At 42.2% G+C, this 65,843-nt stretch overlaps 1 protein-coding gene across 2 annotated transcripts; it reads right to left on the bottom strand.

The window, feature by feature from the left end:
• Positions 1 to 14,388: 14,388 nt before the first annotated feature.
• On the bottom strand, positions 14,389 to 64,016 carry slc9a1a (solute carrier family 9 member A1a). Of its 2 annotated transcripts, none has more exons than XM_041212578.1 (12): positions 63,671 to 64,016; positions 37,593 to 38,053; positions 36,608 to 36,858; positions 35,393 to 35,610; positions 34,324 to 34,520; positions 32,669 to 32,758; positions 20,959 to 21,029; positions 20,145 to 20,309; positions 19,563 to 19,677; positions 19,103 to 19,204; positions 17,972 to 18,044; positions 14,389 to 16,683 (listed from the first exon to the last, which is right to left on the bottom strand). In XM_041212578.1, exons 1-12 carry the CDS (start codon positions 63,915 to 63,917, stop codon positions 16,442 to 16,444), a joined length of 2,232 nt encoding a protein of 743 aa, XP_041068512.1. In that variant the 5' UTR covers positions 63,918 to 64,016; the 3' UTR covers positions 14,389 to 16,441. The 2 variants fall into 2 exon arrangements, with proteins under 2 accessions (XP_041068512.1, XP_041068513.1); XM_041212579.1 differs by having other exon boundaries at positions 16,548 to 16,683; positions 19,099 to 19,204.
• Positions 64,017 to 65,843: the final 1,827 nt, after the last annotated feature.

Below are 65,843 nucleotides of genomic sequence, written 5' to 3'. Positions count from 1 at the left end.
AGGATATCCTTGCAAGAGTTTGGGAGTTTGGAAAGAAGTGTTTGCAAACTGCACAAACAATAACATATTGGTGAGTCAGTCCCACAAAAAGGACATTACCTTGGTGGACAAGGACTCCAAGGGGAGGTAGGAGATGTTTTTAATGAATAATGGTACAAATGGAAGAAATTAATTGTGATTTATTTCACATATTTATACCGAATCAACACAAGATGAAAATGGGAATAGCTCCTTTTCTGTTCCTTAACTCTAACCAAAAATGTTGAAGTCTTTGAACAGTCCTTCTGCAGGGCTATGATATTATCCTTCGTCAATACTGTCATTGACCTCCTGTAGTGTTTCCTTCCCTCTGCCGAAAACATTGTAGGGAGAAATAGTTTCCATTCTTTGTCCATGTTTAAGCCAGGTCTCCCATTGTAGCCACCTTATCACAACCCCATATGGCAACTTGTGCCGGTAGTTTTTCAATCTTGTATTCCCGTTTACACTTCCTTCAGGGGTGGGCAAACTACGGCCAGCGGGAGCTTTTTTTATCTCCTACCCAAAATCCACAAACAGAACTGCCCCGGTAGACCGATCGTCTCAGCTTGTTCCTGCCCCACAGAACTCATTTCTCGTTATCTTGACTCCCTTCTCTCTCCCCTTGTCCAGTCCCTTCCCACCTACATCCGTGATTCCTCTGACACCTTACGTCACATCAACAATTTCCAGTTCCCTGGCCCCAACCGCTTCCTCTTCACCATGGACGTCCAATCCCTCTACACCTCCATCCCCCACCAGGATGGTCTGAGGGCCCTTAGCTTCTTCCTCGAACAGAGGCCCGAACAATCCCCATCCACCACTACTCTCCTCCGTCTGGCTGAACTTGTTCTCACACTGAACAATTTCTCCTTCAACTCCTCTCACTTCCTCCAAATAAAAGGTGTGGCTATGGGTACCCGCATGGGCCCCAGCTATGCCTGTCTCTTTATGGGGTATGTGGAACATTCCTTGTTGCAGTCCTACTCCGGCCCCCTTCCACAACTCTTTCTCCGGTACATCGATGATTACTTCGGTGCCGCTTCATGCTCTCGTCAGGACTTGGAAAAATTTATTAATTTTGCTTCCAATCTCCACCCCTCCATCATTTTCACGTGGTCCATCTCTGACACTTCCCTTCCCTTCCTTGACCTCTCTGTCTCAATCTCTGGTGATAGACTGTCCACCAATATCCATTACAAACCCACCGACTCCCACAGCTATCTCGACTACAGCTCCTCACACCCCGCTTCCTGTAAGGACTCCATCCCATTCTCTCAATTCCTTTGCCTCCGTCGCATCTGTTCCGATGATGCTACATTCAAAAACAGTTCCTCTGACATGTCCTCCTTCTTCCTTAACCGAGGTTTTCCACCCACGGTCGTTGACAGGGCCCTCAACCGTGTCCGGCCCATCTCCCGCGCATCCGTCCTCACGCCTTCTCCTCCCTCCCAGAAACATGATAGGGTCCCCCTTGTCCTCACTTATCACCCCACCAGCCTCCGCATTCAAAGGATCATCCTCCGCCATTTCCGCCAACTCCAGCATGATGCCACCACCAAACACATGTTCCCTTCACCCCCCTTATCGGCATTCCGTAGGGATCGCTCCCTCCGGGACACCCTGGTCCACTCCTCCATCACCCCCTACTCCTCAACCCCCTCCTATGGCACCACCCCATGCCCACGCAAAAGATGCAACACCTGCCCCTTCACTTCCTCTCTCCTCACCGTCCAAGGACCCAAACACTCCTTTCAAGTGAAGCAGCATTTCACTTGCATTTCCCCCAACTTAGTCTACTGCATTCGTTGCTCCCAATGTGGTCTCCTCTACATTGGAGAGACCAAACGTAAACTGGGCGACCGCTTTGCAGAACACCTGCGGTCTGTCCGCAAGAATGACCCAAACCTCCCTGTCGCTTGCCATTTCAACACTCCACCCTGCTCTCTTGCCCACATGTCTGTCCTTGGCTTGCTGCATTGTTCCAGTGAAGCCCAACGCAAACTGGAGGAACAACACCTCATCTTCCGACTAGGGACTTTACAGCCTTCCGGACTGAATATTGAATTCAACAACTTTAGGTCGTAAGCTCCCTCCCCCATCCCCACCCCCTTTCTGTTTCCCCCTTCCCTTTTTTTTCCAATAAATTATAAAGATTTTCCTTTTCCCACCTATTTCCATTATATAAAAAAAATAAAAAAAAAACCCTCACTAGAGCTATACCTTGAGTGTCCTACCATCCATTCTTAATTAGCACATTCGTTTAGATAATATCACCAACTTTAATTTTAACACCTATGTGTTCTATTGTACTATTGTCGTTGACATCTTTTGATGATCTGCTTCTATCACTGCTTGTTTGTCCCTACAACCACATCCCCCCCCCCTCCACCTCTTTGTCTCTCTATCTCTCCGCCCCCCACACACACACCTTAAACCAGCTTATATTTCAACTCTTTCTTGGACTCGAACGCAAGTTCTGTTGAAGGGTCATGAGGACTCGAAACGTCAACTCTTTTCTTCTCCGCCGATGCTGCCAGACCTGCTGAGTTTTTCCAGGTAATTCTGTTTTTGTTCTGGATTTCCAGCATCCGCAGTTTTTTCGTTTTTATATCTATGGAGCTTTTTTTTATCGGCCCTCAAGTTGACCTCGCCCATCGGAGAGCCGGACATTGCAAACTACAACTGCCAGCAGGCCCTGCACCTCCAGGCGTTATCCAATAATGATCTGTGGAATGCATGTTGGGATTTTTGGTGGGTTGATCAAGACGAAAGCAGTTTGGCTGCTCCCCGATAATTTTTATAATTAAATTAAATTCTGAGGAGCATGGTGGAGTGAAATACCACTGCGGATGTGAGTGGAAAGACGTGGTCCCCGCTGTTCAACAAGAAGTCTTTTAGAGATTTCCCTCACTTCCCTTATTCTGTCTGTTACAAATTATTCAATGCGGTTTAGTTTACTTCCAGCAGCAGCCGCTGTCCAAGCCCTTTTTATTTTGCAGGATACGGCAGCTAACTTTTGGAGTTGAGTTGCCAATTCTCCCGGATTGCACAGGAGTCACCAGCATTCTCTCAGGAACTGCCTTAGAAAGATCATTTCAGGCATTTGAAAACTAGCATTTTTTTGTTGAGGTTATTTGTGATGTGGGGCAGGGCTGTTGGAGGCAGGAAGTTTTTTCCTTAATTGTTCCTGGAATGTAGAATTACTAATGATTCAACAAAGCTAATTACAGATTTAAGTATAAATAAATAACAAATGGGGAAATTATTGAACCTTCACAAAATGCAATCATGGAAAAGATTGTGATCTAATAAAATCGGTGTTCTGACAGGTGCAAACAGTGGTGTTGGTAAAATCAAACAACTCTGATGTAATTTTCTAACAGTGTATTGTTCAATAGTATTATTTTAACTTGATTTTTTAAAATTGTCGTGCCTGTTTGAGCATGAACTATTTGTTTCTTGACCGTTTATGGTCCACTAGACAATTTACATTCCCAGATGTGGCCCTCAGGCCAAAATGTGTGCCCACCCCAGCTCCAGATCCATCTTTGTTTCTTTACTTGTCCCTTTAACATCTTTTGCCATCATCCCTTTTTTCCATTTAATCTCTCTGTCCTCCACCCAATCATAGACTTTCCATTTTCTTCTCTACCCACTCCCCTTCCCATGCCACTGTACTTACTTAAAACCTGTTTCATCCAAACTGCAAAAAGTCAGTGATGTAAGGTCACAGACCTGAAATGTTAACTTTGTTTCTCTCTCCACAGATGCTACCAGACCTGAGTATTTCCATCATTTTGTTTTTATATGAAACAGCCACAAATTGCCACATAGGGTCTATCTAATCAACCTTATTTGTAATACTCTTCACATTAACACACATGTATTCCAATACAAAGCTAGTTGTTTGCTTTCTTCCTCCATAAAATGCATGCTCTCTTTCCATTATTCTTTATTCTATGCTGTCTATCCCTCCTAATTTTCTATGCGCACCATCTCGCCACGCTGGTGCTATGTCCTGGTTCCTCTCGGATATGGACTTGATTTTTCAGATAGGTTTCTCATTAGAAACATTGGACTTTATTTACAGGCTGCAGCAGCAGTTACATGCTTCCATCAAGCTCCACAACTAGAGGAAGAACTCGCAGTCTAAGATTCCCCATGCTTAGAGTTGGTTCGTTCACACTGTCATGTGATACTATACAACACAGTAAGTCTTAAAGCTACAGTCATTACGTTCCTTAAAGCCACAATTATTACATTCCTCCCCCTTCAAATTTTTTGTACAGTTTGTATTTACAAATATATACACAGGTCATGGAATTATAAGTTCAATCTCTCAGGTAGTTTCCCGATCCGGGTGGAACGTCATAGCTCCATGACTTTCGAACCTCTTATAGGATCCACATTATCTAGAACCGCAGCAACATCAGGTACCGTTTTAGGCACAGGCCTGTAGTGTTATCTACTCTGACAGAGACAGCCGGTATGTCTACCTTGGTTGAACAATTTCAACAGGGACCATGGGTTCTACAATGGTTACAGGTGGAACATAGCCCAAAAAACAATCTCCCTTCTTTTCAAATGATCCATGGGTTTGCGGGTGATCCGATCCTCCACTTCTATGTGGTACAATAAAGGTTCGGTCACAGAAATATTACACCAGGTAACCAACTTGATCCACCACTGATCACGATTCATCCAGTTTCTTAGCTGCCTTGTGCAGACTGGTGAGGAATCCAGGAAATTCATTGCTAATACAATCTCTTGGGGAATTTGGGTATGTGCATTGCTCCACTGCAAAGGAAGACAACTTAGGGCATCAGCATTGGCTTTTTGCACCCCTGGTCTGTGCACAAAAGTGTATTCATATGTGGATAAAATTAGAGCCCATCTTTGAACTTGTGCAGAAGCTACAGCAGGGATAGTTTTTCTTCACTGAACAGACCTAAAAGTGGTTTGTGGTCAGATACTATCGTAAAGTGTCGGCCATGTAGGCATTGATGGGATTTTTTAACTCTGAAAATAATCGATGATTCTTCTTTCTCGATTTGCGAATACCCTTTATCCTCCATGGAAAGGGTCCTGGACACGTAGCTGAATGGCCTTTCTGAACCTTCATCCATCGTGCAATAGTAGTGCTCCCACACCATGGGAGATGCATCGCAGGTTAGTACCAGTTCCTTTGTTGGGTCATAATGTACTACCAAGTTTGAAGAGTGCAAGAGTTGTTTAACTTTCATGAAGGTTTCTTCTTGGGGTGACTTCCAAACCCAATGCTGTTTTTTCTTTAATAATGAATGTAGAGGGGCTAGGACCATTGATAAGTTGGGTAGGAATCAATCATAATAATTAACCATACCCAGAGTTCAGAGACATTTTTAGGTGAAAGTACCTCCTTAATAGCTTTAACTTTTTCTTTTACTGGTTGTAACCCTTGGGCATCCACCTGGTGGCCCAAATAAGTTACTTCGCTTGCCTAAACGGACACTTTTTTTAAGCGCACCCCGGTTTCCAAAAATTGTTTCAAGACTTGTTCAAAATTAGCCACGTGTTCAGCTTCTGTGAACCCCATTATTAGGATGTCATTCAAGTAGACCATGACATGAGGTAGTCCTTGTAGCAAATTCTCCATTGTCCCCTGGAAAATTGCGCAGGCCTAAGAAACACTGAAGGGCAGACGCAAGTATTGATATAGCCCTTTGTGGGTGTTTATGGTCACAAACTCTCTGGAGGTGTCATCCAGTTCCAGCTGCTGATATGCATGACTCATATCTAGTTTAGTATAAGTTGTTCCTCCTGCTGATTTAGCAGAGGGATCCTCAAACTTGAGAATAGGATACATGTCCAACTTGGCAGCTTTGTTTACTTGTTTGCTTATAGTCCCCACAGTTCCGGATGGTCTGATCTGGTTTTAAGACAGGGACTATAGGAGTTGCCCACTCTGAGAATTGAACTGGCTGTATGACCCCCCAACCTCTCTAAAGGGTTCAATTCTGTGTCAACCTTCTCTCTCAGAGCATATGGCACCAGCCTTGCTTTAAAGAAATGAGGAGTTGCTTTTGAGTCAATGTAGATCTTAGCCTGTAGGCCTTTGTTTCTCCCCAGTTCATCTCGAAAAACCTTGTCATATATTGTTAGTGGCTCTGGCACTCCTCCCATTTGTAGCTGGAAAATTTCAGATCAATTTAGTTTAATTTCTTTCAACCAATCATAACCTAGAAGAAAAAAAAATAAAAATACCTGGAAAAACTCAGCAGGTCTGGCAGCATCTGCGGAGAGGAACACAGTTAACGTTTCGAGTCCGTATGACTCTTCAACAGAGCCTAGAAGACTTGGTCCTTTGCCTTCTACTACCATCACTGGGAGTTGTGCTGTTTGGTGCTTATAATAAACAGGTACAGTGGTAATACCTTTCACTTGGATAGTATAAGTTTTCAATTTGGCTGAAGCCTGCTCCAAATTCAGTTGTTGAGTACTCTTGTTTAAATATTAGAAGGTGTCCTTTCCTACCACAGTGGTTGAAGCACAGTGTCCACTTCCATCACTAAAGGTTTTCCATTTGCCTACAGAGTAACAGTGATTGGCTCTGTCTTCCCTACTTTTACATTAAATAGGGAGTAAATGTTAGAATTAGTAATTTCTGGTTTTTCCACATTATGTACTTTGATTAGCTTAGTTTGCTACCTGGGAGTCTATCTCAATTTTGCTTTACAATGCTTGTGTGTGTGTCCTCTTTTATGGCAAAAATAACACCCCATCTCTTTAAAACAGCGATTTTCAAGAGTATGATATTTTCCACATTGGTAACAATTCGTTTTCAGATTTGCTGCTGAGCTGTTTCCTGTATTTATTTTAAATTTTCAAGTAGTTGGGACTGTCTCCCACTGTGCAGTGGAGTCTTGACTTTTCACCACAGCTGGCTGCCTGTTCCAGTGCCAACTGGAAAACTGCGCCACTTTTTGCACCTTGTGTAGCCAGCACGTTTGGTGCTTTCCATTGTGAGTGCTATTTCCAATGCTTTTTTAAAATTGAGGTTTATTTCAGCTAATAATTGTCGTTGAATGCACACTGCGGATCAAACGATCCCTGAGTGTATTGCTTAGGGTTTCGCTGAAATCAGTGTTCAGTCAGTTGTTTCAATTTCACCACACATGTAGCAATGGTCTCCCCCAGGGTTCTAACCCTAGAATTAAACCTGAACCTCTACATAATGACTGAGGGTTTGTGTTGAAAGTGTCCTTTAACACAGTCTACCAATTCACCGAAGGTGTTCGAATCAGGGGCATTTGGGGCCGACAAACTCTGGATGAAATTATAGGTTTTACTCTCACAAACACTTGGGAGAATCGCTTTCCTCTTTTCCTCCCCCGTTATTTCATTTACCTGGAAATATTGACACCAATCCTCTGTGGATGGTTCGAAGGGGTCAATCCTGCCAAAATGTGGCATATCTGGTGAATATATCTTCCTTTCCTTCTGTTTAAACAAGGTATGCACAGTCGCTGGGCGAGGGACAACACTGGACCCGATTTACCCTCATCGCCAGTCTGTTATGGACTTGATTTTCCAGACAGGTTTCTCATTGGAAACATCAAACTTTATTTACAGGCTGCAGCAGTAGTTACATACTTCCATAAGACAAAGAAGCAGAAGTAGGCCATTTGGCCCATCAAGTCTGCTCCACCATTCAATGAGGTCATGGCTGATCTGATAATCCTCAACTCCACTTTCCTGCCTTTTCCCAATAACCTTTGATTCCCTTACTAATTAAAAATCTATCTCAGCCTTGAATATACTTAACGACCCAGCCTCTACAGCCCTCTGTGGTAAAGAATTCCACATATTAACTACCATCAGAAGAAATTCCTCGTCATCTCGGTCTTCAATGGGTGCCCCTTACTCTAAGATTGTGCCCTCTGGTCCTGGACTCTCCCACAAGGGGAAACAACCTCTCAGTATCTACCCTGTCAAGTCCCCTAAGAATCTTATATGTTTCAATAAGGTTGCCTCTCATTCTTCTATACTCCAATGAATACAGGCCCAACCTCTCCTCCATACCTGGGGTCAACCTAGTGAAACTCCTCTGGACAGCCTCTAATGCTAGTCTATCTTTCCTTAGATAAGGGGACCAAAACTGTTCACAGTATTCTGGGCGTGGTCTAACTAGTGCCTTGTATGGTTTTAGCAAGACTTCCCTATTTTTATACTCCATTCCCTTTGAAATAAAAGCCAACATTCCATTTGCCTTCACTATTACCTGTTGAACTTGTATACTAGCTTTTTGGGATTCATGCATGAAGATCCCCAAATCCCTCTGTGCTGCACTTTCTACAGTCTTTTTCTATTTAAATATTCAGCTCTTCTATTCTTCCTGCCAAAGTGCATAACCTCACCTTTTCCCATGTTATATTCCATCTGCCAAGTTTTTGCCCACTCACTTAACCTGTCTATATCCTTCTGTAGATACCCTGCGTTATCATCACCACTTGCCTTACCACCTATTTGTGTCATCTGCAAACTTGGTGATAGTACATTCATTTCCATCATCCAAGTCATGAATATATATTGTAAATAATTGTGGCCCTAGCACTGATCCCTGTGGCACTCCACTAGTTACAGGTTGCTGTCCTGAAAATGCTCCCCTTATCCCAACTCCCTGTCTTCTATTAGTTAGCCAATCCTCTATCCATGCTAATTTACTACCCCCAACACCATGGGCTCTTATCTTATTAAGTAGCCTTAAGTATGGTATCTTGGAAATCCAAATATATTACATCTATTGGTTCCCCTTTATATATCCCACTTGTTATCTCTTCAAAGGATTCTAATAAATTTGTCAGGCATGATTTCCTCTTCATGAATCCATGCTAAATCTGCTTGATTATATTATGTATTTCTAAATGCTCTATTACCTTTTTTATAGTAGACAATAATAGATAACATTTACCCAATGACGGATGTTACGCTAACTGGCCTATAGTTACCTGTTTTTTGTCTCCCTCCTTTTTTGAATAAGGGTGTTACATTGGCAGTTTTCAAATCCTCTGGGACTTTTCCAGAATCTAAGGCTTCTTGGAAGATTACTACCAGTGCATCCACTATCTCTGCAGCTGTTTCCTTTAATATCCTAGAATGCAACCCATCAGGTCCAGGGACTTATCAGTCTTTAGCCCCATTAGTTTCCCTAATACTTTTTCTCTAGTGATAGTTATTGTATTTATTTCCACCCCACCTTTTTCCCCTTGATTATTTAGTATTTTTGGAATGCTATTAGCATCTTCTACCATGAAGACTAATGCAAAGTATTTATTCAACTCCTCTGCCATTTCCTAGTTCCCCATTATTATTTACCCAGCCTCATTCTTTACGGGGCTTATGTTCACTTTGGCTTCTCTTCTTTTTTATATATTTAAAGAACCTCTTATTTTTATATTACTTGCTAGTTTACCCTCAAAGTTTATTTTCTCCTTTTTTTTGGTCATCTTCTGTTGGTTTTTAAAACTTTCCCAATCCTATGGCTTACCACTAATCTTTGCTACATTGTACGTTTTTTCTTTCAATTTGAAACACTCCTTAACTTCCTTGGTTAACCATGGTAGATTTATTCCCTTCCTAGAATCCATCTTCTTCACTGGGATATATTTTTGTTGTGAGTCATGAACTATTTTCTTAAACGTCTGCCATTGTTCATCAACCGTCTTTTCTGCTAAACTCCTTTCCCAGTCCATTCCAGCCAACTCTGCCCTTGTTCCTTTGTAATTACCCTTATTTAAGTTTACCACAGTTGTTTCTGACCCAAGTTTCTCACTCTCAAACTGAATGCTAAATTTCACCGTGTTATGGTCACTGTTTCCTAGGGGATCTTTTACTCTGAGATCAGTTATTAAACCTGCCTCATTACACATTACCAGATCCAAAATAGCCTGATCCCTGGTTGGATCCACAACATATTGTTCTAGGAAACTGTCCTGAATACACTATGAATTCTTGCTTGTGGATCCCTTTTCCAATTTGATTTTCCCAATCTACATGAAGATTAAAGTCACCCATGATTAATGTATTACCTTTTTTACATGCGTTCATTATCTCCTGATTTATTCTCCTTCCTACAGCATAGCTACTGTTAGGGGGCCTATAGACTACTCCCACCAGTATCTTCTTCCCTTTGTTATTTCTTACCGCCATCCACATGAATTCTACATTTTCTGATTCAAGATAATTTCTTGCTATCGTACTTATTCCATCTCGTACTAACAAGGCTACCACCCATTCCTTCCTGCCTGTCCTTTTGAAAAGTCACATGCCCCTGAATATTTAGTTCCCTGCTTTGATCTCCTTGTAACCATGTCTCCATAAACGGCTATAAGATCATACCCAGTAACCTCCATTTGTGCTGTTAATTCATTTATTTTGTTCCGAATACCACGTGCGTTTAAGTGAAGAGCCATTAATTTTGCCTTTTTATCATCTTTTCCCCCCTTTGATCCTATTTGCTGCTTTTTTTGTTTGGACACTCTGTCCCTTCCTGTCACACTCTGGGTATCATTGCCTAAATAGCTGCCCTGCAATGCTGCCATATCCTTTTGCTTTGTAAGCCTACGTATCCCCTCTCCAGAATCCTCCCCCCCCCCCTATTTAGTTTAAAGCCCTCTCTACAGCCCTAGTTATTCAATTCACCAGGACACTGGTCCCAGTACAGTTCCAGTGAAGTCTGTCCCACCGGAAAAGCTCCCTTCTACCCCAGTACTTGGATAATGATTTTTGATTCAAATATTTTTAGCTGTGTTAAATAGAATGGGTTTTCTATCAAAGCATTGTTTGCTACAGGGGTCACTGAGCTAAAGTTGTCCTCTGTCCCCATTGCTGTACACAGTATCGGAACCATTGGATTACATGATGCTGAAAGACAATGGAGTAATTGGAATTATGCTTCTAGTTGTGGGTTGCTCTTCGTAATACACCAATATACAGTAATTAGAAATATGTTCCCAATTTTGGGTTAGTCTCAGTGATATACCACATGCTGATGACACAATCTTAACTTTGAGGGATGGAGAGTTGATAAGAAAGCTGTGTAGTAGTATTGTCAGGCTTCGGAAGCCAGAGCGAAACGCCTGGTCATGGGAAAAATGGGAGGAGGGGTTGGAACCTCCTGTAAAATGGTGGAGATTCACATGGAGGGAAAGAACAGCAGCTAATTAGATCAGTTAAGTTGGGAACTGATGGTTAGGAAAATCAAAAAAAAATTTGGAAAGATGGAAGTAAAGGAGTTTGAAAGTTCAAAGATGGTATCAGCTCTCCAAACTCTGGTACGTATTGATAGATACATAGAAACTAAGAGCAGGAGTAGGCCATTTGGCCCTTTGAGCTTGTTCCACCATTTATTATGATCATGGCTGGTCATCCAACGCAATAGCCTGCTCCTGCTTTCTCTCCATACCCTTTGATATCTTTCACCCATACAGCTATATCTAACTCCTTCTTGAAAACAAACAATGTTTTGGTCTCAATTACTTTCTGTGGTAACGAATTCCATAGGCTCACAACTGTCTGGGTGAAGACATTTCTCATCTCAGTCCTAAATGGTCTACCCCGTATCCTCAGACTGTGACCCCTGGTTCAGGACTCCCCCACCATCGGGAACATCCTTCCTGCATCTACCCTGTCTAGTCCTGGTAGACTTTTATAGGTTTCTATGAGATCCCCCCTCATTCTTCTGAACTCCTGCAAATATAATCCTAATCGACTCAATCTCTCCTCATGTGTCAGTCCCGTCATCCCAGGAATCAGTCGGGTAAACCTTCGCTGCACTCCCTCTATAGCAAGTACATCCTTCCTCAGATAAGGAGACCAAAACTGCACACAATATTCCATCAGGGTCTCACCAAGGCCCTACAATTGCATCAAGACATTCCTGTTCCTGTACTCGAATCCTCTGGCTATGAAGGCCAACATACCATTTGCTTTCTTTACCGACTGCTGCACCTGCATGCTTACCTTCTGCGACTGGTGTACAAGGATACACAGGTCTCGTTGCACATTCCCTTCTCTCAATTTATAGCCATTCAGATAACAATCTGCCTTCCTGTTTTTCCTACCAAAATCGATAACCTCACATTTATCCACATTACACTGCATCTGCCATACACTTGCCCACTCACTCAGCTTGTCCAAATCACACTGAAGCATCTCTGCATCCTCCTCACAGCTCACCCTCCCACACAGCTTTGTGTCATCTGCAAATTTGGAGATTTTACATTTAATTCCCTCAACTAAATCATAAATATATATTATGAATAACTGGAGTCCCAGCACTGATCCCTGTGGTACCCCACTAGACACTGCCTGCCATTCGGAAAAAGACCCGCTTATTTCTACTCTTTGTTTCCTGTCTGCAACCAGTTTTCTATTCATCTCAATATACTACCCCCAATCCCATGCGCTTTAATTTTACACGCCGATCTCTTATGTGGGACTTCATTGAAAGCTTTCTGAAAGTCCAAATAAACCACATCCACTGGCTCCCCCTCATCAACTCTACTAGTTACATCCTCAAAAAATTCCATACATTTGTCAAGCATGATTTCCCTTTTATAAATCCATGTTGATTCTGTCCGATTCTGCCACTGTTTTCCATGTGCTCAGCTATTAAATCTTTTATAATGGACTCTAGAATTTTCCCCACTACCGATGTCAGGCTGACTGGTCTATCATTCCCTGTTTTCTCTCTGCCTCCCTTTTTAAATAGTGGGGTAACATTAGCTACCCTCCAATCTGTAGGAACTGTTCCAGAGTCTATAGAATCTCAGAAGCTGACCACCAATGCATCCACTATCTCTGGGGCCACTTCCTTAGGTACTCTGGGATGTAGATTATCAGGCCCCGGGGATTCATCGGCCTTCAATTCCAACACCATTTCCCTGCTAATACTGATGGTGGAGGATATTTCTGGATGGGTTGAAATGTCCATCTAAGAACCTTGCCTGAGGCATTTAAGGGAAGGGAAACCATTCTTGGTTGCTTACAATACCATTATTGGAAAGAGGAATTAAGGAGAGGGAAATTTCCCAGATACTGATTTCAAGAAAAATCCTTTTATAGACTTAAATGGGTGAATTTCTTTAGACATCAAATACAAGCTGCCTCAAGCATTTTTTTAAAACCGAGTGGGATGGGAGGAAAGAGGATATTTGACATTGAATATAATTATATATTTTTTAAATCTACTAAAATCTCGCGAGGTTTTAAGGGATTGGAGAGTCCAATGGAATTCCTATTCTTGCACTTTGACCCTCATCCAACAAGAAAATCTCATAACTGTTGGACATGAGACCAGTAAAGTATGCTGCTTTTTCCGACCTTTCAGCTGTAGAAAGGTGATGAATTTGACCAATTAGAAATCTGCAATGCCTGAGATTTATGCAGTATATTTAAGGGTTATTCAAGACAACTGCTTGCTGGGAATTTTGATCAACAGCTAAACTTTACCAGGATTTGGAAAGAAGTGTGCATGAAGTTTAATTGTCCCACGGGGATTGAACTGGATATTAAATTGATATTATAAACAGATATTTACGCTGATTGTTCTATGTAAAATGGAGTAAGTGGAGGCAGCAATCTGCCCAGTGTACGGGACATGGGATAAGACTGTCCCCTTTACTGGTCTTATGTTCAACAGTTATATGAGATTTCCTTGTTGGATGAGGGCCAAAGTGCAAGAATAGGAATTCCACTGGGCTTTATTTTGAGATGGGATTTGCAGGAGTCTGCCCGAGTTTAAACGGAGATGAACTTATTGTTCAGTGTAGCCAGATTTGTACTGTGCAACAAAGGAATTTTCTGTTTTACAAAGGGAGAAAAATAAAGCTGAAAGAGCATTTCAAATATAGACAAAAAACATTGTCTTTTTAGACTGATTATTCTGAAAGAAATTTAAGGATGGTATTGTTTAACCAGTTTTTGAAGTTCAATAGGTGTAGGAGACGAACTGAGCTTTAACTTCGCTCAGAACATTCACACTGCCATTTATCAGTCAACAGCCTTTTTGCTGCTAAATCCTGCATCCTCTCCTGCAGGTGAGGGATTTCGTTGTATAATACAAGGTAAGCTGGGATGAGTAGAAAGAAATCCATGATGGAATAAACAGGAACTTGGATGGAACAGTATTGCTGGACTAAAGCTTCACTTCTTGCTCAGGGTTCTGATTATGAACAAGGCTGCCTACTCCTCCTAAGACACCAATTTTAAATCATTCAATATATTCTTTCATATCCATATGCTATATGCTTACCTGTCAAGAAACTGGCCAATCTGCAAACAGCTGATTACAAAATGTTGATTTAATGCAATGAAGAAACTGTAATATGAAATATTTCATATAATTTTATTAATAATACTTTACTCAGTTCATATACACATTATTAAAAATAATGAGATTTGCAGTAGATTGGTATGAGGACGCCATCTGCACTAAACGGGCTGGGAATGAAAGATAAGAGGAAAGGGTGTTTCACAATTAGGTGTTGCAGAAATTGCTGCATGTGGGTGAAGGAACATAATGAGTCAAATTTTGGCAGACAATTCAATTTCAGCACCTCCAATAAATGCACAACACCAATGTTTGATTGCGTGTTGCTGGCTAAAGTCAGCTGAATCACATTTGAGAAAGTAGCTGGTAATATGGAGCTGTTCTGCTCCAAACTGTTGCATAACTACAACCATTCAGTCCACTGTTTATTCAATGTGAACAGGTCGCTGCAGTAATTGTGATTTCATTCTGCCTCACCTCTTCCTTTAGAACTTGATCCAATTGAGATGGGGGAGAAAACATTGAATGAGGCATCACATCAGAGCTGTCTACACCCACCTGGACAAACTGAACAGTCATAGCGGCTCAGCTCTGGCCTGCACTTGCTGCATTCCCAGGCGTTACATGGGAACAATGCTCCATGCTCTCAACTGCAAAAATGAGAATTAATCAAATACCCCTAACCACTTCCAACGAATATAAAAACGTCTGAAAAACATAAAAAAAACACCAATCGATATTGCAGCATTGTAGTGACTCGCAACATACTCCAAACACCATGAAGCACATAACACATTCAATCACATTTTCTTTCGAGTGCTATGACTTACTTAAGCAAGTTATTTTGAGCAGAAAGTGCAAAAATGAATCAGTTAATTTTCTGAAAGGCAATTAGTAATAGCAGCAAATCATTTGACAACACCAGCACACACCCAACATCCCTGTGAACTTGCTTCTCTCACTGACCACTGGCCCGCACAGATATCCTGTTTGTAGCAGTGAAACAAGGTGACAAAACATAGAAAATTCATACACTAAGGCTACTGACCCTTACTCTGACCTGTACGAATGTGATATGCTGGCGTTAGTGCTGCGGCTGTATTTCAAGCTCATATAATATCATTTACAAAAGTGACCTAAGCAATTTTCTTAATTACTGACTCAGCGTCATTGGCCTCTGTCACACTGCCTCCTCCTTTGCGCTCTGTCCCACAGCCCCTCCTCTGCACTCCTTCAATTTCAATATTTGAAATAGTGGTTGCATAATTTGGCTGGCAGAACAGCTTTGACTGGCAATGAACTGGTGGGGAGCCACTCCGGGCCTCGGCCGGAGGAACCGATTCAACCGAGGCTCGGCTGGGGGAGCCGGTTTGACTGAGGCTTGGCTGGGGGAACCATTGTGTTTGGTCCTTGTTGCCACTCTGAATTTTAGTGCAATCTGAGGGTTCGAAATGCTGTCATTGGTCAGACAGTTTCTGTACAGTAAAAGGGTCTCTGGACATACAGCAGTGATTTTCTTTCGATTACATTTGGAAATATAACACAAAATGGAGTCACTTAATTACAACCTGATGAAAAACAGCCCCTGATAACAACTAGAAAAATAAAGTTCATCTTTGGTTTTGAGTCACATATTGAGTGCTTGTGCTGCCCTGACTTCTCAATCACAGCCTGTTTCTCCAAGTGTCGTTGTTCTGTGTGGTTCCTAGCTCTAGGACATGATAGTATTGTTGCGTTTACCAGGGAGTTGAGCCTGGAGCTAATACTTAGCAAACACCACCGCCCAGAGTGTCTCGCTGTAGGAGACACTGTAGGCAGTGTAGTCCAGGCAATGCAAATGAGACAAGGCAGCATTGTGCTTCTTGCAAAAACATATTAAAATCAAACAGAGAATTTCAGCTGCCTTACTGTAGATAGTTTCTTTTTCTGTGTACCTACTCTCCATTGTAAGCTCTGTACCTATATTGTTCCGTGAGACGTCAGAACATAACAGAAACAATCTTATCCCCAGAAACACACTTTGAGGGACAGGCTGTAGGTCATCATTGGGGTACTGAATAATGCTGGCAGAAGCTGGAGATTTTGCAGCTTCCTCTGTCTCGGTCGGCTCTATGACTGGAGATGGTCATCAGGCTCGTTATCTGGTCCAGGGTCACTAAGAAAGCGGTGCATACGCTGACTGGGTGAACCACTTGCGTCATTGACAGGAGTTTCTGCAGTGAATACAATTCCTTTGTCCTCCCCATGCACTGCATCTTTGTTCTGAGTCACAAGAGATTCCTTGGAGGCCAGGTCAACGGTGATCATTGGCATGTTGCTTGCAGGATCCCTGGGCTCGAAATACATGGCATCTGAATTAAGGGAGGACGACAGTTAGTGCTGGGATCTCACATCTCACGTGGCACTTTGTATTCAGCCTCTGGGAAACTCGGATACATTTTAAATCAGGTTTTGAATTTCAATTTAAACCCTACAGCACGATGGGGCCAACACCCCATAGTCTGTAGGCCATTGTACAGCGGACAAATCAAGTTCACTCAGAGGCCAATTGGTCACACCAATGTGACTTCTTGGCAAAATTGCAACTTCTTAGGTTTCAGCCTTGGTTCAATGGACTAAGGAGATTTTGGGTTCAGTACCACTCAAGACTAGAGCACAAAATCCAGGTTGACGCTTAAGCACAGTACTGAAGGAGTGCTGCACTGCTGAAGGGTCAGCACTGAGTGAGTGCTGTGCTGGGGGAGGTGCCCTCTTTTGGACAAGACATTAAACTGGTTTCCGTCTGCTCTCTCAGGAAGATGTAAAAGATTCCATGGCACTACTGGAAAAGCAGAAGGGGAGCTCTTTCTGATGTCCTGGCCAATATTTATCCCTCAAACAATATCACTAAAACAGTTTATTGAGTCATTTATCTCACTCCTGTCGGGAAATTTTGCCATGCACGAACTGACTGTGGTATTTGCCTAGTAACTATATTACGAAAATATTTAATTGGCTAAGTGATTTGGAGCATTCAGAAGACATAAAAAGTGCTTTATAAAGTTAAGTTCTTTAGTCACATAGGTGTCTTTTGCTCACTTAGGAAAGTCACCTAGATATGCAGTAACATGCAGTGTACACAGCGTGAACAGAGGGGGTGAATTTGAACAGGTCTTGGAGTTACAGACAAGGGTTGGTTGGCTTGGCTGTTACTGAGCTCGAGGCAATTCTAAGACTTCCAATAGGGATGACTTAAACTCATTTCTATGACTCTCTGATAGTTTTATTGAGGAGCCAAGTGAATTTCTGAAGTCTGAGTTAAAGAGTACAGGAAGTTCAAAGCTCCCAGGCTGATGAAGCTGCAGGTCACCCACGAGTCAGAAGGATTTGTTTTGGGACCTGGTGTTGAAAGAGGAATGTGCAGGGAATAAGGAGTGAAACTCGTACATTTTCTGATCTATTTCTACAACCTGTTTTATTCTTACTCAGGGCAAGAGTCAGGGGGTCAGTGACCTGCGTTGTGAGGCCAGGGGGCAGTGATCTGTGCCGCGAGGCTAGGGTGGGGGTCAGTAACCCGCGCCGTGAGGTCAGTAACCTAATTTCAACAATAAAAGTGAACACAAAACTGCAGCATGAAGCAGGCAGCAACCGTTTCATTACCTGACTCAGCTCCTGATTTCCGCTCTGGTATCGAGCCCCGAGCAACAGATGGAACTGTCAGGTGAACAGACATCTGCAAAGATCATCCAAAGAAAATCAGCATGAGCATTTTGATAAAGGTCACAGTCAAACCATGGTAACAAAACTTGTCAAAAGAATCCAATCTTGACTCTATATATGATAGACACAACCTGCAAACTGCCAGAGAGCACCCAAGCAAGACCTGCTTCTGATAAACTCAGGACTCAGATTGGTGTCTCCAGTGAAATCGATTCCCAAGTCCCTTGGACTGTTTGCATTTGCTCTGTTAGGTAACACTGCCAACATGGAGTAAATTGGAGTCTCACAAATTACAGATTTGGAATGCAGATCTTGGTGTTCAGGTTCCCCAACACCAAACTGCTTGCTGAGTTGGAATTACCAGCTAGTCTCTAGCTGGCTGGTTTTCCAATAGAGTGCATGATATTCAAACTAGATGCCCCAAACGGCACCATCTATATTTAACCCTGCCTAGAAAAGTTGATTCCCCACCTGATACTGCCCACTCTTCCCGCTCCCCACCTGGTCCCACCCAATCTCCATCTGGCCCCGCCCTGCGCCCTCACCACCTGGCACCATCCTGTACTCTCCACACGGCCCCACCCCACCCTCTCCACAGTTTACAACACTGTCATCTCATATTTAAATAAAGCAGGAAGTGGCTGGAGACTTTGAAGGGTAACATGTAATATTAGAGAATTGGCCTGAAAGTCACTAATGGATCTGTTTGTGCTACCCAAGGCATAGTTCAGGAGATTCTGGATTGTGACTAGGGGAGTCCCTGAGGTAGCAAACCATGCATTGTGCAAGCAGCGGCAATAGTTGATTCCGTTTTCTCATTTCCAGACTTTTTTACATTCTGTCCAGTCACTGATAAAATCCCCTTGTGGAAAGACTGGGAACCATGGAATCTCCAAACTCCAGCCAAAGTCAGACAAATATGGAGACTTGTTATCCTACTCAGCACTGACCCAGCAACACTGCTCCCAGACACAATTAACAGCAACAGTGGGAAATGACGTGAGTATTATAGAAATCAAAAGAGCTCTGAGAAACCACGGCAAGCTTCATTTTCAATTATTGCTCACCTACCCGTGGATCAAAACTGCGCAGCCTCTGCCGTTTTAGTAACATTTGATTCCACTGGTCCTCATATGGATCAGCAATCAGTGTATGTCTATTGTAGGATCGAAGCTGAAAGGAAAATCAGAGATTACTCATGGGGACACGTAGCACCAGAGACAATTTGCAGATCAACTCCCTCACAGCCTGTTCATGGGAAAGGCCAATGCAGCACAAGAAAGCCAACTGTATAGTGAAATAGCACTACCTGGATGAACAATGTAACTTGGTACAGTTAGTGAATAACCTTTACCGTGAACAATTGCTGTAGTCAGTAGGTAACCTTTACCTTGACGAGCGATTGTAGTTGGTAACATTTACTCTGAGCAATTACTGGAATTAGTAAGTAACAATAACTGTAATTAGGAATCTTTGCGGTGAGCAATAACTGCACAATTACTGAACGATTTTACTCTGAACAGATTCATACCCGTTGTCTCGTTTTCTGAAGATTCTCACGAAGTATTTTTCGGACTTCCTCCTCTCTCTCTTTTGAAAGTGTAGGCAGTAGTCGCTCCGTAAGTGTACCCCTCCTCTGGACAGTCCTATTAAGTGTTGTTCAAATCATACGTTCATTTCAGCAAAAAGGTATTACAGAACCTAAATGGGCCCTTTATATTTGCATAATCTATTATTCCCCATACAGAGAAATTGTGACTGATCAGAGCTATCGGTTAGAAGTCAAGGAATCCTGGCTGAAATTACCTCTCCATTTCAATAAGAATTCATAGCTTTAAATTAAGGTGCTTTATTTCTGTGAATACTTCTCCACAGCATTATTAAATAAAGCCTTTTGTAAAAATTCAGCTTAAAGGTTCTCTCCTTCTGCTGCCCCCCTCTCCCTTCCTTCACCAGTGAGTTAATTCTTTTTCCCTCCATTGCCTTCTCATTTCACTTCTGCCCTCCCCATTCCCAGCCCCGAGACAAATTCTCATCCCTCTCGCACACTCATATTTATGCCCCTCTCCTCCCTCCAACCCCTCTGAATCGCTTCTCTGTTCCAGTCACTTACTGTATAGACACTGATGATGGAAACTTGGGTAGGCCACCACTTGCTACCATCTCAATCGCATTTCTCATCTCCATTTTGTGGTAAAATGCGATAAGCTGTGGCTCTTTTGATCTTTCCCTAGTAATTAAACATTTCTTAACGTATTTCTTATTGAACCGGTTCAACCTGAAAGAAAAAGATAATTATTTTCCAGTGACTGTACAGTGACTGTGTATGCAGGGACAGACTTCGTTCCAGCTACCCATAATACTCTATGCATCAGAGGCTAGGATATCAACAGGTTAGTGAGAACATAATATAATAGAACAATGTTTTAAACCTACAACATCTTATCATGCTTGCCCCCCAAGGCATGTGCACCATGAGTATACATCACTCCTCTAGGTGCCAGCATCCAGATTTAAATCTAACTATGCAGGAGCAAACCCACTGCAGCTCTTGCAATATGATGTGGAACCAAGGCATAGATGTTCCTTGCAACCCTGTGCTTAGAAAGGAGGTATGGGGAGAGGGGCGTTGCATGTAAACGTTAAGTGCTGCATTGGAAGCTGCTCTTCTGCCCAGCTCAGATCCCAGGTACAGCTTGCCTCTGACTGGTGAGTGTTTCCGATTGTTTACTGTTTCTAAAAAAAGGCACATAGTGTTTTTTGCGGGGAATCTTAAACCAGGGCTCGATCACTCACTGAGTTAACTGACGCAGAAGAAACCTCTCACATACCCAGCAGGATAACCCCATGACATTAACTACATTTAAGTGGAATAGAGATGGCCCAATGATCTGATTACTGACACTAACTACTGCAGCCTGACTCACTTGTCCTTCCAGTGGTGATGTCCATAGTGTCCACATACATCTTCGATACCAGTCAGTAAATGATCCAGGAACTAAGGAGAGAAAGACCTTTAATAGCCAGCTAGAAAAACTGCAGGTCAACAAAAGGCATGATGACTCAATAAAACTAATATCAACAGAGTGCCAAAACGTAACTCAAGAGGTCCATCGTCCCCATGTTGGCTCTGAAATGCCTCTCTGCTTATTCCCTTGCCTTACAATTACCTGACCTTTTAAATTGGTCCTGAAAACACACAATAAAAATGAACTCATTTTTCAAACATTTGGCAGTAATGAAATAAGCCATTAACTGATCATTATAATATTGATGCATCTGCTCCTCAGTCTCATCAACAAGACGGCATGCCATCTCCATAACTGCAGACACAACTATTTGAATTATATAAATTGGACAGAAATAGAGCCTAAATATACACATTGTTTCATCGTCAGAGCCTGTTAACAAAAATGAAAGCACAAAGAATTGTCGGGCAGAGAAATGTTTAGAAGGTAGGCAACAGAGAATAGATAATGGGTATATTGTCAAATTGGCAGGATGGGAATATAAATGTACCCAGGGATCTGTAATGGGATACACTTCACTATATTTATAAACAACTTGGATGAAAGAACAGGAAACAGTGTTTTCAAATGTGCCAATGACACTAAGTTAGGTGGCACAGTAAATAATGTGGCAACAAAAATAATTTGGTGAGAGTCGGAATTCACAGGTGAGCAGAGGGTAAATAGTGCAGATTGGTACATTGTCAACCTGGAATGTGACTAAGCTACAAGTCCCAGCAACAGTTAATAGTCAAGCAGTTGTAAGTGCATAAAAGCAAAATACTGCGGATGCTGGAAATTGGAAACAAAAACAAAAATTGCTGGAAAAACTCAGCAGGTCTGACAGCATCTGTGGAGAGGAAGGCAGAGTTAATGTTTCGAGTCCATATGACTCTTCGTCAGAACTAAAGAGAAATAAAAATGTGGTGAAATATAAGCTGTTTAAGGGGGTGGTGGGGGGTGGGGTGGGATAGGTAGAGCTGGATAGAGGGACTGAACATCGAGTTCAACAACTTCAGATTATGAACTCTCTCCTCCATCCTCACCCCCTTTTTGATCCCCTTTTTTCTAATAATTGTTATATATATTTTTTTTTCTTTTCCCGCCTATTTCCATTATTATTTAAAAAAAAAATTATTTTTATCCATTGTTTTATCTCCACCTTTTAGCCTATTTCAATCCCTTCCCCCCAACCCACCCCCAACTAGGACCATCTGTTACTTGCTCATCCTGTTTTCTACCCTTAATGTCACCATTAGCACATCCTTTAGCTAATATCACCACCGTCAACACTCCTTTGACCTTTTGTTTATGACATCTTTGGCAATCTCTCCTTTGCCTCCACCTATCACTGGCCCTCTATCCAGCTCCACCTGTCTCACCCCCCTTAAACAGCTTATATATCACCACATTTCTTTCTCTTTAGTTCTGATGAAGAGTTATACGGACTTGAAACGTTAACTCTGTCTTCCTCTCCACAGATGCTGTCAGATCTGCTGAGTTTTTCCAGCAATTTTTGTTTTTTTTTTCTGGTCAACATTCATGCTTGAGCTGAGAAGTGGCAAGTAACATTCACGCCATAACTACCAGGCAATGACCATCTCCAACAAGACAGAATCTAACCATGTTCTTGGCATTACCATTGCTGAGACCCCACAAACATCCTTTGTGGGAGGGGGAAAAGCATTGATCAGAAACTTAATTGGGCCAAACATTAAATGTTGTGGCCACAAGAGCAGGGTAGAGGGCTGGGAATTCTGTGGTGAGTAACTCACCTCCTTACTCTCCAAAATCTGTCCACCATCTACAAAGCACAAGATAGGAGTTTGGTGAAACACTCCCCACTTAGGTGAATGTATGCAACTTGAACACTTGATAAGGTCGACACCACAAAGCAGTCTGCTTAATCGGCACCCCATCCATCACCTTTAACATTCAGTCCCTCCACCACTAGCACAAAGTGGCAGTAGTGTGCAACATTTACAAGATGCACTGCAGCAACTCACCAAGATTTCTTCAATAGCAACTTTTAAACATGCAACTTCTACCACCTAGAAGCACAAGGGCAGCAGATGCATGGAAACACCACCATGTGCAATTTCTCCTCCAAGCCACTCATCATTCTCTCTTGGAACTATATTGCCATTCCTTCATTGTCTCAGGGTCAAAATCCTGGAACTTCCTCTGAAACAGCGTTCAGGTGTATCTACACCTTATGGACTGCAGTGATTCAACAAGGCGGCTCAACACTACCTTTTGAAGTGCAATTAGGGATGAGCAATAAATGTTGGCCTGGCCAGCAATGCTCACAGCCAAGGAATGAATAAAATAAACACTTTATTATAGGATGAGCTTCAAATATTAAAATAGTAGGAACAGAAAGGAAGGAAATTATGGACAAATTAGCAAAACTAAGAGAGGATGAAACCTCAGGGCTGGATGCTGAGCTCCCACACACTTGAGGAAACTAGGGAGGAGTTAGCAGAGTCTAGTTTAGATATACAAAAGTCCCCTAGAAGGAGGTAGTGCCAGAGGGCTGGTGGACAGATAACGTTGCTCCTATATACAAGAAATTGAACAAAACTTAGGACCTGTAGACCGGCTAGCTGTCATTGATTGGAAAGATGCAGGAGTCTACACTAAAATGATAGAAGAGCTTCTGAAGACAGAAAATGAAACAAAAAATAGTCAGCATGGATTCTAAAAAGCTAAGTTATGCTTAACTAACCTGATCCCTTGAAGAGGTAACTTGAAGAGGTAACGGAAAGAGTAGATAACAGTAACGCAGAAGATATCATATACTTGGATTTTCAAAAGGTCTTCGATAAGGTACCACATAGTAGGCTCATGATAAAGGTTAGGGCATGTGGAGTCAGGGACAAATAGCTACATGGATAGCAAATTTGCTAAAAAATAAAAAGCAGAGAGTAGGGGTAAGGGTAATTATTCAGATTGGAGGAAGGTATTAAGCAGTGTTCCACAAAGATTAATATGGGGACAACTGTTATTCATAACTTACATTAATGATTCGGATTTAGAAATAAATTAACTCAACATCAAATTTTGCATATGATACCAAAATGGAGGTTAACATGCAACATAATACAAAGAAATTTTTTTTAGAAAACTTGCAGATTTAATAGTTAAGTGGCAAATGAACCTTAACGGATAAATGTAAAGTGATCCACTTTGGTAGGAAAAACGGAAACATCACCAACACCATAAAAAAAATGTTATAAGAGTAAAGGGATCTAAGGATACAGATGAAAGGAAACAATTAAAAGCAGCATCACAGGCTGGCAAAGCAATTAAAAACGCAAATGAAGCAGTGGCATTTATTTTTAGTATTATATAATTCAAAAATAGTGAAATTATGCTAAACTTGTACAGAACCCTGGCCAAACCACACTTGAAGAATGGTACATGCTATAAAAATAGCATAGAAGCACTGGAGAAAATACATTCAAGATCTACGAGGATGGTGCCATAACTGAGATTAAAGCTATCAGGAAAGATTGAACAAGTTGCAGCTTTTCTTTTAAGAGAAGACTTAAAGGTGGCCTGATAGAGGTCTTTAAAATTGTAAATGAGTTGGGCAGGATAGATGTGGAAAGAATGTTTCCAATTGTGGGAGAATCCAAAAGTTGATGTTGAGAGGCTGAATAAATTGGGTTTATATTCTCTAGAGTTTAGAAGAATGAGAGGCGATTTCATTGAAACCTACAAGATTGTTAAAGAGCTTGATAAGGTGGATGCTGAGAGATTACTTCCGCTGGTCGTGGAATCTAAAACACGGGGGCAGAGTCTCAGGATAACAGGACAATTAGGACTGAGATGAGGCAAAATTACTTCAGTCAAGGGGTTGTGAATCTTTGGAATTCTCTATCCCAGAGGGCGGTGGATGCATCATTGAATTCATTTAAGGCTGGGATAGACAGACTTATGATCTCTCAGAGAATTAAGGGATATGGTGAGCAGAAGGGAAAATGGAGCTGAAGTCCAACGTCAGCCATGATCGTATTAAATGGCAGAGCAGGCTTGTCGGGCCATATGGTCTACTCCTGCTCCCTCTCATGTTCTTGCAGGGGCCATAAATGCAAGGCCAATAAATCCAACAGGGGAATAAGGAGAAATTCTTTAGTCAAGAATGTGATTAGAATGTGGGGCTCACTACCACAGAAGTGGTGAGACTAAAAGCTTAGATGCTTTCAAAAGAAAAGCTAAAAAAAAGTACATGCGAGAAAAGGGATTGAAAGAGATGTTGAAAGTTGAAATGAGGTAGATGGAATGGGAAGAGACTGGTGTGGAGTACAAACACTAGTGCAGACTAGTTGATCTGAATAGCCTGTTTCTGTGCTGCACATTCTATATAATTATATGTACGCAATGTAAACAGCATAGATGAGAGCAGAAAGTTGCAAAGGGAAGTTGATTGATAAAGTGACTGAACAAAGCCTCAGCAGGTGGAATTCAATCTGGGCAAGTGTGAGATCATCCATTATAGACCAAAGATAGATAGATTAGAATCTTTTCTAAATGATAAAAGGTCCAGAACTGCGGAGGAGCAGAGATATTTAGGAGCCCTGATACTAATACCATAAAGAAAAATCACAAAGTATAAAAAATAATTAGCAAGGCTAATGGAATGCTGATTTTTATATCAAAGGAGCCAGAAAACAAAGGGATGGAAATGACATTGCGATTGTAAGATTCTGAGTGTTTGACAGGGTAGATGCTGAGAGGCTATTTCCAGTGGCTATAGAGTCGAGAATTAAGAGGTATAGTCTCAGGATGAGGCGATTCAGGACTAAGATGAAAAATTCCTTCACCCTAAAGGCTGCATATCTTCTGAATTCTCCACATCAGAGGGCTGTGGAGACTCAGTCGTTGAGTATAGTAAAGGCTGAGATTGATAGATTTTTGGACTCTAAAGGAATCAAGAGATATGGGGATCTGGCAGGAAAGGGAAGCTGAGGTTCACAGATCAATAAATTTTTGCATACTAAGGGAATTAAGGTACATAGGAAAGGTGTAGCCAAGGTAGAAAATTAACCACGGACTTATTAAATGATGGAGCAGGCTCAACGGGCCAAATAATTTATTCCTGTTCCTATTTCTTTTGTTATATTCTTATGCTACAGTTATACAAAACTTGGCTATATCCCACTGGAGTAGTAAATTCAGTTCTGGGCATCACAGCTCAGAATGCATATATTGACCTTGGAGGGAGTACAGCACAGATTCACTAGAATTGCATCAACTAGGCTCATCATCCCTTGAATATAAGGTATTTAAGATGATCAAAGGAATTGATAAGGTACAGAGAGATGCTATTTCCTCCAGTGGGAGAGTACAGAATAAGGAGAAATAACCTTAAAATTAGAGTGATGCCAGAAATTATGTCTGGACAAAGGGTAGTGGAAATCTGGAACTCTCTGCCTCAAAAACTGTTGAAGCTTGGGTTAATTGAAAATGCAGATTAATAGATTTTTGTTCAGTATTAAGAGATATGAATCCAAGGCAGGTAAACAGAATTAAGATACAAATCAGCCACAATCAAATTTAATGGCAGAACATACATGTTCACAGTGAGCCTGAATATATGCAACAGAATTACACTGTCAATAATTAAACAGGTTCTCTGCACGTCAATAGACTTAGTCAATGTTTGAGGCTTTGAGCCACACTGCATCAAGGGGCTTCGTAGACTTGCCTATGAATGATTTGCAGATTTCATTAATGCACTCACTTTCAGTCCTCTCATTTTCCTCACAATGTCAACTCCATTTGCCAAATTAAATCATCCTCCACACAGCTCAGCTGGGATGTTGTAAAGCATAAATCATAGAGTCACAGCCTTGGAATGAGGGTGTGCACAACTTCCCCTTTACATAAATGGAAAATACTTGCATTTAAATAGCACCTTTCACTTCCTCAGGATGGCCTAAAGTTCATTATAGACAATGAAGTGTACTTACTGTTGTAATGCAAGAAATTAGGCAACCATTTTGCAAACAGCAAGTTCCCACAAACAGCAGTGAGATCAGAACATAAGAACTAGTTACAGGAGTAGGCAGTTCAGCCCCTCGAGCCTGCCCCGCCATTCAATACGATCAAGGCTGATCTCATTTCGGCCTCAACCCCAATTTCCCGCCCTCTCCCCATAACCTTTCAACCCGCTACTAAATAAAAATCTGTCTATCTCTTCCTTAAATTTATTCAGCATCCTGGCGTCCACTGCACTCTTAAGGTAGTGAATTCCAGATTCACGACCCTTTGAGAAAAGTAATTCCTCCTCATCTCTGATTTAAATCTACCACTCTTTGGCCTAAAACTATGGCCTCTCGTTCTAGAATGCCCCACAAGGGGAAACATCTGCTCCACGTCTACTTGGTCTATCCCCTTTTGCATCTTATATACCTCAACTAGATCTCCTCTCATCCTTCTAAACTCTAGCGAGTATGGGCCTAAACTGCTCAATCTTTCCTCATACGACAAGCCCCCATCTCTGGGATCAATCTAATGAATCTCCTCTGAACCGCCTCCAATGCAACTACATCCTTCCTCAAGTAAGGGGACCAAAACTGTGCACAGTACTCCAGGTGCGGTCTCACCAATGCCTTATACAGTTGCAACAACACTTCCCTATTTTTATACTCTATTCCACTTCCCTATTTTTAATACTCTATTCCTTTTGCGATAAATGCCAAAATTCCATTTGCCTTCCTTATTACCTGCTGTACCTGTACACTAGCTTTCAGTGATTCATGCACGAGGACACCCAGATCTCTCTGCACTGAAGCATTCTGAAGTTTCTCTCCATTTAAATAAGTCGCCTTTTTATTCCTCCGACCAAAATGGATAACTTCACACTAAACTCCATCCACCAAATTTTGGCCCATTCACCTAACCTGTCCATATCCATTTGTAAATTTCTTATTTCTTCACTGCAATTTACTTTCCCACCTATTCGGTGTCATCTGCAAATTTAGCTAAATAAACTAAATAGACAACCTGTTTCAGTAATGATGGTTGAGATATTAATATTGGCTAGGACACCAGGAGAACTCCCCAGTCTTCTTCACAATAGGGTCAAGCAATCTTTTAAGTTCATCTGTGAGGGCAGGTTGGGGTCTTTGATTAAAGTCTCATTCAAAAGAAGGCATCTCTCTTAGTGTGACACTTCCTTAACACTGGCATTGAAAATGTCAACCTATATTTTTGTTCTTAAGTCTCTGGACTGGGGTTTGAACATATTACCTTCTGACTCGGGGACAGATGTGCTATCAAAGTGCCACTCCACATAATCAAAAAGTTATGTACAAAAGCACTAAGCGCCTTGGTTCCCTAAGGTGCTGTTTCAATGCATGCTGAACACTGCATAACACTGAAGCTCCATTGCTACAACCGGTCCCACACAATAGGTTCAAGGCTCATACAATAGAGAAAAGACCAAGGGTAGATAATGCCACCTGCTGGCCGTTGTCAGTGACATTTTCCTCACTAAAGTGTTCCTTGCTTAAGTTCCTTGGGCTCGCACAAGCTCACACGTCTTCTGCACATTACACAAATACTATAGCTGCCTCAGACCCAGGCTAACCTCCAGACTCCCGCCCACACGAGGGAGCCCCACAGACACCTATAAACGGGGAAACCATTCAGCCTCTACTGCCTATTCTGCCATTCAGTTAGATCATAGGTGAAGTGCTCAGAATTGAATGTAATGCTCCTTATGGGCTTTAACCAGAGCTTTCTACAGAAAGCAAAATTAGTTTCACCCCTTTGCATTCCAGCCCCTTTGAGATGGGAGGCCATTCGGCCCTCTGAGCTTGCTCCACCATTCAATAAGTTCAAGGTCGATCTGCTCAGCTACACCTTTTCACACTATCCCTTGATTCCCTTAGTATCCAAAAATCGGTTGATCTCTGACTTGAACAAACTCGCTGACTAAGCATTCACAGCTCTCTGTGGTAGAAAATTCCAAAGGTCCACACCTCATGGGTGAAAGAAATTCTCAGTTATACATGGGCATACATGGTTATACATGCCCCCTAGTTCTAGACTCACCAACCAAGGGGAAACATCTTCCCAGCATCTACCCTGTCAAGCCCCCTAAACATTTTGTGTGTTTCAATGAGTTCACCTCTCATTCTGCTAAATTCTAGGGCACGTAGGCCTAGTCTACTCAATCTCTGCTCATATTCTCTAATTCCAGGAATTAGTCAAGAGAACCTTCACTGCACTCATTCTAATGCAATTTTATCCTTCCTTAGATAAGGAGAATAAAATTGTACACAATAGTCCAGGTGAGGTCTCACCATAGCCCAATAGAACTGGGCTAAGACTTCTTTATTCCTATACTCCAAACAGTTTGTAGCAAAGCCTAAAAAAATTATTTGCTTTCCTAATTGCTTACTGTATCTGTGTGCTAACTTTGTGATTTGCGTTCAAGGACACTCTGATAACTCTGAATAACATTTCCCAGTCTCTCACTATTTAAAAAACATTCTACTTTTCTACTAAGCGGAAAACTTCACATTTCTCTACGTTATATTCAATCTGTCACAGTCTTGCTCACTCACTGAACCTTTCTAAATCCTTTTGCAGCCTCTTTGGGTCCTCCTCACAGCTTACATTCTCACTTTGTATTGCCAGCAAACTTTGTCCACCCATCTAAGTCACTGATATAGATTGTAAATAGCTGAGGCCCAATCACTGATCTTTGCAGTAGCCCACTAATTATAGCCCAAAATGATCCATTTATTCCTAGTCTCTTGGTTTTCTGACCATTGACCAATCCTTAGTCCGTTCTAATATATAACCCCCAATTTTATGAATTATGATTTCATGTAATAGCCTGTTGTGAGACACCTTTTCAAATGCTTTTTGAAAATCCAAAAACACTATATTCTCTGATTCCCCTTATCCACGCTACTATTTACATCTTCAAAAACTCTTAACAGATTTGCCAAACATAATTTCCTTTTCATAATATGACTGGGGAGAGTCAACTCAATTTATGATTTTCTAAGTTCTCTGCTATCACAAGCCTAATAATAGATTGTAGCATTTGCCCTCCAACTTCTATATTCAAAAACTGAGGGGAGACAGAAAGCAGGAAACTACAGGCCAGGTAGCTTAACATCTGTCATAGGGAAAATGTTAGAAGATATTATTTAAGATGTTATAATAAGACACTTAGAAAAATTCAAGGTAATCAAGCAGAGTCAACATGGTTTCTTGAAAGGAGTTCTTTGAAGGAGTCATGTGTGCCCTGGATAAAGGGGAACAAGTGGATGTACTTAGATTTTCAGGAGGCATTTGATAAGATGCCACGTAAAAGGTTATTGCGGAAACTAAAAGCTCATGTTGTAGGGAGTAACTTTTTTAAAACTTTATCTTCTGAAGAAGAGTCATAAAGGCTCAAAAAGTCAACTTTTTTTTCTCCATAGATGCTGCTAGACCTGCTGAGCTTTTCCAGCATTTTCTGTTTTTGTTTCAGATTTCCAACATCCACAGTGTTTTGCTTTTATCTCAAAAGCTACTTCTTTTAAGACTCTAGGATGAAAGCCATCATGTCCAGGGGACTTGTCAACCTTTAGTTCTAACACTTCTCCCAGTACCTTTTCTCTTGTGATCGCCTTAAGTTCCTCCCTCCCTTTTACCTCTTGATTTTCAAGTATTCTTGGGATGACTTTGTGTCTTCTACACTGAAGACAGATCTAAAGTACCTGTTCAACACTTCCACCATTTCCTTGTTTTCCATTATTTATTTCCCAGTCTCATCCTTTAAGTGACCAATACTCACTTTAGTTACTCATTCCCATTTTAAATACATGTAAAAACCTTTGCTAACTGTTTTTATCTTTCTAGCTAGTTTTCTCTAGTACTCTAATTTCTCCCTCCTCAGTACTTTTAGTCATTCTTTGCTGGTTTCTAAAATATGTCTAATCTTCTGACCTACCACTAATCTTTGCAGTGTTGTACGCTTTTTCTTTCAATCTCTTACTATCCTTAACTTCTGTAGTTAGCCATGGATGGTGCACCCTTCTCAATGGATTTTTTCTTTGCTGAGAGTTATGACATATCTCTTTAAATGTTTCCCACTGTTTCTCTACTGTCCTACTATTTACCTAGTTCACCTCAGCCAACTCTGTCCTCATGCCTGTGTAATTGACTTTATTTAAGGCATTAGTCTTAGACCCACAATTCTTGCCTTCAAACTTAATGTGAAATTCTATCGTGTTCTGATTACTGTTGCCCTATAGGCTCCTTTACTAAGAGATCATTAATTAATTCTGCCTCATTGCACATTATCAGATCGATAATACCCTGCTCTCTTATTGGCATTAGAACGTACTACTCTAAGAAATCATCCCGAATACAGCCTATGAACTCACCTTCCAGACTACCTTTGCTAATCTGATTCATCCAATCCATATGGAGGTTAAAATCACACAATTACTGCAGTACCTTTCTTACAAGCTCATTATTTCTTCCTGTATACTCAGTTCTAGTGTAGCCACTGTTAGGGGGTCTATAAACTACTCCCAAAAGTGACTTCTTACCTCTGCTATTTATTATCTTTACCCAAACTGATTCTACATCTTCATCTTCTGAACTAAGGCCATCTCTCACTACTGCACTGTCATCCTTAATTAATAGAGCTACCCCACTATTTAATATCAAATATCCATGAACACTTGGGTGCCAGCCTTGATCACCTTGCAACCACGTCTCTGAAATGGCCATCAGATCAAACATATTTATTTCTGTCTGTGCTATCAATTCATCCCTTTTGTTACAAATACTATGCTCATTCAGATACAGAGCCTTTAATTGCGTCTTTTTACCATTCTTGCAAGCTCTGGCCTTATCTGCACTCTTAAGTTTATAATACGCTCTGTACCTTCCTGCCATATTCTGGTTAGCATTACCATGTCGTTGCCTTGCTCCATTGCCTTTCCTTTTCTCTTTATTTTGCCACAGCTCCCCTTACATAATCCCTCACTCCCACTATTTAGTTCAAAGCCTTCTCTACCACTAGAGCGCTGGACCCAGCACAGTTCAGGTAAAGGTCATCTGAATGGTCCAGCTCCCACTTGCCCTGTTATTGGTGTTAGTGCCCCATGAATCGAAACCCATTTCTCCCACACCAATCTTTGAGCCATGCACTCAACTCTCTAATCTCACTTCCCTTACACCAATTCGCTCGTGGCTTGGGTAAAATCCAGACATTATTTTAGTGATTTCTGTACTTGGACTCGTAAATTTTTCTGCTCCTCCACTGTTCCCAGGTTCTCACCATTTAGAAAATAACACGTTTAAGGTCCACAGTGGATGACCTCACATTTATCCACATTGAACTCTATCCACCATAGTTTTGTCCACTAATTTATCGATGTCCCTTTACAACATTACACATATATTGCAATGCACATCTCTACACTATGGGTCCCAAACATTATAGGCTACAATTACCACCTCTACACAGCAAGATGGCCGGGCGGGGGGGTGGTGGATGGAATTGGTGGTGGATAGAGTGGGGACAGAAAGAATGAGCACCGAGAACAGACAGTCAAAGTGACAAACACTGAGCCCAGAGAACCACACTACCACTCTTCCATACTTGTGTGTGGATTTCCTCATTGATGGAACGTTTGGATTCTTGTTTCTTCTTCACAGCGAGCAATTCCACCAATGGTCGAATAGTCATACCCTGCCAGATAAATAGATCCAATTAGCACCGTGCATAAATAACTTCTACGTGGGGTCAACCAAAGCTCTACAGGAATTGATAGCTTAAAATGATTCTGGCAGATTTTCTGTTGGTGTCTTAGACTCACCTCCTGTGCTTTTGTTTACAACAAATGGCATTCATAAAGCAACTTTTACATACAAAATGTCCCAAGGTGTTTTGCAGGAGCGATAACAACCAAAATATCAATCCAAAGCTTGGTGGAAGAGGTAAGTCTTCAGAAACATCTTAAAGGAGGAAAGAGAGGTAGGAAGGTGGAGGGATGTTTTAGGAGGCAATTCCAAAGCTCATTGCCTAAGCAGCTGAAGGCAATGATGGAACAATTAAAGTTAGGGATGTGCAAACTTTAACCTCTCAAGGCTTCAAAAATCAGACAACTGGTTGATCTCCAACTTACAGTTTGTGGGACACAGAGACTGTTATCCATACTCATGAAAATCTGCAATATGAAAAGGGGAAATACCACCGCAAAAAACTGCCACAATTGTTCATGTTGGCTGCCTCCCCGCCGGCTCCCTCCTGCTGCCTCCCCGCTGGCTCCCTCCTCCTCCCCCTTCGCCGGCTCCCCTCCTGCTATAGTATCCTGACTTACCTACAGCAGCAATGTGACCAGTGAATGAAGAACCCAGAGGTTCCAACACTTGCTCATTAGCCGCACCTGTCAGTTTGGGCAGACAAGAAGCTTTACACTGAGGCATTGTCTTGAGGCACACCTTGTACCCTCCGTTAACTTAAGCTCATCCAAAACACTGCTGCATGTATCTTGCAACAAGTCTCATTTATTTGTCACTCACCTTGCTGACCTACACTGACTCCTGGTCTGACAACATTTCAATTTTAAAATTCTCACCCTTGAGTTCAAGTCCCTCCATGTCTTGGCTCCATCTCCATAACCTCCTCTAGCACACAACTGTCCAAGATGTCTGCATTCTAATTTTGCCCACCTAGATATCCCCTATTTTAATTGTTCCACCACTGCCTTCATTTGCCTCGGTCCTAAGCTATGGAATTTCCTCCTTAAACCGCTCCACCTCCTTACTTCCATTTGTTTAAACTACACCTTTAAACTCTAGCCAAGCTTTTGATCACCTGTACTAACGTCCCATTGTGTGGCTCAGAAATTGCTCCTGCTAAGTGTCACAAGATGTCTTATCACATTCGAGGCATTATATAAATGCTAGTTGTTGATGATCACCTGGAATCTCCACAGCAGAGAAGTGACAATGGACACAATCAATCTGGCCCGCCCAGCACGGGCAGTGAGAAAGACTGCCGCCCGTGTGGCGGTGGGGGGGTGGTTGTCAGCTCAGGCCCGACGTCCACGCGTGCGCGGACCAGTTCGGGCCCGACAGCCACGCACGCATGGACCAGCCCCTGCTGACAAACGTGCACAGCCCAAATGTGTGCCCACAAAAATGCAAATGCCCCCAGAAACATGCATGCCCAGCACACACAGGGACAAGATACAAACCCTAGTGCGCACGTGGAAACAAATAAGCAGTACATAAACTAGAAAGTAAACAAACCTGAACAAAGACGGTGAAGAATATGACAGTGATTATGGCAGTGAGGAACAAGGTTCGAGGGAAGGAGTCACTCAGTAGATAGCCGAGTGAGAATGCGATGGCTCCACGCAGCCCCCCATACGAGATTATAAATTGATCCTTGGGGGTGAGTTTCACAATGCGAAATCTGTTAAGTATTAAAGTGAGACCCAGAACGCCTGAAAGAAAACAGCACAATTACGGGCACAGTGTCTTACTACAAGATCTCCAGCATCATCTTCCCTCTTTGCGATCACCTGAGAAGGTAAAAGTGGCCAGGTGTGAACTTTATCTCAGTGCTAGCACTTTTGCCTCAATCAGAATTTTGCAGATTTGAACCCCATCTCAGAGACAAGTTCATGTAATCTAGAGGGGAAATCTGTGCATACACACGGAGGGGTGATGGGGAAGTGCACATTCTTTGCATGCAGCAGATGCTGTGGCTCCTGACACTTGTTTAAAAATAGCTAGTCACTGAATTATTCATTCGCTAATGCATGAGGGCTAACAGTAACAAGATTGGGCTCATTATCAACAGCTGGTGTAAGCCTGAGTGAAAAGGCATCTACCAATCCTTGGGGCAGTGCCATGCAGAAGCTTACTTCTTGTACTAAATTTCTCAGACCAGATACGCTTGTCAATTTCTATTGTCTTGCAGTGTGAACTCAAAGTTACAATAATAATTTCTTTAATTGGTCTGCTTCCTTTCACTAGTTCAGGTTCAGCACATATTAGATACAGAATAATGCTCCCTCCACATAGTCCCATCAGGGCAAGCATGGGTTAGATACAGAGTTAAATTTCTTCTATGCTGACCAATCATGAACTAAATCCAAAAGCTTCCGTTACTGATTTAATTGTGAATTCTCCTATTGTTGACAGCCAGTTAGTATGGGATCGACAACATATATTTACTTGAGGGCCTTCTCTTCCCCTGATAGGTGTAGGGGAGTGAAGGCAGTGGAGTGGGGCAGGGGCGAAGCTGCACCAAGCTGTGCCAATACATATCCACTCATTGCCCTCCAAGTGTGCAGTACCTTTTAGGTCTTACCTAGGACACGACCAACCAAGCAGAACATCAGGGTGCAACTGATGAAGGTCCAGTCCCAATGGTGCTCTCCAGCGAGTGTGGACACACCCAAGAAGATGAAGATGAGAGTCTCACTCACGCTGCTCCACATCTTCAGGAAATATTTGATGGTAGTGTGAGACTTATGAGAGATGTTTGCCTCCACATAAGGACGCATGACCGCTCCACAGGCAATGAGGCTGCAAAACACAAACACCAACATACAACTCAACTAGCAGAAGCTCTGACTATGCAGAGGGTGCCCTACTAGAAAGTGTTTCCAAACAAGGCAGTGGGGCACAGCAATAAACATACAGTGCAAGAGGAAGAAAAGTCTATCCCATGTATCCCAGGAACAATCTGCCCTTTCTCTCCCCCAAGCCACCCACCATCCCTGGAACAGATTTCCTCTCGACTCCTCCAGAAAAGTCTGCCCTTCTACCTCCAAACACACACATTCCCCACCACAGTTTAGTTTGTCCTTGCTCCCTCAATACCCGCTCCCCCACAAGAACAGTCTGCCTCCACCTCCCTGAAACAGCCTGACCATTCCACTAGGAACAGTCTGTCCTCCCCCTATGTTCCCAAAGCCATCCCTCAGAACAGTCTGCCCATTCCCCTTCCCAATCTTCCTCCAAAGGAACAGTCTGCCATTCCCCCCTCAAATCCTAGCCCAAGAATCAGTCTGCCCCTGTCCCAACCCAAACCCATCCTCTCTCTACCCCAGATCCACAACAATTTGGGAATTGACTCAACCTCTGAAATGGCCTAGCAAGCCACTAAGTTGTCTCAAACTGCTTGAGAAGAAAGCACCATCAGTGTGTCTATACCAAAAGGACAGTAGGGATTCAAGAAGGTGGCTCACTGCCACCTTCTCAAGGGCAATTAGTTATCAGCAATGATTGTTGGCCTTCCCAGCAATTCTCATCCCAGAACAAATAAAAAACACAGCCAGCCCTTCCTCCAACAGGAATTGTCTACTCTACTGACCCCAATACACCCCCCACTGCTGGGACAGACCGTCTACCACCAGCAGTAAGTGCATCCCCACCCCCCACCATCCAAAAACCAGCAATTAATTTGAAAGAAGAAACCTAACATATCAACAACAATCATCAAGCAGTGTAATAAATGGAAACAGCTTGATTCTTACATGTCAACGCAGCGTTAACTGCTTATAGCTTTGGGGACACTTACGCCATGATTCCTGAGAGATGGAAGATCTCTGAACACAAGTATGCCATGTAGCTGTAGAGAAAAACGAAGAGAGGTTCGATAACACGAATACGCGATGTAAACCGGGAGGTGAAGGCAGCGATAAGTCCAAAGAAAACCCCGACCAAGACACCTCCAACGGCCACCACAAAGAAAGACAGGATTCCCAGAATCACTTCCTTTGCGCCGATTACTGGAGTATGAAAGTATTCCTCGAGGAGATGATAGAGCACCTACACAATTAACATATACACTCATTAAGTTATATGGCTCAGCGGCATTGTACAATCATGTAGTGTTGCGTATGGTGAGAAGAGGAGGGGGCGTCAAGCACGGGGAAGGGGAAGGAAGGAGAGCTGGGCAAGGGGAGAGTGGGGGAGGGGTTGGTGGTGCTGGGCACGGGGGTGCTGGGCGTGGGAGGGTAAGAGGAGTGGGGGTGTCAGGCATGGGGAGGGTTGGGGAGAGGCGGGTGCTAGGTACGGGGAGGAAGCTGGACGTGGGGACGTGAGAGCTGCCGTGCGCAGGGAGGGGATGGGAGGGATGCCGGACGTGAAGAATATACAAAAATATATACCAACTTACGAATTAAAAGCAGAGGTAGGCCACTCGGCACCTCGAGCCTGCTCTGCTGTTCAATAAAATCATGGCTGATCTGAATGTGACCTCAGCTCCACCTTCGCACCTATCCCGATATCCTTTCAACCCCTTGCTTATCAAGAATTTTGAAAGGAAGGAATTGGGGGTGTGGTTAGAGAAGGGTGGTCTGGCGCAGTTAGGAGGATCTTGGCACGGTGAGAGGAGATGGCAATGGGTAAGGCAGGGGGAGCGGTTTGTGCAGACAGGAAGGAGGTGTCAGGCACTGGAGAGGAAGTGGTGTCAGGCACAGGGTAGGGGAAGGGTGGGTCAGTCGGTCCAGTGTGGGATAAGCTGCTGGAATTAAGAGCCTGATGAAAGCTATTGCACTCACCACAGTAACTGCGTCATTGAGCAGAGACTCTCCAAACACCAGGATATGTAACAACTCATTAATATGAATCTCTTCAAAGACAGCCAGCACCGCCACAGGATCCACAGCAGAGATAATACTGCCAAACAGCAGATTAGGCAGCAGGCTGATGTGTTCCAGTCCGGACCCTTTGATCTGGCATACTGCATACAGCAGTAGCCCGACGAAGGCTGCATTCCACAGCGTCCCAATCACAGCAAAGCTCAGGATGGTTCCCAGGTTCTCGGTGAAAGGCCGAATGGGCAAGAAGTAACCGGCATCCAGAATGATGGGTGGCAGGAGATAAAAAAAGAATACATCTGCCTTCAAGATGGGCGGGGTTTCTCCCACAGTCTTTAGCAGACCCCCCACTATCAGACCCACACACACCAGCAGGCAGCTCTCTGGGACAATCGTAGACAGCTTTGGGAGGAAATGAAAACCTAAAAATACAAAACAACCATCAGTGAACTAGTGAAATATCCCAGTTAATAACACATTGGCAACAGTGGGGAGAGAGAGACTGAAATCCGCATATTCACTGAACCTTCCCGACTGCATTACTTTCACACTTGACTATTTATGACAAAGCAGATAGTCACTTTTAGAGGTCAAGATCAAAGGTTCATCAAAACATTATCTGAATTTGTGCCTGCCTTAATCTACATTTATATAGTGTAATACAACTCCAGAGAGATATAAAGATAAGCAGAGTGGGACTCTAAGAAACAGAGTTTAACGGCAATAGTGCATTAGCGAACAAGGTCCAAACAAAGAACAGTAAAAAATAAAGACTCTTTCTCTGAATGCGTAAAGCATCTCTGATTAGATAGATGAGCTAGCAGTACAAATAGAGATTAATGGTTTATATCTAATCAGCATGACATAAATATTGTTACAAGGTGATCACGGTTGCGAAACAGGGTACACAACATTTCAGAAAGACAGGCAGAATGGAAAAGGAGGTATTGAAGCCTTGATAGAAAACAAGGACAGTGGTAAGAAAGGATCTTGGCTCAGATGATCAGGAAGAGTTTCTGGTGAAGAGTCATACGGATTCGAAACGTTAACTGTGTTCCTCTCCGCAGATGCTGTCAGACCTGCTGAGTTTTTCCAGGTATTTTTGTTTTTGTTTCGGATTTCCAGCATCCGCAGTTTTTTGCTTTTATCTTAGGAAGAGAATCAGTATGGGTGGAAATTAGGAATAACATGGGTCAGAAAATGCTCGAGTGTAGTTTATAGGCCTTCTAATAGTTATTATACGGTTTGATAGCGCATTAGCAAAAAATAACTGGAGCTTGTAACAAAGGCCGTGTCATAATCGTGGAGTCTTTAACCTTCACATAGACCGGAGAAGTTAAATTGGCAAAGCTAGTCTGGGAGGAGTTCGCAGAATGCTTTCACAACACTTTCCTAGAACAAAACATTGTGGAGCCAACTGGTGATAAAACCGTTTTAGATCTATTATTGTGTTATGAGGCACAGCCAATTGGTACACTCAGTACAAGATGCTCTGGCATAAAGTAATCACAATACAACTGAATTCCATATTAAGGGTAACATAATCCAGATTTAAGCATGAATCTTAAATAACACCCATTACGTAGTTATGAGGGGAGAGCTGGTTCGGGGTGATTGGATAAACAGAATAGGAGATGCAGTAAATAAACAGCGAGACACAAAGAAACAATTCAAAATGTTCATCAAAAAGATATTCCATTAAAAAATGAAATCTCCACAAGAAAGATGCATCCATGGTTTACTAGGGAAATTAAGGACAGTATGAGATTAAAAGAAGCCACCTCTCACAAGCACCATCCAAAAGCTCAGTATTAATTTGCATATACACTTATACCACCCAGCTCTACCTTACCATCACCTCTCTCAATTCCTCCTCGGTTGATAAATTATCAACTGTTTATCTGATATCCAGTACTGGATGAGCAGAAATTTTCTCCAATTAAATACTAGGAAAACTGAAGCCACCATTTTCCATCCCCCTTCCAAATTCCATTTCCAAGCAACTGACTCCATCCCTCTCCCTGGCAACAGTCTGAGTACATTTGATGCCGAGATGAGCTTCCCACCTTATATTTTCACCAACACGAGGACCACCTCCGTAACATCGTCAGACTTCACCCATCTCAGCTCATCTGCTGCTGAAACCCTCATTCATGTCTTTGTTACCTATAGACTTGTCTATTCCAACAGATTCTTGGGTGGTCTCTTACATTCTACCCTCTGTAAACTTGAGGTCATCTAAACCTCTGCTGCCTTTGTCTTAACTTGTAAAAAATCCTATTTCCACCATCACCTATGCTTGTTGACTAACCTTAGCACCCGATCAAGCAACATCTTGATTTTAAAATTCTAATCCTTGTTTTCAAATCTCTCCATGGCCTTGTCCTTTCCTGTCTCCGAAAATCTCTTCCAGCCTCACAACCCACCATAATATCAGTACTCCTCTAACTCTGGCCTCCAGAGCATCCCTGATTTTAACTGCTTCACTTGCTTAGATCCTAAACTCTGGAATCCCCTCCCCTGCACTGCACTTTCCTCCTTTAAGACACTCCTTAAAACCTACCCCTTTGATCAATCTTTTGGTCATCTGACCTAATATCACCTTATGTGGCTCTGTGTCATGTTTTGTTTTATAATGCTTCTGTGAAGCGTCTTGAGACATTTAATCACTTTAAAGTCACTGCTATAATGCTTCAAAGAATAGTAGTAAGCCTAAGGGTTGGGACAGTTTTCAAAATGGGCAAAGGGCAAACAAAAATTAATAAAAATGGAAAAAGTAGAATGAGAGTAAACTAGTCAGGAATATAAAAACAGCTCATAAGAGCTTTCACAAGTAAATGAAAAAAGCAGCTTAAATAAACGTTGGTCCCTTAAATGCAGAAACAGGAGAAATCATCATGGGGAATGAGGAAACAGCAGAATCGAACAAATATTTTGTGTCTGTCTTCACTGTAGAAGATACAAATTATATACCAGAAATTGAGATTAGCCAAGGGACTGGGGATCATAAAATATCAGCAGAGAAAGAGTATTAGAGAAAATTAAGGGACCTAATGGCCTATTATCCTAGGATTCTAAAAGAGATAGTTCCAGAGATACTGGATGCAGTAGTTATGATTTTCCAAAATTCCTAAGATTCTAGAACAGTACCAGTCAATCGGAAGCTAGCAAATGTAATGCTGCTCTTCAAGAAAGGAGGGAGAGGGAGAAACTAGGGAACTACAGGACAGTTAGCTTGACATCAGTCATTGGGAAAATGCTTGAATCTATTTTTAAAGAAGTGTGATCAGACAGAGTCAACAGACTTTTACAGAAGGAAATTAAGTTTGACAAATTTATTAGAGGTTTTCGGGAATTTAACTAGTAGGGTAGATAAAGGGGAGGCAGGAGATGTTGTATACTTGGGATTTCCAAAAGGTGCCACTCAAGTAGTTAATGCACAAGATAAGGGTTAATGGAGCTGGGGGTAATATATTAGAATGGATAGAGGATTGGTTAACGGACAGGAAGCAGAAAGCAGGGATAAATGGGGCATTTTCAAGTCGACAGGTTGTAATTAGTGGAATGCTGCAAGGCTGGGGCCTCAGCTATTTACAATCTACATTAATGACTTAGACAAAGAGACCAAGAACAACGTATCCAAGTTTGCTGATGACATGAAGCTAGGTGGGAATGTAATTTGTGAGGAGGACACAGAGTGCAAAGATATAGACAGGTTAAGTGAGTGGGCAATAAGGTGGCAGATGAAGTATAATGTGGGGAAGTATGAGGTTATTCAGTTTGGTAGTAAGGAAAGCAGAATAATGCTTTAAAATATATGAAATCTCAAAGTCACCTTGTAGAAAGAATTGAAAGTTTCAATGCAGGGACAGCAAGCAACTAAGAAGGCAAATGCCATGTTTGTCTTTATTGCTGGGGGATAGGAGTACAAGAATAAGGAAGTCTTGCTACAATTGTACAGGGTTTCAGTGAGACCACATCCAGAGTAAAATGCATAGTTTTGGTCTTCATATCTAAGTATCAATTTGGAGACAGCACAGTGAAGCTTCACCAGACTGTTTCCTGGGGTGAGAAGTTGTGTAAATTGTGTCTATACACTCTGGAGTTTGTAGGAACAAGAGGTGATCTCATTGAAATATAAAAGATTCTGAAGGTGCTTGACAGGGTAGACACAGATTGTTTCCCTTGGCTGTGGAACCTAGAACATGGGGGCACAGTCCCAGGCTAGGGGGTCAATAATTTAGGACTGAAACAAGGAGAAATTTCTTCATTCAGAGGGTGGGGGTATGAATCTTCGGAATTCTCTATCCTAGGGTTTGTATGTGCTTTAGTGTTGAGTATAATCAAGGTTGAGATAGACAGATTTTTAGTCCCTCAAGGAATCAAGAACACATGGGAATTGGCGGGGGGTGGGGGGCAGGCTGGTGGTGGAGTTGAGACAGATGATCAGCTGTGGTTGTATTGAATGGTGGAGCACGTTTGAAGAGCTGCATGGCATCCGTGCTCCTATTATGTTCTTAAAGATACAGGCAACAAGCAATTTTGGGGTGGTTAGGAGAGGAGACTGAAACTATCATTGCAAAAATAGATTTTGAAGGAAAAATAATTTAGGAGGAGGAGATCTGGAGCTTTTGTCTGATTCAGAAAATGGGCCTGGCGTAGAAAATGCCATGGAGGATCGTTGGGAGGTGATGCGCCAGGACTGGACAGGACTGAACTTGCTCCAGCAAGTTGTTACATAGAACTAGTATAAGGGTGGGTTTTGTGTTTTTGTGGAGAGCAACAAGTATACTTTGGATAATTGTAGATGTACTTGGTGGTGGAAGTGAGACAGGAGCAGAGACCTGAGATGTTGTAGAGTGCTGGTATTGGGAGGGAAATGGAGATTGAACTCAGTTCAAGAACAAACAGATCACTTAGGGAAGTCTGGTTCAGTCTGAGCAAGTTCGAAGCATAGGTACAATTACTGATGCAAACTAGGTAAGGTTTCAGTCCATGAAATGGTCACTTAAAGTAATGGCTAGCTGAACCATAGCCTGTTGTCAGAGGTGCTCATTGAATTGAGGGGGTAGGAATAGATGAGCAGAGAATCTCATTAGCATACATTGGAAACTGACACCATGCCACAGAATGAGGTCTTCAGGGCTAGCATGTAATCAAGGAAGAGGAGGGGTCGGTGTAAATCCAGAGCTGCTGTGCAGTCCATGAGAAATCTCTAGATGCAATGTCTGGAACAGAGAAGAGTGAAACCAAGAGAGCAGTCGTAGAGCAGGACAAAGGAGCAAGATAACTTGTTATGATTGCAGTGGTAGGGAGAATTGCTGACTTTAACAATGGTGCATCTGGCATCAAGGGGAAAATTATTAAAGCCTGTGGCATAATTTCAACTCATTTAAACAGTGGAATGTTTGTAAAATTAGTGAACACTAAGCAAAAATTTCTCTCACATCAGACTGCATCATTAAGGAAATGAACTAAACATTTCCCCACAGTTGCCTCTATTTTCAAACCTATCTGCATTCTTCATCTGGACACAAGCTGGAAACACTGCAAATTTCTGCAACAGACTATGGCATTGAGTAACTGCAATATACTGTTGCCTTTTCAATTTCCCTTATTTTCAACCAGTACCACTCAGGTAACATGTCTCTTTAAGGGTTAGGGGCACAGAAGAGCGAGCTCTACCTGTCTCATCAAACAATCCCAAGACAGGTACACCATGGGTTAGATACAGAGTAAAGTCTAACACACTGCCCCAAACATTTTTAGCGCAGTTACAACACAAACTAGATACAAAGTAGAGCTCCCTCTTCACTGTCCCCTGAAGCACTCCCAGGGCAGGTACAGTATTGGTTAAATAAGTAAAGCTCTCCACCTACACTGTCTCATCAAATACCCTCATGGGATGTACAGCATGGGCTAGTTAGAGGATCAGGTTCTGCCTCAGGTGAATGTCCAAGATAAGGCATAGAATTTGAGCTGGAGAGACTTCAACACATTGGGGAGGGAGAGAAGTTTCTGAAACAAATTTTGGGAGTAGTCACTCTGCTGGAGGAGTAGAGGAAGAAGTGGTAACTCTGCACAGACCAGGGAGAGTGAAGAGGAACAGAACGGAACAGGAATATAGAGCACCGACCCCTCTCTAACCATTGGAAAACACTGGCTCCACTGGCACGAAAACTCATGAGAGTTGGGCCAGGGAGGGACAATTAGAAATTCAATCGGGAGGTCCCAACCTCCTGAATGCTTTATTTTCCTTTAGATGCTAGAGCAAAAGGGCATTTCTGAAAGACTGGAATAAACTTTGCAAGGGGAAGGAGAACAGCCAGTCGTCTTGTTTCCAGGAGTAGGACTTGAACCTGCAACCTTCTGACTTGGAGAGGAGTGCTACTAAATTAGCCACTGCTGACACAAATAAGAAGAAATATTAGCAACATAAGAATTAGACAAATTAGTTAAGTCAAAGGAGGACAAAGCGCCAGGAAATGAAGGGAACGGATGAAGAAATATTGGAGACCCTAGAAATATTTCAGGGTTCTACTGAGAATGGATGCAAATCGGAGAATAGCAGAGTAGCCAGAGCTAACCCAGGTAAGTACAGGCTAGCTCTTTTGACATCACTATAGAGAAAATTCTGGAAGCTTTACCAAAAATGAAATTGCTAAATATCTAAATAAAGATAATATCAACATGGATTTCAGAAGGCAAGATTCATGCTGATAATCCTGATAGAAGTTCTTTGAGGTGACAGATGTGGTGGGTAGGCAAGTGTAGCAAATATGGTGAATATGGATTTTAAAAATCCTTTGGCAAAGTATCACACAAGCAACAGTTGGAGAAGATTAAATGGAATGAAATTAGATGGAAAGGGGCAAATTGGATTCATATTAGGTTAGAATAGAGGAAGGAGACTAGGAGTATTTTAGAGTGGTGCAAGTGGGTAATGGTATCAAGATTCTGTTCTGGGACCATTTCTGGTTGTTCTTTTCTAGAAAGCCAGGCAGTGATGAATAAAACTGAAGTCCAATCTCTACAGATATTATAAGCTTTTGCTTAGAGATATACATTAGAAACATGCGCCCCCAAGCCGAACAAACCTAATTTCATTCTGCTATCTGTAGGAGCACAAGTGAAGCCCCAGCTAATGCTCACCCCTGAATACAATACTCAATTACTATACAATTAACAAATTCCTTTCTCAATGCATTCTGTACAAAGCATTACATTGTGAAACACCCCTCCTTCAAGACTCCAAACAATTTTTTTCATACATGAATTTCTTTAAGTGAAGTAATCTGACAGTTCGTGGTTTGAATCCACCCATTTAATTTTAGAGATTCCCTTTCTCTCCAGCATTTGTTTCAAGCCAGAGGGTAAATCTGTAACATTTTCTCACTAATGTTTCTTGGAGTGCACATTATCCCACAATGTATTATCTCACAAAGTCAAAGACAACCAGAATGCTACAGCCACTGCCTCCACAAGACTCAGCGTTTCAACGAAGTACTTTTAGCAACCCTTTTTAAAAAAAAAAATTCTTAGTTTCCCAAGTTGAAGGACAAGATTTACTATTCTCACCCACAAGAAATATAATGAAGCCAGTTGCATTGAAATACCCATGAGGAAGATTAAATGGTGAAGCATTGCTAAAATTGACTTTGTACAGAATCATGTCTTTAGGTGTTCTAAGGATGGGAACAGTGGTACACATTTATCCAGATTTAATGTTTTATTTGCCCCTAAAACTTTCTCTACTTTAGGATGTTTCATCTTGGTGCTTAATGCCAACACATCTAAAGTACATCTGATCCAGTCTGAGTGAACAACCAGTTCAACTGACCAGTTAAGCTTTGTAGTTGCTCTCTCTTCCCGCTTCGAATATAACATCTTTCTGGGATGATCTAGTATGATTAAACCGAGATAGGAACAACACTCTTTAAGTAAGATTGTTGGTTTAAAGTTATACCAGATACTCTGATCTTATTAATAACATATTTCTCAAATTCTGCAGCATCACCATAAGAAATCAACATGCATCATGAAGATATGTGAAAGCTTTCCTTTATGATACCCAAAAACATTTTGGGATCTGCTTTTAGTTGAACACCACATGCTTTCAGTAAAACAGAACGTACCAAAAAACAGCCACACCCTGGAAGCGTCTTCAGGCCATAAACACATTGGTTTATTTTTCATAGTTTTTTTTCTGCATCTGCTTCCTCTTTAGGTTGTTTCAGAAACAGCTTGAAAAGTATTGCAGAGATGTGGCTTTTATAATGATTGACCTACAGTCCTTGGAATATGTGGCCAAAGTAGCTAAAAAGATTTTAAAATTATTTTTCTAGCTGTGAAAGAGTCCACGAAGATCTGTATCAAATTCCTTAACTACTAGCCTAATTTTAGTCTATAAATCCCACCCATAAGGACTATGTCTGTACAAGTCCACTATGCAACAAAGCTGGCAGACTCTTATGTGGTATCTTAGAATAAACGCTAAATTCTTTCCAACTATATAACTCCCTTTTTTTTCACCCCCCTTATTTTACCCTCAAGTTTAATTGCAGTCACCAAAATTAATGATCTTGAGAACTTATACTTCCAGTTCTGTAACTTGTTTATTGGCTTTTATTTCATTGTCTAAACTATTCAAGTTACCAACTCTACTTCCACGTTTATGTCTGCACTACCACTGCAATATCTCCTTCTTGCACTAGAGGGTCTTTCCTGTGATTGCTCTTTGATACAAAGCTCACTTTCAAACTCTCTATCACTCCTTGCAGTGTTCTTACTCTTCACTCTTTCACCCCATTCTGCCAGTTCATTGCCATATCCTGAACATTCAACCAATATTTGAACTTACCAGAAGTTTTTCCTACATGTCCCATTCCTTCAATCATTAGATTCCTCTAGAACATATGTCACCCGAGCACCCACTTAGAATATATAATTGTTCTGTAGATGGTGATAGCTATCAGGCATGTCCAAATCACTCTCATTACCATTATCCAGTCCCTGATCGACCACATTCAGTGCTTCAGGGCTCTCATCATAAAACATGAACATTTGAGGTACAAGCTGCTTCGCTCACTTCAATCACCTGCTCAATGCCCAAAGTTTTGTAAGTAATCCCGATTAACCATAAAGAATGAACATTGACAAGTTGATTGCCACATACATGCGCTATCACAATCTATTATCTTAACAGGAACTTTCCAGTCCCTATGACCCTCTCTACAATATATCAAACCTCCTGAATTGAACTCTGTCGCAGATAAACACGATGCCTCAGTGCTCTTCAAATTTTCTTTGAGACCTCAGGCTTGATAAAAGCCTACCTCCCTGCATGCAAAGCATCCAAGTGTGCAGAAAAAAAATCAGAACTAATAGTAGTACCTTCTAGAGAAGGAAGACTATCTCACAGAAGGCAATTTGGGATTGCGCCCATTGACTAACTGATAAAGAATGCATCATCCAACCACTTGAAGACAATTTTTTGCATGAGCCACCATGCCAGGTTGGTTGTCAATTTCTGGTTGATCAGCTAAAATTTTATGCACCATTTCACACATCTCTGAACTCGCTATTCGCAAATACACCTCCATTTGCAGTCAGACACTTTGCTAGTTTCCCAGTCCTGTCTCTATAATATTATTTATAATAACCCTCTTACTATACAGTGTAGAAACACTAAATCAGGAAGCCTGATCAATAAAACGTAGGGTGAAAATGTTTCTGTATTTGTTCCATTTCTTTAGATCCACGGCAACTACCTCATTAAAATCATGTGCCAAAGCCCAAGATTAGCCATGATTACATGAAATGGCAGAACAGGCTCACTGGGCTAAATGCTCTATTCCTGCTCCTATTTCTTGCATCCTTGTGTTCAATGGAAAGCTTATAATAGAACAATGCAGCATTCTTTGATACTTTTTACAGATGTCACTAATTTCTATTAGCCTTGTCATCAACTATACCTGCATCTTTTAGCAGGATTTTTAACCATTGATCAGCAGTGTGCGTAAATTGCCTATAACTTTAAGTCAATGTTATTTTCCTTATCCTCACCACCAGATACCATGATCTAAGACATTAACTCTGTTTCTCTCACCACAGATGCTGCCAGACCTGTTGAGTATTTCCAGCACTTTGTTCCAACTGGATAAATTGCAGGTCAACTGATTTTCCAAAAATAATTGCCTAATCATGCTCAATGCCAAGATTCATTTGTGTTTTTTTCATAGGAAGTTTAATAAACATCCTGGAATACGTTCTTCCAGTATTCTGGCAGCCACCTCTTTCAAAAGGCCACCACCGCTCAGGAAATCCAACATTGGATCAGGTGCAACAATTCAGCATTCTATATACTATGCCAGCAAGTGTTTGACAACAAAGACCTCTGCGAGTCAACAAACTTCCTAGCATCCTAGCTGTTGTCACCACTATCCTGTACTGCAGTGAGACCTGGACGGTGTATCAGCAACACATAAGAGTGCCAGAGAATTTCCATCAGCAATACCCCCACTGCATCCTCTGGAATCAATGGGAAGACCATTGAACAAATTCCAGTGCCCTTCTCGAAGCCAAGTCCACAAGCATTCAGGAAAAGCTCCTGAAAAGTCAACTTCGATGGACTGGACACTGTGTCCTGATGGCTGAAAACTGTGCCCTGCCAGGTCTGGTATTCTCAACTTGATTCAAAGTGTGATGCAACTTATAGACAAGTTGTCACCATTTTGGCCAACTGGTAACAAACTCTTCCCAATCATTAATGTCAATGTTCCTGCGCTCCTAGGGGGTCTTCAGAATATCTTTGAAGCATTTTTTTGTCTTCCCCCTAGACCATTGGCCATTTGAGAGTTGAGAATACCAGACCTTGGGCAGAGCAAAGGCAGAGAAGAAAAGAAAAGGAAGCAAATCCTGCACTCCAGATCCCACTACCTTGTGGGACATTCTGCCCCAAATGCCCAAAGATCTGTGCGTTGAGAATCGGCCTGTTCAGTCATATAAAGACCCAAGGCCCTGAGTAGATGTCATCCTCAAATCAAGGGAGATCCAACAATGAATCAGCAGCTTAGGTATCTCATTCAAGAATACATCAGTACTTATGAAATAGCTTACTCCAGCTATCTTACACGAAATTACAACTCTCTTTAGTGACCTCAAGGTGTTGTCATTCCCAAATCAAAAGCAAGTAGTATTTTTAAATTCCTTAACCTTGTGACAATCAGGGAATCAAGGTGACATTTTAAACCATCTGTCCCACATACTGTTGAAAAACAAGCACTCTGACACGGCCCAATTAAAAGAGTCTGCAACTAACACATTCATCACAGGATTAAACTCCTTGTGACCAGTATATTTTGTTCAGATTTAACATCACCTTCATCCTCTTCCTCAAAATTCTCTGTCATGTGTCATTGCAAGGATCCTGCCTCTTCACTTTGGGCAGTTCACTGCATAATGATACTCTGAATCACATCTGAAGCACCAAGTAATTGCTCCTTGACAGTTCCCAAGATATTCATTCTCCCAATAGTGTTGCTCTAATGTTATATTCCACTGTGATAGTCAGATTGGTTAACAGTACTTCTATCCACATTCTGGCCATCCTTGATCTTTTCATTGATATTGATGCCTTTGTCCAGTATCTGGACTAATTCGAAATCTGGCAATCATTGAGTCTTCTATTCTTTATGTCACCCTGAAACATCTCAATTTTTCCATGAAGGCTGAAGGAAATAACTGACCAGGGATTTTTATGAAGACAGCAGAAATCTGATCCAAAGTTTCCTTCTCCAAGAACTAGTTAGGACCAGTTACCTGCCCATATGAGACACCTTAGCACAATCCAGTAATTTAAGCATTAGTACTAATCCAGAGACCCCCCCGAATTGAATTTATTCAACCATTAGTATAATCTAAAGTCCACGATATATTGTTCCATACAGTGACTATCTGATTTCTGAAATCTATCAAATTCGGATCATGCCTTATAGGCATTTAACAGGTCTTTTTTTTTTGACATGTTATTCAGAAGCTCTATTTGGAGGCTTAAATCTTCATCACTATCCATCTAGCAGTGATCATCTCAAAATATTTTACTCTCATTTTACTTCTTGTAACAAGTGACAACGCCAAGGCGATACCTTGTTCTCTCTTTGGTAGGGATGTACCACATGTCCACTTCATTCTTCCACTGGTCATATGGTACAGACTGCAAGAACATTGAAAGGTAATCAAATACTGACAATCTGAAGATAAAAGCAAAATACTGCGGATGCTGGAAATCTGAAACAAAAACAGAAAATGCTGGAAAAACTCAGCAGGTCTAACAGCACCTGTAGAGAGAAAAACAGTGTTAACATTTCGGGTCCATATCCCTGCTCTGAAGAAGAGTCATATGGACTCAGATGCTGATAGACCTGCTGAGTTTTTCCAGCATTTTCGGTTTTGGTCCTGACAATCGGAACTTGCTTTCTGCAATTTTCCACAATAGCAACTAGGATTTCAGTTTTATGCCTGATGGAATTTTTCTCAAGTTTCCAACCTTCACCTTTAGGCAACCATTCCCTGCTACCTTGTTCTATTCCAGAAAATCAGGCGGTGAAGGATAAAACTGGAGTCCAATCTTTACACACTTTATAAGGCTTTTGTTTACAGAAATACACATTACAAATATGCACCTCCCAAACCAACTACCAGTTTCAGTCTGCTCCTTTTGCACAAGTGAATCCCCAGTTAATGCCCACCACCTACAGAGCATTAATATACTAATAATACTGTATTCATCAGTGAATTGGAGAGGAGTGATGTCCAAGTCTGAAGAGGATATTAAAATAGGAAGCAGAGTTACTAATTCTGAAGACAAAAGGAAGCTGCAAGGGAATTTTAATAAAACAGTGCAATGTAGCACAGAATTTCACATCAGAGATTATGGGTTTCAAGTACTGAAATAGTTAAAAATAATGGACAGGTACAAAACATAATTAAAGTGGCTAATTAAATTTTAGCCTTTAGTTCAAAAGGGCTGGAATACAAAAGGGTGGAAATTATATTATAATTATATAGAGCTCTGGTGAGACCCCATTTAGAGTTCTGTATTCAGTTCTGGACACCATACTTCAGAATGGATTTAATGGCCTTGGACTGGTGCTGTGTAGATTCACTAGAATGATACTGGGGCTAAAACAGTTAATTCTGAGGGCTGGCTGCATCAAGTAGGTTTGTCTTCCCTTGAGTATAGACAAATTAAGGGTGATCTAATTTAGGTGATCAAAGGAATTGATAAGTTAGAAACTATTTCCTAATGTAGGACAGCATAACATAATTAGTAGTATGCCATTTGGCCCTGCTCTGTCATTCAATAAGATCATGGTGGATTTGATTGTGGCTTTAACTCCATCTTCCTCTTTTTTTTTTTATAGATTCGTTCATGGGGTGTGGGCATCACTGGCTAGGTGAATTTATTTCCCATCCCTAATTGCCCTTGATCAGAGGGCATCTAAGAGTCACATGTAGGCCAGCCAGGTAAGGATGGCAGGGCCCCCAAAGGACATTAGTGAAACAATCAACATCAGATTTTTAATTCCAGATTTTTTCATCTACATTGGTGGGATTCAAACCCTCAGAGCATTACCCTGGGTCTCTGGATTACTAGTCCAGTGACAATGCCACTATACCACCGCCTCCCCTCAATGCCTTAAACTTAAAATTAGAGCTAGGGTGTTCAGAGATATGTCTTCACTCCAGAGTAGTGGAAATCTGGAACTTTCTCCCCTCGAATGCTGGAAGCTGGGGTCATTTGAAAATTTGAAAACTGAGATTGATAGATTTTTGTTAGGTAAGGGTATTAAGAGATATGGATCGAAGGTGGATAAGAAAAAAATACAGATCAGCCATAATCTAATTGATTGGCAGAACAGACTCGAGTGGATGAATGGTTTACTGCTCCTATGTTAGCAAGCGTGAGGGGTATATTTTATAAAAAAAAACTAAGAATTACACTTTTGAAGTGAGAAGGCTGGTTGATGTAGAAGAAAAGAGGATTTGGAGTTTAGGTTCACACAATATTAAATTCAATACCTGAAGCAGAAAAGGACCTAAAATAAAGCTGGGCTTTACAGTCAAAGGTATGGGATGTAAAAGTTGCCATGTAATGGTGAATCTACATAAAACCTCCCTCAGATCACAGTGCAGTTTTGGACTCTATAGGAAGGCTGTTGAAGAATTGGGGAGGGTACAGCACAAACTGAAAAGGATGCTGCTGTGTGGAAATACAATACACAGATGCACTTGAATGGGGCTTTTTCGTTGGAACGACAAGATGATTTGAAAAAGTTATTTAAAATTCTGAAGGGGTGGAACGTGGTAACAGACTGTTTCCAGTGATTAAGGGTCTAGGTTGAGTAAACCTAGATACAATTTCAAACATGAGCGATTTAAGACATAGAGCAAGAGGAACTTTTGCAATATTAGCATTAGAGACTGAAACAAAAACCATGCTAAGATTTGCTTAGATTGGCGGTAGAAGATAATGGGAATGAAGGGATGAAGAAACAGGTTGGGCATATTTATGTAGAGGGTAAACAACACATGAGACAAATGGCCTGCTTTGGCTCATGTTTATTAGACTAAGCATGATGCTTCAATAGTCAGCTGTCTGAAAAGCCTGCATCTGTCTTTGAAACTGGATGTTGAAGTTTATTTCTATTCTGGTATTTCACCATCAACAGTGAGTCAGCGCCCACAAGACTTGCGCGATTGTGCAAAACAATATCTGAATTGTGCAAAACTAGAAATTGTTTATTACATTCTAAGTTATTCAGGCAAGGAAAAATCAAGTGCAGGAGATGCTAACTGTCTTGGTGCCCCACACGCCATTAATAGATGGCACTTCGGTGAGAAATGACGTCCACTTGACTGTGTGCAGCACCAAGGAGTTCCAGTACTACTCAGGGCCAAGGAGAGAAATCATGGGCCCTGGAACTTCTCCTTTATTTGGGTCCCTTATTTCCCCCCTGTCCACATTAACCTTCCCCCTCAGTCATGCATTATATTTTTTCCCTTTTCAAGATTCACCAATCAATTCACCAAATAATCACAGAAAGGTCCCGGTAAAACGCTCACACCTATTGTTGGCATCTAGTTACAAACATCGTTCGATATATATGCAACATGGGTCATTAATATTAAGAGCAGCAGCGATATAATGCAGTGCTAGTTTGTGTGCACCCAAAAGGTGATCCCACTGTGACTATTAAACAAATCAGAAAGTACAAATTTTACTTTAACAGCATCATGCAATATTGTTAACTTGACAGGAAAATATCCTATTAGTTATTTAAAACACTGCAGCAGATAACACTAATTTCAGTGACAGCCTCAGCCCTCATTAACATGTTCTGCACCTTATGGACACGGTAACAGTAAATTCATATTTGGGGTAAGATTCAATATTTGCAACCCTGATAAACTGCGCAAGATTTTTACATTTTGTTGAAGACAACAACGACGTTCTGCTCTCTGGGTGCATGATATTATTCAATATAATTATTTCGTACAAGGAGTGTAATTGGATTCTATTTTATCAGAAATTGCATAGGGTAGAAACTTCAAATGACTCCTGAGCAACAAAGTGGAATGATTGAACAACAATTCTTCACTGTCAGTGAGAAGCATTGGAGCCCCTTGTGCAACACGACTTTTAAGAAGCCACAGGCAAAGAATGAATGGTTCACAATTGTATCTGTTTTCTTGATGAGCAAATCTGCCGATTGCTGCTTCTCACTACAAGATATTTTCAATATCTACCATGCATCATAACTTTAACATGGTATTTCAATACCCCAAAGAACTCATTAAAAGCACCAAGCTAGACTGTGTTAATAGTCACGTAGAGAAAAGGACAAGATTAAAGTCAATAAAAAGCTGTTAAGAGGCGTATGCAGGGTAAAACAGATTACCAATTCACTATGAGCCCACTATGCACTCCTGCCTTGGCAATTTCACCCCACAAAGCCTGCTTACAGTAAACTTTCATTAGCAACAAAATAAACATAACTCGAGACAAGATTCTACCCGTTGTTTGCAAGATAATTATGGACGACAAAGGCTATCTAGCACAGTTTATCTCATCCATCCAGAATAACATTCAAACATACGTATTAGGATCAGGCTCTGAAGAAGAGTCATACGGACTCGAAACTTTAATTCTGTTTCTCTCTTCACAAATGCTGCCAGATCTGTTGAGTTTTTCCAGCACTTTCTGTTTTAATACTGCATTGGGAGCAGGAGAAGGCCATTTGGCCCCTCAAGCCTGCTCCACCATTTGATAACATTGCCTAAAGTCTACCAGGCGCTACAACTGAAAAGTACTTAATTGCCTGTAAAGCGATTTGGGACATTGTGAAAGATGCTGTATAAATGTAGGGTTTCTCTTTTTTCATTAAACCAGCATTGTCAAGAAGATATAATAATTCTAATAATGTTATTGGAATTTATTGTAAAATAGAGTAATAGTGGGATGTGTCCATGTGCATGTATGAGATTTAATTGAATTAGAGGCAGCTAGTCTGGATGCTTTGATCTAAGAGAGGGTAGGTTTGAAATATTACTTAGATAAACATGGGGAAGATTAGAAACATAAGTGTCAAGGGGACATCTGCATTTCAAAATAAACCAGACTAGATTGTTTTCAAAGGAGGGGTGAAGTGCGACACCTAGCCAGGTGAAGTTTAGAAACAGTGGTATTTATTTTCCCGAAGATTACTAGTAAAACCTAGTGTTATGAGAGGGTTTTATTACCAGGGAGATAAAGTCCAAAGACATACTGAAACAATGGGTATTTGCATTCAAAGAGGAAGATATGTATAAAGAAGGAGCAAGGGCTGTGTGTAAGAGAGGGCATTTTTAAGGTCTTACAAGTGTGTGAAAAGCCTTCAGCATCAATGCCTCAAGCTGCAAGTCTTCAAAGGGCTGAAGTTAAGAAAACTCACTTGGAAATTGACACTCAGGGTATCATGTTTCTTTGCCTGGTTCTTTTAAAATCTATGTGCCTTACTGTTGCCTTAACGAAAGTGCAGTTGGGAGTTAGATTGATTAGGGGGGTTAGAAGTTATCAGAAGTAATTTGTAGATTAATGTATATATGTATTTAAAATTATTTCTCTTATTAATAAATGTTTAATCTAGTTTTATAAAAAACCTACAAAACTTGGTGGTCTTATTACAACTGAATTCAAGGCGCGCATCTTGAAATTTATACAAATTGAAAATTAATTGTAACAGTTGTTTCAAGTTTCCCTCTGGGATTTGAACAGCTCGGCATTTACCGTCTGCTGTGTCATAACAAGCATGCAGGAGGCAGAGTGACAGGAGCAATTGGAGGCCCAATGCTAGTATCTAAGGGTAATTAATCACAGAGCAATCAACTGATGCTGGGAAATTGGCCACAAAGAAATCACTACATTTACAAAACAATTCAACTCTGTAGCTAATACAACCTTACCATGCTGACTTCATGGTGTGAACCCACTGTTGTACACTTGTATTGTACACTGTGAATTTACAGCCTATTCACAGGTTCCATATGTTGTTGCATTACCTTTGCACTAAATAAATTTATAGTTTTTTTTTAATTGAGGTAAGACAGGAATAGGCAAGTTAAATAGAAAATTGTAATTAATAAATAAGAAACTCCAACAGCAAAAATAGTGTGTGACAGCAAAACCGAGATAAATCATTTCTAGAAGCACTTAAGTCATAGAATTGGGTTTCTATAAAGACCCCTTACGATAAAAGCCCTTTATGCTGTTTCTCTGGGATTTCAATGGATTTTTTTTGCTAAAGTTGCAATGGAAGATCGGGAGACCCCCAGAGAAATTTTAGTCCCACAGTGTGACCACCTTCTGCTAGATTTTAAATAGAATGGTGCAGGGTGAGATGAACCTTGGATAGAGTAGAGATTTGTAAAACCTTTAAGCAATCTCTTAGTGACAAATCAGGATTTCATTCCCAGACTTAGAAAGAGTAATAAAACGGGCAATAGTGAATCAACACCCTGTTTTGCATCACTCGCAGTTTTCAGTTTATTCCATTTATTTTTATGAAGCTCAAGATTCTCATGCCTCTGGTACATCAACACAGCATTTCATCAGAACTGTATCCACTAATAAAAAATTAGACTGCAATTATATGCTGGTTTAAATTCAAAAGAGAATTTTGAAAATGTATTGTATTTGATTTCATAGTACGAAATCGTAAAAGTGACCGCCCCATCCTCAAATTCCCATGCAACATCCCCTCCAACCTCTCACCCAACCCCCGGTGTTTGGCATCGTCTGTACCCCACTTTCCCAGGCCGTCTACAAGCCAGGCCCTCTGCTGTTGGTTTAGCAACGAGCTATTGGTGCATCTGACCCATGATTCCATCCTCTGAATACTGGGTTGATACCAGCTGCATGAATATTGACAGCTGTTTCCCAGAATGGCCAGTGCAATTTTAAATGCTTAAATGGTGGGCAACAACACATGGTTTCCTGTATGTGTGTCAGTTTATTGAGGGCTTGTCACTAAAGCCCATGGCCTAACTATCTTGAGCTGCTTCAATGATCTTCGCTCCAATGTAGAGGATTGGGCTGATCAGTGACAAATAACATTCATACCAGGCAATCCCCATCTCCAACAAGAGAGCCTAACCACCCCACCTTAGCACTCAATGGTATTACCATTGCCAAATCCTGAATGAACAAAACCCTGAGGATTACCATTGGCCAGAAGTTTAATTGGCCCAGCCACATAATTGCCATGGCTACTTCAGCAGTTTAGGGGTTGGGTATTTTGCAACGTGAGACTTGCCTCCTGCCCTCCCTCCATCCCCCAAAAGTTCCTTCACCACCATCAAGGTACAAATCAAGAGTGTGATGGAATACTCTCCACTTGCCTGGTTAGGCACAGCTGCAACAATGCTCAAGAAGCTCAACAGCACACAAGATAAATCATTGCACTAGCTTGGCATCCACCACAGTAAACATTCATTCCAACTATCACCGATGCACTGTGACTGCAGTGTGCATTGTTGAAAGATGCACTGTTGCCACAGGCTTTCTCGGCAGCATTTCCTAAACCCCAACCCTCCAATACCCAGAATGAAAATGGCAGGAGCTGTATGGGATCACTGTCACACATCACCCCAACTTGGAGATATAGAAGCTGTTCCTTCATCATCATTGGGTGAAAATTATGGAACTCTTTACCTAACAGCGTTATGGGAATATCCATCACACAGACTGCAGTAGTTCAAGAAGGTGGCTCATCACCGCCTTCTCGAGGGCAATTAGGGATGGGCAATAAATGTCAGCCTTTCCCAGCAATACTCGTCCCAAGAATGAATTTTTAGATTTTAACATTCAAGGCAACAAGAAAAACCTTTGAAAGAAATAGTTCCTGTGGAAAATGGACATCATTCAAACCACACACAGGATAAACAAGTGGGGAGTGTGGGGTAATTGCAATGCATTAGAGGATATGACGGAATTGTTTATTTCCGAGGATGCACTTATCGTGGCTGTGACACAGTTAATTAAGACTCAAGAGAAATCAATTTCTGCACTGTCATCACACTCATTGTCTTTAAATGAGCATAACATCATCTCACAGCAGCAGAGGCTGTACGACACAGAAATGCATAGGGACAATGCTGGAGGAACCCTCTGTATTTAGCAGAATTAAGGTCCAAGCACAACCCATTCTGCTTCCATTGATCTGTGGGTGATAGCTCCAGCTTTGGATCTCTCTCATCCCCATGTAATTAAATTGTACATCTCAATCCTTGGACTGAATGCATGTTTATTTCCATGCCTCCAAGAAGGTCAGTACTTGAAAACTGCAGGATCTATCCTATTTTAATCTTACTGTAGGAGCTGTTCAATGTGTCCCTGCCCAAATTCCACCCCACCTGTGTCAGATCTATACATTCCAAAAGACTGTTTCAGGCTCTCAATGAATACCTCTGAACAGGAGGAAGGTCAGAGGTGCAGTCTTTTGGAGGAGAGATTAAACTGGTCTCTCAGGTATACAATGAAGAGTTCTCCTGATGTCCTCGCCAACCTTTACACTTCAACTAACATCGAAAACAGATGATCTCATTGCTGTGTGTGGGAACTTGTCGGCAAACTGGCTGCCATATTTCTCTACGTTACAACAGTGACTACGTTTTAAAAGTATTAACCGTAAAGCAATTTGCAATGTCAAGAGGTTGCGAAAGGTGCTTTATCAATGCAAGTTTTCTTCCTTTTCCATTCCCATCTTCTTCATCAGTGCTGACACCAGGATTTCACTGAGATGCAACAGCAGTGCAAGAAATCCCTACTTGAACTGCTTCAGGACTACAGAGTGTCCGTCAGCAGCTGTGGATTCAGTCAGACAACCTCAATGTTCTATTATCTTAGCAAATAATTCAGACCTATCCATTCCCCCCAGAATCAAACTCTAATGCAGTACATTCTAATCCAGGTCCCAGGTCCACAGTCCTCTTTGGGGCTTTCAAGCAAAATCCCTCGGGTGAAATCTCAAAACACAGCAAAATATTCATACCTTTAATCAAACCAGCTGAGAAAACCTGACCAACTGAAGGTGTTAATTACCAGAAATTAAACTAAAGCTCCCAACATTAGACCGAGGGTATGCTACTCACAGTAATCTGTCAATGGATAGACTGAGAGTTAACATTCACAGTTGTCTGTCAATGGTTAGACTGAGGGTACACCACTCACAGTAATGGACAGGCCAAGGGTACACCAGTCTCAGTAATCTGTCAATGGATAGATTGAGGGTACACCACTCACAGCTGTCTGTCAATGGGTAGACTGAGGGTATACCACTCACAGCTGTCTGTCAATGGGTAGACTGAGGGTATACCACTCACAGTAATCTGTCAATGGATAGACCAAGGGTACACTACTCACAGCAGTCTGACAATGGATAGATTGAGGGTACATCACTCACAGCAATCTGTCAATGGATAGATTGAGGGTACACCACTCACAGCAATTTGTCAATGGATAGATTGAGGGTGCACCACTCACAGTCATCTGTCAATGAATAGATTGAGGGTACACCACTCTCAGTAATCTGTCAACCAGCAGCCTGTGGGGACAATACCCACCCAGCACTATGCTTTCTGCATGTGATCCTGTTCAAAACCCTTTCACTCGTACTTTCTTTACTATGACTGCCAGGATACAGATTTGTTCATTAACTGGGCACAACTGAAGTTCATTGGAAATCTTATAAATAATACTTATTTGATGTATAAAATCAGCAAAATCTTCAGACCCTGCCATCACTGAATGTTTTCATTCCTAAACTGAAAATAAGATATACTTAGGGCGGCTTCAAACACTCCAAATATGTGGTGTGGATTTGCTGCAGTCCTCCCCCACAGCCAACTCTGTCTCTCGCAAAACACACAATTTTAAGACTGTCTTTAGCTCTAAGCTACTAATTATACCAAAGCTCAGCATTAGACACATTACAAAAATGCAACCAGCTTCTCCACACACACAATATTTAGAATCCCAAAAAATGAATGTTCTTGATTAAATGCATCCAAGATCAAAGTTGAGGCAGAAAAACCTTTGAAAGCACTTGAGGGATTAAGTCAGTGAGAAAGTGGTGTGTGGGACTGTGGCCTACAGAGAGCGCCTGGTGTAAGACTTAGCCCTGAGGGCTGAGACATGAGAACTGGAGCAGAGATGGAATGACACACATGCAGATCTCTCCGTCAGTGTCAGAGTGCCAGTGACTTTGCCTGTGCTCTCTCTTCTATAATCCACATCTCACTGAAAAACAAATGGAAGTTGTTGATGTGGAGCTTGTCCCTGTCAGATTGAAAGTTGTGTGATATCAGCCTCAGATTAGAGAAAACATGAAATGTATCACATTAGTAAAAGAAAATATAGACCGGCTCAGAAAAATCATCTCAAGCTCAAACGTGAATCTTTCTTCACTTGTTTGGTCCTGCATAGTTCTTCTGCGTTTCCTGGTATTTAAATGGAAATCAGCTCCTGGTTGGTTCTTGTGGGGGAGAAAAATCTTTCCCCCGTGCCATCAGTGCAATAAATGGAAAAACAGTCACACAATTCCTCCAGTTACTGTAAGGGAGGGTAAGTGCCACACCTATGTATGCTACTGACAAGGAGCAGGTGTGGCCAGTTATGATATGCTAGACAAAGCCTGCAGAATATAGCAAACAGAAACCAGCTTGAATCATTCTGTAAAATACCAGAGAGTTCCACCATCAAAAGCTCTTATCCTTCTGCAAACGCTGTGGTACTTTGTATCTGAACGAACCTGTCAAACTCTGGCCCGACAGATCCAGGAAATAACCAGGAGTTACTCCCACCACAACAAAGAGCATTGCTACACTCCAGAGACAAAATAACAAAAGCTGTGTGAGTCAGCAGCACAATCTTGATAACTAACAGTAACATTCAGTATTTACTCATCAGGTGTGGGGTGCCTTTGGCAGATGTTACTATCTGCTGAAATTCTATCTGTCCCTGGTATTGTGAGGATGGGTCTGGATACGTTGCTGCGAAATGCTACGTTCAGTTGGACTGTGTGGTACCACCTGTCCATCATGGAAAAGTTTGCACAGTAAAACATCTTTGACTGTAAGTCCACCCGCCAGTAGTAGGCACATAACATCCTCGAGGATGGACAACAAAATGGTAGACCCTGTCAGATGGCTCCCTGAGCAACTGCCAATCACTTGACAGAATGCCTCATCACCAGAACCTTATAACAAGCACTAAGACACAGCTTGGCAGGTGGTGAGAAGGAACCTCCCCGGCAGATCCTTCACACACACCGAGAATCTCTGAGCCACAATATGCAGCCCTTGAGGCGGCTGCATATGGAAGAGACCAGGGTCCACCTCCTTCTGGAAAGTGCCTTTGCAAAGAAGTTTTAGTTTTTGTCGAAGTTCATCCCAATCAGTTCTGAAATGGAGGTTATATGTACTAGAGAATTGTCAATATAACGTATAATTGTAGACATAGTGAGGAATCTCAGAATGCCACTTCATCTTCTTAGGCAGTCCCTCAGGATTGAAGATGACTTTCTTCAAATTTGGGGTTGTGGGTCCTAACATGACTAAAAAGTTCAATACTGGAGCCACACAGCCTGCCACCGGTGGGGCAGGTAATCTTAGAGGAGGTGGGTGGTAGGATGCATGGATTCTGGCATGATCCTTCCCCTGTTTGCACCTAGTCTCCACCTGGGCTTGTCAGGGATGTTCGAAATGGTTGGCACCTTCGCGGATACTTCTTCTCCAGTTTGGACGGTCTCGAGCAAGAGATTCCCACATACCAGTGGGGATGTTGCATTTTTCAGGGAAGCTTTAAGGAAGTCCCTGAAATATTTCCTCTGCCTTCCTGGTAACTGCTTGCCGTGACGAAGCTCAGGGTAGAGAGCTTGTTTTGGGTGTCTTGTGTCAGACATGCAGATAATGTAACCAATTAGCCATAACCAGTGCCTTGACACTGGGATGTTGGCCTGAGAGAAGACACTGCTATTGGAGTGCCTATCCTGCCATTGAATTTACAGGATTTTGTGGAGGCATCACTGGTGCTATTTCTCCAGGAAGTTAAGGTATCTGCTATACATTGCCCATGTCTCTGGTGCATACAAAGGGGGTGTAGCACTGCAGCCCTATAGACCATGAGCTTGGTGCCAGGTTTCAGGTCTTTGTCATCAAACACTTTTTTCCTCAGTTGGCCGAAGGCTGCACTGGCACACTGGAGGCAATATTGAGTTTCTTTGTTGAGAGGATGCTCCCAAGATATGAGAAACGATCAACGTTTTACTGAACTATATTTCACTGTGTAATGTCAAATTTGAGCTGTTGCGTAATCATAAAATTTGCAAGAGTATGTTAAAGTACATTTTTTGAGAAAAAAAGTCTAAGGAGCAATGCCTGGTCCTGAACAGCTTAATCAGAACAAGATAGAACAAGACGCGACCAACTCAAACATACCAGCTCCTCCCTAACCCATTCCCCACTCATTAATCCTGCTCACTGAGGGTGAAGACTGAAATAGTCACAGTAGCCACGCACACAGAAACACACCACATACTCAAGGAAGGCAGGTTCAGGAGACAGACGCACCCAAAACGGTTTTCCCAGTGCCAATGCTGATCGCATCAGCTGTCTTCAGTGCTGTTCAGTCATTCCTCCAATCCAACCTCAGGCCCCTTTAGGCTACAAAGATATTACCACCCAATATTCCACCACAAATGTGCTTTAATCTAAAGTTTAGTACATTTTTGAGTCAGTGAAGCATTTTGCTAACTTGCACCTGGTGCTGCTCATTCTTTCCTTAATCAAACAAGTCACACTCTGGGTCCCAGTCATGGACTTGGGGCTGCCACAATAACTCCCAACATTCCTGCTCAGCTAACCCCCACAGCAGAACTAGCAACATCTCAGACCCAACATTCCTTTGGGAATGGCCAGAGTGTTAGGTGAGGGCGGCAGCATCAACATATGAGATAGAGGACAGATGTGTATATGTTGGAATCCTGCACAAACGGTAACCCACTGAACAAAATGGGACACAGCACAGAGTATAACACATTGCATGCAAGAATGTAATCCTTGGCTTTGACAGGCCCGGGTTTGATTTCAATTGCTCTTGCAATTAGTACTATCGTGTTACTGGCACGCAGAAACTAACTTATCATTTGGTTGTTCAAACTCACGCACAGCAGGTTATAATATGCCCTTGCATTAATTCACAAGAGTCACCTTCAAGTGACTGTCAGGGGTGGTCTGCTGGAATGTAACACTGTGTTCAGATAGAACATACAAACATTACTAATGATGTGAGTGCTGTTTAGTGTGGCAGAGGACAGAATTAAGTCAGTAGGAAGTTGACGTACAAATACACGAGATAACATAGGTTTGTCTCTCATGTTTCTATTCACAGGTTGGCAGATGATCTCCATTTGTACTAAAATATCAGTTGAGAGAGGCAGATGAATGTGGGAGTATGAGCCACTCCAAGTATACAGCCAAACCATTCAGACATTCATTGCAAATCCCATTCCAGTATCCTGGGTCTGGGCATGCTTTAACAGTTTGAGACCCAATTAAAAATATCCCTATCCAAAATCCAGATGACAGGATAGAAACACAGGGGAGAGGGGTCAAAGGGAGAGGGGTCATAGGGAGAACTATGACAGGCCTTTGTCAAGAACAAAATTAATCCTTATTTGGAGAAGCATGGGTAAAGAGACAGCCAGCATGGGTTTGTTAAAATCAAATCATGTCTGGCTAACCTAATTGAGTTTTTTGAGGAAATAACAGAGAGGGTTAATGAAGGCAGTGCAGTACAGGTATATAATTGCCAAAAGGACTACAGAAGAAATGTAAATTTATTTTCACACAGATGTTTATGATCTGAAACGCACTACTCAAGAGTGGCAGAACTGCATTACATAACTATTAAAAGGCAAGTGGGCATAAGGAAGAGGAATGGCTTGAAAATAATGCAACAACATAAGAAACAGGAGCAGGAATTGACCATATGGCCCAATGAGCCTGCTCTGCCATTCAATACAGTACGAACAAGGTTGAGTTAAGCATCAACTCCACTTTCCCGCCTGCTCCTCATATCCCTTGACTCTCTCAGAAACCAAAAATCTGTCTATCCCAGCCTTTAATATATTTAACAATGGAACATCCACAACCGTCTGGGATAGAGAATTCCAAAGATTTACAACCTTTTGAGTGAAGCAATTTCTCCTCATCCCAGCTTTAAGTGATTGGCCCCTTACCCTGAGGCTGTGCTCCCGGGAGCTGGCAAAGACATGATGGGCCGAACGGTCTCTTCCTGTGATGTAAGATTCCGTGCACCGAGTGAGAAACAGAATAGAATAGAATAGGATTATCTCTACTCCTACATCTCATCCCACTCATCTTCACCAGCACCCCCCACCCCCCCCCCCCCAACCAACCCCCTCACCCCAGTCACTCACCCAGTTTCAGGACTGAGGCCAGCAGGATCCACAACGCCACAACGAACGGGGGCCTGACAGGAGGGAAGTCGATGGTCACCACCGGGAAGGCCTTAATGCTCTTGTTGCGGATTTGCCCACTTCTCTGGGTGGTAGTCTCATTCCCCTGCTCCTGCTCTCCCTGGGCCGAGGCGACGGCTCCTAAGCACAGGGTCAGCAGCATCAGGCAGCCGAGCAGTAGGCTCGGAAGGCAGCAGCGGGGATACATCAGGACCGGAGCGGAGGGAATTCACCACAAACAACAGAACCCGGACCGCCACCAAACACAGCAGAGCCGACAACTGAATCAAGCGGCACTTGAGACCCACAGCTCCGCCTCGGGAGGACGGCCCACACCATTCCCCACCCCCTCCCCCCTCCCACGCTACAGCGCCATCTGCAGCACAAGAGGGCCGAACAACCGCTTCCTGACCCACTGCTCCGCCTCGAGAGGTTGGCCCACCTCCCCCTCCCAACCACGCTACAGCGCCACCTGCAGCACGGGAGAACCAAAAAAAAAAAATCCGACTACAGCGTCACCTGCAGCATGAGAGGACCGAACTGTATTCACTTCTGGGCACTGTGCCTGGAGCTCAGCATGGATATATTGGCAGGGTTTGAAGTGGGTGCAGTACAGATATTTTCACAGCCATATCTCCTTTCTCAGTGACTGTCTCCGTCTCCGACTTACACAAGGGGATTTCAACTGAAATTCTACCCCTCATGTTGCGAACACACCCAGGATTACAGGTATCTCCGGGACATAAAACGTTTCTCGGACTGCTGTTCCCGTCACATTCTGAGATCCACACTCAGTGCCATGCGCCGCCATATGAACACACTCGACCTCTCCTTCCAGCAGCACCGCCGTACCCTTTTTCAAAGCTGCGCGTGCCCCCAGTTTCATTTTATCCTTCGGTTCATCCGACGCCTCAACAAGAAACTTTTTCTCTTTCTCTCAAGTGCTAAGGACGCAAGCTCCAACAACTCATCGACACCAACACCCATCTAGGACACTCCACCCCTGCCTGTCCCTCCGTCCCCACCCGTTCTTCCAATCCCAGCCCCAGCCGTGTATTCACTATACCCCCTGACCTTCCCCTCTCCGATGCTGAACGTTCAGTGCTCAGCAAAGGACTTGGTTTCATACCCTTACGCCCTCACCTCAATGAATTTCGGGCTCGGCATGATACTGAACTCTTCTTCCGCCGTCTTCGTCTCCGGGCACACTTCTTTGGGCAGGAGTCCTCTCCCAGTTCAACGGATCCTTTTACCCATCTCCAATATTCTCCCTCCACCTGGACCCCTCCCTCTGGATTCTTACCTTCTCTCGATCTTTTCATTGAGAACTGTTGCTGCGACATTAGTCGTCACAATTTCTCTGCTCCTCTCACCCATTCTAACCTGTCTCTCTCTGAACTTACTGCACTCCATTCTCTCAGGTCCAACCCTGACATTATCATCAAACCCGCTGACAAGGGTGGTGCTGTTGTTGTCTGGCGCACTGACTTCTACCTCGCGGAAGCTGAGCGTCAACTCGCAGACACTTCCTCCTACCTCTCCCTGGACCATGACCCCACCACTGAACATCAAGCCATTGTTTCCAGGACTGTCACTGACCTCATCTCCTCTGGGGATCTCCCTCCCACAGCTTCCAACCTGATAGTCGCCCAACCTTGGACGGCCAGCTTCTATCGCCTACCCAAAATCCACAAACAGAACTGCCCCGGTAGACCGATCGTCTCAGCTTGCTCCTGCCCCACAGAACTCATTTCTCGTTATCTTGACTCCCTTCTCTCTCCCCTTGTCCAGTCCCTTCCCACCTACATCCGTGATTCCTCTGACACCTTACGTCACATCAACAATTTCCAGTTCCCTGGCCCCAACCGCTTCCTCTTCACCATGGACGTCCAATCCCTCTACACCTCCATCCCCCACAAGGATGGTCTGAGGGCCCTTAGCTTCTTCCTCGAACAGAGGCCCGAACAATCCCCATCCACCACTACTTTCCTCCGTCTGGCTGAACTTGTTCTCACGCTGAACAATTTCTCCTTCAACTCCTCTCACTTCCTCCAAATAAAAGGTGTGGCTATGGGTACCCGCATGGGCCCCAGCTATGCCTGTCTCCTTATGGGGTATGTGGAACATTCCTTGT

This window comes from Carcharodon carcharias, chromosome 19 (genome assembly GCF_017639515.1).
Source record: "Carcharodon carcharias isolate sCarCar2 chromosome 19, sCarCar2.pri, whole genome shotgun sequence".
In the NCBI taxonomy this organism is placed as follows: Eukaryota; Metazoa; Chordata; class Chondrichthyes; order Lamniformes; family Lamnidae; genus Carcharodon; species Carcharodon carcharias.
This window is presented reverse-complemented; position numbering and strand designations above follow the sequence as displayed.

What these genes read in the sequence shown, in the direction of transcription:
- slc9a1a (XM_041212578.1), bottom strand. Translation starts at nt 63,917, where the DNA reads ATGTATCCCCGCTGCTGCCTTCCGAGCCTACTGCTCGGCTGCCTGATG. An exon ending in TCTTCACCGTCTTTGTTCAG is followed by an intron (nt 32,759 to 34,323) that starts GTTTGTTTACTT and finishes TTTATCTGGCAG; the next exon opens with GGTATGACTATTCGACCATT. An exon ending in TGCGCAGTTTTGATCCACGG is followed by an intron (nt 18,045 to 19,102) that starts GTAGGTGAGCAA and finishes TGATCTTTGCAG; the next exon opens with ATGTCTGTTCACCTGACAGT.